This window comes from Zingiber officinale, chromosome 2A (assembly GCF_018446385.1).
Source record: "Zingiber officinale cultivar Zhangliang chromosome 2A, Zo_v1.1, whole genome shotgun sequence".
NCBI classification, from domain to species: domain Eukaryota; kingdom Viridiplantae; phylum Streptophyta; class Magnoliopsida; order Zingiberales; family Zingiberaceae; genus Zingiber; species Zingiber officinale.
Window position 1 is genome coordinate 151047107 of NC_055988.1, and position 72089 is coordinate 151119195.

The 72089-nt window shown below is 39.2% G+C and overlaps 3 protein-coding genes and 1 long non-coding RNA gene across 6 annotated transcripts; 1 reads left to right on the forward strand and 3 right to left on the reverse strand.

The window, feature by feature from the left end:
- The first annotated feature begins 18053 nt into the window (after positions 1 to 18053).
- LOC122044133 (protein unc-50 homolog) lies at positions 18054 to 46960 on the forward strand. Its single transcript, XM_042604669.1, has 7 exons — positions 18054 to 18125; positions 18876 to 18943; positions 19915 to 19940; positions 20848 to 20938; positions 21112 to 21206; positions 46538 to 46607; positions 46765 to 46960. Exons 1-7 carry the CDS (start codon positions 18054 to 18056, stop codon positions 46958 to 46960), a joined length of 618 nt encoding a protein of 205 aa, XP_042460603.1.
- LOC122040151 lies at positions 28350 to 28928 on the reverse strand. Its single transcript, XR_006128530.1, has 3 exons — positions 28892 to 28928; positions 28582 to 28801; positions 28350 to 28408 (listed from the first exon to the last, which is right to left on the reverse strand). It is a non-coding gene; the product is annotated as an uncharacterized LOC122040151 (long non-coding RNA).
- A 637-nt stretch (positions 46961 to 47597) lies between the features above and the next one.
- LOC122042695 (protein RER1A-like) lies at positions 47598 to 51185 on the reverse strand. Its single transcript, XM_042602954.1, has 3 exons — positions 50735 to 51185; positions 48049 to 48229; positions 47598 to 47968 (listed from the first exon to the last, which is right to left on the reverse strand). The coding sequence occupies exons 1-3, from the start codon at positions 51112 to 51114 to the stop codon at positions 47912 to 47914; spliced, it is 618 nt and encodes a 205-aa protein (XP_042458888.1). The 5' UTR covers positions 51115 to 51185; the 3' UTR covers positions 47598 to 47911.
- Positions 51186 to 51590: 405 nt separating this feature from the next.
- LOC122042696 (AP2-like ethylene-responsive transcription factor TOE3) lies at positions 51591 to 55449 on the reverse strand. 3 transcript variants are annotated; one of them, XM_042602955.1, is made up of 11 exons: positions 54822 to 55436; positions 54108 to 54634; positions 53975 to 54000; positions 53846 to 53876; positions 53688 to 53775; positions 53433 to 53578; positions 53292 to 53336; positions 53129 to 53220; positions 52751 to 52869; positions 52481 to 52654; positions 51591 to 52111 (listed from the first exon to the last, which is right to left on the reverse strand). In XM_042602955.1, exons 2-11 carry the CDS (start codon positions 54548 to 54550, stop codon positions 51935 to 51937), a joined length of 1341 nt encoding a protein of 446 aa, XP_042458889.1. In that variant the 5' UTR covers positions 54551 to 54634; positions 54822 to 55436; the 3' UTR covers positions 51591 to 51934. The 3 variants fall into 3 exon arrangements, with proteins under 3 accessions (XP_042458889.1, XP_042458890.1, XP_042458891.1); XM_042602956.1 differs by having other exon boundaries at positions 54108 to 55436; XM_042602957.1 differs by having other exon boundaries at positions 52096 to 52230; positions 54108 to 55449.
- Positions 55450 to 72089: the final 16640 nt, after the last annotated feature.

A 72089-nucleotide genomic window follows, 5' to 3' on the forward strand; every position in this document is an offset into this window, starting at 1 on the left:
CCTATAGCTTGTGTACCTATATGTACCTTCCTCTATATCAATGGGGTCGGTACTAGGAGGATCATTAAGGTAATGGATTTAAAAGGAGAGAAGAGAATTAGAAATTAATATCATTTTATAAAATAGAAGAGAGAAGAGAGAAGAGAGAAGAGAAGAAAATTATTGTATATAGATGTGAGATTAAAAAATATGAATTAAAATCACATTAGATGATCATGTAAACTGCCCCTCATGCTCACCTATATAAGAATGCACGGGGCAAAATGTCTAGCATTTTATGATACCGCCATTAAAACTAAATATTATGATACTTTATCGATATAACACTTTTTATCTGATTTATTCATCATTTTTATTTTTTTAAATTTGAGACTCAATAAACATTTTTGGCAATTAACGTTCCTCATTCAAAATTTCAATAGAATATTCCTTATTTTTTACAGTATTTTAATTTAGAAAATATTAAAAAGATACTCTAACATAATATATATATATATATATATATATATATATATATATATATATATATATATATATATATAGAAGTTATCCTGTAACACGCTCGGTGCGGTTTGGTGTGGCGCGCATCAAAATTAGTGCTGGATCGATCGGTAGATCGATTCAGCCCCGCTTCGTCTTCTCGCGCCTGCTCGATTAATTCAGACGAGCTGAATCGATCAGTGGATTGATTCAGCCCTGCTTATCTTCTCGCGGCCGTCGTGCCAGTCGCGCCCTCCGACCGTCGGCGACCTCCGACCGCTTGCCCCCGAACTTTACTATAACCGGAGGGGAAGGTGAACCCAAGGGGTTCCGGCAACTGTTGGGGCTAGATTGCGGCCGAAATTGGCCCCGCTTGTCTTCTCGCGCCTATCGTGTCAGTCGCGCCCTCCCACCATCGGCGGCCTCTTGCCGCCTGCCCCGAACTTTACTATAACCAGAGGGGAAGGTGAACCCAAGGGGTTCCGACAACTGTTGGGGTTGGATTACGGTCGAAATTGACCCCGCTTGTCTTCTCGCGCCTGTCGTGCCAGCCGCGCCCTCCCACTGTCGGCGGCCTCCGGCCGCCTGCCCCCGAACTTTACTATAATTGGAGGGGAAGGTGAACCCAAGGAGTTCCGGCAGCTGTTGGGGTTGGATTGCGGCAAAAATTGTTCACGATCGTTAGACGGGTGTGAAAAGATGAGGGCTGAATCGATCTAGCACCCCTGCTGGATCGATCCATAGCACGTAAGAAGACCAGCAAGCAGGGCTGAATCGATCCACTGATCGATTCAACCCCGCTTCGTCTTCTCGCACCTGCTGGATTGATCCACTGATCGATCTAGCGGGACTGAATCGATCAGTGGATCGATCAACTGTATCGATCCATAAGGATGTGTGCCGTAGGATCATATTTTCGTGTATATTATCAGTTTTAAATATTGATAGAGGGTAAGATCATGATCATAATTATAATAATTAATTTTAGTTAATTTAGTCTGTATAATGATTATGTGGCAAAAGGCGAAATCGCTCACCCCCAGCGCTCCCGCCGCATCCGATCCAAGGTCATCACGAGGGAGATAAATCATAACATCCTGAACGAGCATGTGACAGGTGGGGTGAGTTGCACAGGGACCGAAAATTTACGCCCTGATTATCCTGAATTTTGACCCTATGATCTTATGTGATAAGAATCTTATCACATACATCCGATTTATAGGGTCATCTGTATAATGATTATGATCATTGATTGTGGTGGAGAAGACAGGGGACTATGTAATAGGCAAAAAAACTCGGTTCGAAAGAAAATGGATCTACCTTACAGGGCCAGGCAGACGAGCGAGTGGGAGTAGTGGTCCAGGCACATTCTGAGAATACGGATTGACGTACAAAAAGTGTGTGGCAGAGATTCCTCTCACCTTTCCCAAGTAATATAAAAAGAATGCTCGCATAGACAGTACGATTAGAGACAGATCCCAGAATTAGAAGTGTACTGGACTTTAAATGCGAAAGAGGTGGTCTAGGCATTAAAATAAAATGAAAAAGAAAAAAAAGCACATCAATTTCACTTGATGCCAAATTATAGACTATAAAATACCTGATCCGATGGTAAAAATAGAGATCCTCTTTGAGGGAAGTCAACATCACATAAAAATTAAAGGGTCAAACGACCGATCGGAGAAGGGGAGATCGGTCAGCCGAACAGGGTCTCAGCGGAATCAAAAATAACCCGACGGAGAGTCGGGTCTCCGACGCTCATGGGGAACAGGGTCGCCGGGCCGATAGGGGAGCCCGCCCGGACGAAGGCATAAAGTAGCATTACTGTGAACAGTCAGCAGAGCACACGATCGGGAATCTCCCCAGCGGATCAGCACATACGACCGGCCGGACGTGAGGGGACTGCCGACCGGCCGGATGTGAGGGGACTGCCGATCGGCCGGACGCTCGGCATGGGGTAAGAAGAGACAAAAGGACAAGGGAACAGCTTCTGACAGCGGATATGCTCAACGACCAGGCCATACTCAGGATCTTACGACAGAGGGTTCCGCTGTCCCATCAGAGATGTGCTCGGACTGTAGCAGTATGGTGTCAGGTAAACTCTTCTGACATACCCATACTGAGGTATGGTTAGAGAACACGTATTCGCCTCGGTATGTGTGCGTAAGCCTCTTCACAGTTCTATATAAGGGCCCTCACACTTCACCGGAAGTACGTATTCTCTGATATTCGAAGTCACCTCTTTGTTGTCCACCTGCCTGACTTGAGCGTCGGAGGGTCGTCGCCGGGAATCCCTTCCCGGCCTGACTTCCTTACAGGTTCGTCGGAAATCCATATGACCTGTCGGAGATCTAGATCAGTAATTCAAAGAGCGCCACATACCTAACGTCTGTTGATTTAACGTTCGAACAGAATTAATACCTATATATATATAATTTTTTCTGAAATGAGCTGAGTCCAAAACATCCTATTTTAGGTACCTCTGCATGTGCCAACTTAAACATTCGAGAGATTTAGTTAAAATTCATCTTGATCTCCTTTCTATGTTTTTTTATAAAGGGGCTACAATTACCCACGTGATCCCAATCTACGTGGTCGCACCCGAGATCTTTTAGCGAAGCCGGACTTACTTGATAAAGACTGACTCCATAACTTGTCCTCGAGCAATGATACAGCAGTTAGATATTTTAAGTTATTAATCAGATGTTTAACAGTCAAATTTTAGTTGCGAACAATTTATAATTTTAAAATGATAAATCTCAATGATTAAAATATAGTCAATGAGAATTTAAATATTAGGTTATCAGTTAGCAGCGATCTGACTCAATGATTTTTTTTCTCTAAATTTTAAAGTCGAATCATATCATATGCAGGGTATTAAATGATGATTAATGGCGTTAAATGCAAAAGTGAGTGGTTTCTGAGTACATTTAAATGACGTGTTGATCTAGGGACGGATTGACAGAGGAGCTAGGGGCGAGCGCCTTTTGCCACATTAGTACATTTAAATGAAACTATGACAAACATTAAAACAAAATATTTCAATAAAATTAAGAAAGAATCGAAGTTAATAAATAGGATAAATGTTGGAGCTTTGAGTGTGCTCCGATTTTTTTTTTTAAAAAAATACTTCTAAATTATTATTCATAAATTTTTAGACATTTTACTGAATTGCATGATACTGTCCGAAAATTAAGTTAGACAGATCACAGGATAGAATGACCGGAATGTTGATTAAATCGTGATATTTCGAAGGGGATATACTGAGCTAATTTTTATGTTGATCAAGTCGTCAAAAATCTTCTGATTAACGTTACCTATAGTCAGTGATCGGGTTGCACCAGTCCCTGGTACCCCGATATTTGAGGCAGATCCAACGAATATATAAGGTACAACCTAATAGTAAAATAATAAAATGAATGTAGAGTGAGTACAATAACGCAACCTGGCCTAGGGGAGTGCCTTATGGTGGATCGGTGAACTGGTCGGGGCACTGCTCGAGTTGTTGTGACCCGGAAGAGTAAATGACTCTGAGGGATGAAGAGTTGGATTGGAAGGTTCCTAGTCGAGCGCAATCTGGATTCAGAAGACGACATGTAGGTCGGGACCTAGCAGCAACACGTAGACCGAGATATGATATCGACGTCTAGATCGGGATATGACATCAGCACGCAGGCCGGGATAGGGCATCAGACCATAGGCCGACATAGGACATCAGGGCACAGGCCGGGATATGAGATTAGCATGCAAGCTGTAGCTCGGGGGAGGTTGGATCGCATCAACAACGCTTGACGACGTGGATCGGGGGCTAGATCTGCGTCGGACCTAAGGACAAGGGCACTGGACGATCATAGATCGGATTTGGAGACGGGGTAGTCGGTAGCGATGACGATGGTTGCTGCTAGATATGGCGGTGACAACCTCCCGTTGGAGGCTACGTCGGCGCTGGACTGTTCGCTTAGGCTGCCGCCGAGAGGAGAGGGAAAGGGAGTTGTCGGCACGTGGAAGGTGGCGGTCGCGACCTCAACTCCTGAGACGACATCGACATGGAGAAGGAGAGGGTTGTTGGCATTGTCAGCATCAGGAAGCGGCATGTATTGTACCCAAAGGATGTCCACATATCTCAACAATGACATGAAATTGTCCACTTTGAACCTACGCCATCATAGTTTTGCTCTTGGGCTCTCTCCAAAAGGCCTCATGCCAATGGAAATATCCTACATCCTTTTAACCCCATGATCTTTTCTAAATCTTTCTAATGTGGGACTTTGATTGAATCCCAACAATCCTTCCCTCGAATGAAGGACCACCATTACTCTCATGGTCTAGACCTTCCCATGAGTATACAGTCACTCTTGACGTGCTTCGGGCCTCCCCGCGAGCATCTGATTATCCTGACCCGCTCTAAGCCTCGCTACGAGCATCCAATCACCCTGACCTACTCTGGACCTTCCCCACGAGCATCCTGTTGGATCGTGAAACGTCGATAGAGGGGGGGTGAATATCGATTCGAAAAACAGCGTTAATAAGAGTTAAGCGCAGCGGAATAAAAGACAAATGAACACGGTGTTTTTTACTTCGTTCGGAGCCTATGACGACTCCTACTCGAAAGCTCGTACTCCGTGAGTACTTTCGTTGGGCAATCACTATCAATTCGAATATTATAGAGTTAAGTACAAGAATTGACAGATAAAGAAAATACCGACAATAGAATTAAAACAAAACCAGCACTGAGTCAGAGAGCTTTTCGTGGCGTCGCAAGAGCACAGAGCAGCAGATCTTGGATTCTAAGTTCATATCGAAGCTCTACCCTTGCCCCTTCTTTTATATGAAGCTCAGGGCGCCCCGGATCCCTTCCGGGTGCCCTGGTGAGACGTGGCAGGTCCAACCAGTGAGCTCCACGTGGCGACGCACAATCGGGATAAAACTTGCCTCCCGGGCGCCTGGATCCCTTCCGGGCGCCCGGACCTCCGGGCGCCCGGACCTCCGGGCGCCCGGACCACCTTTCTCCAGAACGGTCCTTCTCCTGCAAGACAAGGTTAGTCCGAGGCAAGTATAATAAATTTCCTGCAAAACAAAGTGTTAGCACAGTTCATGAGTTTGACATGAAAAAGTATGACTTAGATTCCGTCTTTCCGAGACCGGAATCTAGTCACGATCTCGACTTAGATATCCGAAATGGATCTAAGCCGGATCGACGCCTAATGTTCCCTTCCCGGGAACGCGTCCTCACAGTCACTCCCTTCCAGTGACTTACCTTTACTCACCTGCCAGACGTCCGGTCAGCCCTTCGACCCGTCTGGACTTCTCGCCAGCTATCCGGTCAGTCCGTCGACCTAGCTGGACTTCTCGCCAAGCGTCCGGTCAGCCCGTCGACCCGCTTGGACTTCTCGCCAGCTATCCGGTCAGCCCATCGACCTGTCTGGACTTCTCCTGCACACTCGATCAGAGTGTTAGACAACAACAGACTAACTTAACCTGATTTGTCATTCATCAAAACCTGGGTTAAATCGTTAGTGCTAACCGCACCAACAATCTCCCCCTTTTTGATGGAATGACAACCTGGTTAAGTTAGTGAAAACATATGCAAGAAACAACATGCATTTATGTGGTTTTAAAGGTTAGTTTGTATTTTCAAATTGGTTTAGCTAACTTAACCACCTAACCCTCCCCCTTTGACATTCATCAAAAATAAGCATGGATTAAGTAAGCATAAACATAGACTTCAGACAAAATAAGAAATAATGTCAAGTTAATCTGGGAGAGTTTAAAACATAGATTATTTTGCTTTTATTTCTTAAATCTTTGAAAAAAACTGAGTCTATTTTGCTTTTTAAAAAAAATCCAAAACTAAGTTTGAAAGATCTATTTTTCAAAACTGATTGAAATTGATTTTTCAACATTAAGTTTGTAAAAGATTCAATTTTCAAAATTAAGTTAAGTCTAATTTTCAAAATCAATTTTCAATAAAAAAGTAAAACTCAATTCTTAGAAACAACTTAGTTTTATAAGAATTAGTTTTCAAAAATGGGTTTAAGAAATTTTTAAGAAAACATTTTTCAAACACAAATTTTAAAATATTTAAAATAAAGAGAAAGTTTTAATTAATTCCTTACCTGAACCTAACATAAAATGTTGAAAATATTTGCTAAAAATATTCAAAGTAGTTTTTTTTTTTTTTAAATGAGGTAGAATTTTCTAGCGAGATTTTTAAAGAGAAGATTAAAAAATAACACTTAAGGAGATAATTAAAAAATAAACCTCCCCCTGAATTTGATACTCCTTTAATTTATTAATCCTCCTTATTTATTACTCCCCCTTAATATAATGCTAAGGTTTGAGTGTGTTAAATTTCAAGCCCTAACACATTTGTCTACCTAAGTGTTCTAGGGGATTTGGTAACACTTATATTATTTACATATTTATCTCTGTATCCTTGGTATAATTGTTTCTTTGAGTTTGAATAATCAATAATTAATTTTTGATTCAGACGCTTAACTTTAGTTTAAGGTTAAATAAGATAAGATTTTATTAATTCAATAACAGTTAAGCATTATCAATAATTTATTGATTAATTTTTACTTGATTTAATAATTTAATACTTAGAGAAATAATTTAAATTTCATATTACTTGATTGAGTTGATCAACGAAAGTGTTAGTTATAATAATAATTATTAATTTTATTTATTTATTTAATTTTTTTAAAGGGATTTCTAAAACAGCATTTAAAAGGAATTTAACATGATTTTTATAATATGTTTTATGTCAATACGCTTGATTCAGTTTTGATTTTAGATTTAAATTAATATTAGTGGTTAATTTAAGTTTAATTTTAAGTTTAAGTTAAAATATTTAATTTTAATTGTAATTTCAATATTAAGTTTTAATTTAAGATTTAATTTTCAGTTAAATTAAAAAAATTTTAAGGTTAAAATGATGTTTAAGATTAAAACTGAGTTTAAAGTCAAAATAATAATTTTTAAAGTCAAAATAATCTATAGAAATAATTTATTATTATTACTATTTAAGTTAACAGAATTTTATTAGAGCGAAAAAATAAGAAGAGTTTTTCAAAATAATACATAATTTTTAAAATAGTTTTTAAAACGATTTTTAAAATAGAGATTTTTTTTTAAATGATTTTTTTTTAGTTTTTAAAATAATTTTTGAAATGATTTTTAATTTTAAAAATATTTTTTTTAGGTTAATTAAAATATTTTTTATGTTAAAATAATTTTAAAATAATTTATAAAAGAGTTTTTAAATAATTTATTTTTTACATGAATTTTTAAAATAATTTTTAAATGAGTTTTTAAATAATTTTTAAAATATTTTTAAAATAATTTTTAAATGAGTTTTTAAATAATTTTTTAAATGATTTTTTTTAAAAATAATTTTAAAAATTTTTTAAAATAGTTTTTAAAGAATTTTTAAAGAGTTTTTAAAGAATCTTTTAAAATAATGTTTAAAGAATTTTTAAAAGAGTTTTTAAAGAATTTTTAAAAGAGTTTTTAAAGAATTTTTTAAAATAGTTTCTAAAGAATTTTTAAAATAGTTTTAAAATAATTTTTTAAAATAGTTTTTAAAGAATTTTTTAAAGAGTTTTTAAAGAATTTAAAATAGTTTTTAAAGAATTTTTAAAAGAATTTTTAAAGAGTTTTTAAAGAATTTTTTTAAATTAGTTTTTAAAGAATTTTTAAAAGGGTTTTTAAAGAATTTTTAAAATAGATTTTAAAGAATTTTTAAAAGAATTTTAAAAAACTTTTAAAATAGTTTTTTAGAGAATTTTTAAAAGATTTTTTAAAGAGTTTTTAAAGAATTTTTTTAAAATAGTTTTTAAAGAATTTTTAAAAGGGTTTTTAAAGAATTTTTAAAATAGATTTTAAAGAATTTTTAAAAGAATTTTAAAAAACTTTTAAAATAGTTTTTTAGAGAATTTTTAAAAGATTTTTTTTAAAAGAGTTTTTGAAGAATTTTTAAAGAATTTTTTAAAATGATTTTTAAGTTTAGAATAATTTTTAAATTTAAATTTTAAAATAATTTTTAAAGTTAATTTAATTTTAAAATATTTTTTTTAAAAAAAAATAATTTAATTTTAAAAAATAATTTAATTTTAAAAAATAATTTAGTTTATTTCGAAATTTAATTTTTAATTAATTTGAAATTTAATTCAATTTGAAATTCGAAATTTAATTTTAATTTTATTTGAAATTCGAAATTTTATTTTAATTTGAAATTCAAAATTTAATTTTAAATAATTTTAATTAATTTTAATTTAATTTAAAGTTCAAAATTTAATTTTAATTTGAAATTCAAAATTTAATTTTAATTAATTTTAATTTAATTTGAAATTTGAAATTTAATTTTAATTTGAAATTTGAAATTTAATTTTGATCCTTAGTCATCTCACCCGATCCAAGTTTTCAATCAGGGAATCCTATAATTTTGTGAGATGAATTAGATTTAATTATAGAGTTTGGTTTAACTTGTGTTAGATTCAGGTTTAGCTTTGGTCTCAACAAATAGGCATTCTTCGGATAAACTTCTAAGCTTGGTGAGTCACTTGGACGTCATTAGAAGTAACCAACCTTTCCAGGTTTTCCGAATAGTCCTATCCACGGAGCTTAGTACTAAACCTTTGTCTAACTAGTTAGGATCCATTTAAAGGTAGTTTCGGTCGGTTCCACTTGGCCAAATGCACCAGATTGAAGTCATATCTTTCTAGACATGCGATGCCCAAGCTTCCCCAACGTACTATCATCAAAAAAAACTTCACCAGTACTATGATTCAAGTTAAACTGGATCCCTTTTTAACTAATTCTAATTACCATGTCGGGTTAGTTTATTTGGGTTACCCTGTCGGGTAAGTTAGTTTTGGAAGTGCCAGCTATTCTGGAACCTCCCCTGAATTATTGACTTTTAATTTAAATTTTCGTTTTAGGTTTATGTCTAATTAGAGTTGGTTTTAGTTAAGTTTTAATATTTAATTTGTAATTTAAGTTTAAGTTTTTAATTTTGAATTAATTAAATTGGTCAAATTATCTTTCTTTAAGAAAGTGTATTTAATATTTGAATTTTCTTTCAATTTCAATTTTATTGGGTTAATTGAATTATTTTTCTTTAATAGCTTATTATTAATTGTTAATTTTGAAATTTCTAGATTATTTTTGTTTAATATGTTATCTTTAATATTTAATTTTAAGTTTGTTAAATTCTGTTTTGATTTTATCAAAGTGTTTGATTTTATCCTTATATTTTCTTTGACTTTTAACTTGATATGGTTAATTGAATTTATTAGATTAGTTTTATCTTTAAAGTTTAATTTTTTATTAATTAAATTATCTTGATTTTGGATAGCATTTTCTAGACTGATTTTATCTTGATTATTAAATATTTTATCAAGGTATTTATTGATTTTATCCATTTTCTCATTTTTAGCATTTAAATTCAAATTTATTTTATCTATGTCTAAATGCTCACCTAATTTTAAATTTTCTGAATTAATTAAATTATTTGAGTTGATTTGGTTATTGTTTTGTTTGACCAAGTCAAGGTTGATGCCAAATTGATCAGAGTCTTGATTGACTTGATCAGAGACTAAATTATTTTGTGATTTTGAATTTAAATCATTTAAATCTAGATTATCATGCACCATACTTGGACTAATTTCATATTTATCATCATGCTGATTATTTAAACTACTATTAGCATGGGTATTTTGGTAAATATTACTAACCTTGAGCGCAACCCCTAATTCAGTAGGCTTCTCCGTTAGATTTGACTCGAGTCCATATTTGACTTTAACTTGATCTTCTAGCTCCATCGGTGTCTCGTGAAGCTTGATCAACTGGGTCCACAACTCATATGCATTCTTGTACTTTTCTAATCTGCATAAAATATTGTTAGGTAAAACATTACAAATAATGTTACTTACCTTTTTGTTCAGTTCCGAGTTTTGAGTAGGTTTCCTCAAAATTAGCATATAATCGATGTTTACGCTTCCTAAGAAGTATTCCATTAATCGCTTTCAGTAGTTGAAGTCTTCATGATCGTATGGTGGTGGTTCGCAGGGGTTCCGTCCTTCTAGAAGAGTCATAATTTCCCGACAAGAGAAACAAACAAAAAAATCCCAAGACTTGGTCTTGGATTAGCAGTATTGGAGAAAGAATATAATCTTGCACTAATTTCGAAAAATAATAAAATATTAATAAAATATTAATAAAAAAATATTATTCCAAAAATTTTAAAATGTAATATTTTATCAATACTAAGCAACGGTGAAGAGATGACGATGTATTTTTCAAAAAATAGTTTTGGAGGGAAAACATGAAAGGCGTAAGGTTTTATTTTAAAGACAAAAGATATCTAATTTTTCTTTCAAAAAGTCCCCCCTTTGCCTGATTGGTGGTTGCACCAAATCAGAGTGGTACCTGCTCTGATACCACTTGTTGGATCGTGAAATGTCGATAGAGGGGGGGTGAATATCGATTCGAAAAACAGCGTTAATAAGAGTTAAGCGCAGCGGAATAAAAGACAAATGAACACGGTGTTTTTTACTTCGTTCGGAGCCTGTGATGACTCCTACTCGAAGGCCCGTACTCCGTGAGTACTTTCGTTGGGCAATCACTATCAATTCGAATATTACAGAGTTAAGTACAAGAATTGACAGATAAAGAAAATACCGACAATAGAATTAAAACAAAACCAGCACTGAGTCGGAGAGCTTTTCGTGGCGCCGCAAGAGCACAGAGCAGCAGATCTTGGATTCTAAGTTCATATCAAAGCTCTACCCTTGCCCCTTCTTTTATATGAAGCTCAAGGCGCCCCGGATCCCTTCCGGGTGCCCTGGTGAGACGTGGCAGGTCCAACCAGTGAGCTCCACGTGGCGACGCGCAATCGGGATACAACTTTCCTCCCGGGCGCTTGGATCCCCTCCGGGCGCCCGGACCACCTTTCTCCAGAACAGGTCCTTCTCCTGCAAGACAAGGTTAGTCCGAGGCAAGTATAATAAATTTCCTGCAAAACAAAGTGTTAGCACAGTTCATGAGTTTGACATGAAAAAGTATGACTTAGATTCCGTCTTTCCGAGACCGGAATCTAGTCACGATCTCGACTTAGATATCCGAAATGGATCTAAGCCGGATCGACGCCTAATGTTCCCTTCCCGGGAACGCGTCCTCACAGTCACTCCCTTCCAGTGACTTACCTTTACTCACCTGCCAGACGTCCGGTCAGCCCTTCGACCCGTCTGGACTTCTCGCCAGCTATCCGGTCAGTCCGTCGACCTAGCTGGACTTCTCGCCAAGCGTCCGGTCAGCCCGTCGATCCGCTTGGACTTCTCGCCAGCTATCCGGTCAGCCCGTCGACCTAGCTGGGCTTCGTGCCAGACATTCGGTCAGCCCGTCGACCTGTGTGGACTTCTCCTGCACACTCGATCAGAGTGTTAGACAACAACAGACTAACTTAACCTGATTTGTCATTCATCAAAACCTGGGTTAAATCGTTAGTGCTAACCGCACCAACACATCCGGTCACCCTGACTCACTCCGGGGCATCTCCGCGAGCATTTGGTCACTCTAACCTGCTCCGGGCCTTCCCCGTAAGCATGCGGTCACCCTGACCCGCTCTAGGCCTCCCCGCGAGCATCCGTTTCTGGTCACTCTTGACCTACTCCGAGCCTCCCTGTGAGCATCCGGTCACCCTTGTTAGGATCTTCGGATGGCTAGAGAGGGGGGGGGGGGTGTGAATAGCCTCCTCTAAAAGCTTAAAGAATTTCTTCCTACAAGTCGTTAGCGCAGCGGAAATATGCAAACGAAAATATAATACAAGAAAAAGAGACCAACACCACTAACACCAGTATGCACGAGGTTCGGGGATAACTTGCCCTACTCCTCGGCGTGTCCATAAGGTGGACGATCCCTTGATCTTTCGGTAGATGTGATCCCGGATAGATTCCGGCTAAAGATTTCCTCCTTCTCGGTGGAGTAACCTCTCCACAAAGTCTCAGAAGATATGTAAATAAAGCACAAGACTTACAATGATCAGTGGCTAAAGAGAATGAAGAATATGCTCACAGCCACGCGAAGACGACAATGAAAGCAAAGCGCAAGAAGGAAGCAGCTTCTCAGCCAAGAGCTCAAAGCTTAGCACACTCGCTTGATCGACAGAGAGTTTTTCTTTTCTCTTTTTTTTTTTTCGAACATCTCTTCATCCTTCTTCTTATGCCTCTGCTTTTCCACTGCGTTCAGCCTGTACCGAATCGCTGTCAACCTGCACCGAATCGCTACTGCAAGCTAAGGCGTTGCCAATCACTCTTCCTCCTCATCTGGTTCTCTGAACTCACACCAATAGAACCCATGGTCTTCACAGGTGTCTCTGAGCTCGAACCAATAAGCAGGAGTCAAGCTGATTGCCAGCTGATCGCAGCCAGTAAACGTTGATGCTCCAATTGCACCATTTGCAGCGAAACACAGTAGAAAGAACACTTTGTCTTATTCTTCTGACGGAGCTTGATTTGAATTTAAGCATTGGCATGATATCTGCAACCTGCAGATTTAAAAAGCTTACAGCAGATGGTTAAATTAGACGAATCAGAAGTTGCAGAGAAACAACAGAAACTACAGACATTATTGTGGATCGGTCAGCAGACCGATCCACAGCCTTTTTGACCGATCAGGCTACAGCCTGATCGGTCCAGGAGGGCTTTGATCGGTCTGTGGACCGATCAGGCTATAGGTGGATCGGTCCACAGACCGATCCCCCTATCCTTTCTCTCGAACTCCGTTGCCTCCTGATCGATCTACAGACCGATCAGTAATTCTCGGTGAGTTCACAGAGAGTTACTGATTGATTACTGATCGGTCTGGTGACCAAGTTTCCATACTTGGACTTTTCCCTTCCACCTGATCAACCTTGATCAGTAATCAATCTGAGTTTAATTAATATCTGATACAAACTTAAATCAGTGTCAACATCAAAACAACAGCCAGGTCAGACTGTATCAACAACCCTGACCTACTCCGGTCCTACCCATAACTTCATTCAAGGCCATCCTACATTGCATCTATTCTGTACCATGACTCTGATACCATTTGTTGTGCCCAAAGGATGTTCACATATCTCCATAATAGCATGATATTGTTCACTTTGAACCTATGCCCTCATAGTTTTGCTCTTGGGCTCTCTCTAAAAGGCCTCATGCCAATGGAAATATCCTATATCCTTTTAACCCCATGATCTTTTCCAAATCTTTCCAATGTGGGACTTTGATTGAATCTCAACAGCATGCGTGTCGAGGAGGAAGGGGGTAATGCAGCGGCGTTGACAGCCCCAGTGGTACCAGTTCAAAGAAGGAAGGAAGCGACTGCGAGAGGTAGTGCCAACGCTAATCTAGTGTCATTAGCGTAGGGAAGGAAGGAGGCGGCTCGGAGGCGATTATCGTCGGCGAGCGTCATTCGCTAGTGGCGGCGAGAGACTAAGAAGAAGCTCTCTCCCTCCCCTACTTGTGGTGCCAGCGGAGAAGCCCCACGAAAACACCCCTTTGCCTCCGTGCCTCCTCTCCCCTCTTAAGCTCTAAACAATGAAAAGATAAAATTTCCCCTCCTCCCCCTCCTAATTCCTCCTTTGCCCTTAAGACATATCCACATCACCGCATAAATAAGTTTTGAACTTCCATAATACTTATTATATTTCTGAAATATACCTTCACTTTGTTTTTATAAGCCAATAAAAGTTTTACTATATGACTTAGAAAATTATAAATTACTCAAATCAAAATTATAGTACGCCTCAAAATCGAGCACAGATTCTTTAGACCATAAAGTATAGTCCAGAGAATAGACCATTCTATTTATTGGTGAGATTGTATAGACCCCACCTGTTATACAGGTGGGGTTCATGGAATCCCGCCAATGAGCGACCCCTGGTCCAGGAGCGGACCAGGGGTACGGGTCCAGACGATCCCGTCCCCTCAAAATCTTCTAACTTATTTATACCTTCAGATATAAATTCGATAGTATAAATTAAGAATATTAAAATTTTAAATTTATAAAAGTTTGATAAAATTTATCACAATCTATTATAAGAATTAGGACAATGATAATCACTAGCCAATACTACCAATAGATTCTTAGTACTCCTCTAATTCAAAAAACATATATATCAAATTTGTTAATTTTTGAATGATGTAGGTCTTAGTTTAGTCTAAATCGACTAATGAAACTAGAAAACTCCAATTCTCTTTGAATCAAAACTAATGTACTTCTAAAAATCTCTATAATATATCTATGCCCTTAGATCTGAATTCGATAATGTAAATTTAAATTAATAAAGTTTTAAATTGATGGAGAAAAAATTGAAATATGTGTTGGTGCAGGGGGCACAAGATACTCAAATTTAGTTTTGATATTGACAAAAGTTCAAAGTTAAGTTGATGAGTGATCTAATGAAGTTGATCAAGCATGCAGGTAAAGTCCTAGTAAGCCTAGACAAAGGAAAATTCCAAATGAGACTAGGCAGGTGAAAATCCTAGTATGTCAAGTTAACTGGATACTAGGCAATTGGAAGCCCTAGTAGTCAGTTGGACTAGATACTAGGTAGAAATTTAGCAGATCGAGAACACTAGACAAGAAGTCTAGGCAGGTCAAAGAATCGAATGTCTAGCAGGTTGATGGATTAACGAGGACTGATGGATCAATGAGGACCAGACATTGGAGGCAACCCTAGGGGTCAAGATCAGATACTAAGCAAAAGTCTAAACAAGTCTGGAGGACCGGATGTTTAACATCAGGTAAATTCTCCTGAGAAGAGTGAGTAAGGACGTGGGTTCCCCATTAGGGAATGGTAGGCGTTGGTCGGTTCGACCTAGTGTTCATAGGGAATCCAAAAGTTAGGACCGGATAGTTGTAATACTATCAAAGTTATCTTTCATAAGATTATACTTGTGTGCTAACTCTATGATTCAGGCACAGAAACCAGAGGCAGCCAAAGCAAATGGCCTGCAAGAAGTTCCAGACGCCTTCAAAAGTTTCCCGGCGCTAAAAGGTTCTAGGTGCTTGGAACATATCCAGGCGCTGGATATGTTCCAAGCGCCTAGAAAGTCAAGGCGCCCTAAAACTTTCCATGCACTGGATATGTTCTAGATGCCCTAAAATTTTCCAAGTGCTTAGAATAGGAGGCTTATCACGAGAAGATAAAGAACAGTTACATTGGATCGGATGTGGCCGAGTCCAGACGCCCAAAATGGTTAATATAAGAAGCTTTAAACAACAAGCTTAGAACATATTTTTCCAACTCATCTTCCAAGTGCTACACGTTTTGAAAAGTTATTACGACGCTGAAACATGACTTCGATATCAACACTCCACTTTCGATCTTATTTTGTGTCAGTATACTTGTATTTCATTGCATTTATTTTTTTTTTTTTGTATAAAAGTTTTAAGGTTCGGTAAATCTATTATCATTCTATCTTTTGTAAAAGATGAATCTTTGGCTTTGAGTTTCTATTTGGAGAAGGAGATTATTAGTGGATTGTCCATCGGAAGTGGTCAATGATTGCGGGCCTTGAACTAAAGGTCGTTGGGTTGTGAACTAAGTAAAAAAGAAATTGTGTTCCTTGTTTTCTACTGCATATTTTCAAAAAAAGGAAGTTAGCGAAACACGCTATTCACCTTCCCTCTAACGCTTCTTTAATCCTACAATTAGTATTAAAATGGGGTCACTTTGAATTAGTGCAATCATCATTCGAGCAATTTTTTCATGGTACATTTTTTTCGTTTGTTTATCTTGTGCGAGATTTGATTTAATGGTTCATCAAGAAGGCTACAACATAGCTTGCCCGCCTCTTTTCTCTGGCGAAGACTTCGGCTACGGGAAGGGTCGGATAGAGTACCACTTGAAGACTTAGATGAAAATGTGGATAGTAATCCAAATCAGTTTCATTATCTCCACCAACGGAGAAGGAGTCACAACCATGTGAAAAATGGGACCAACTAGCAAAACATAAAATCGAGGCTAACACTAGCTACTAAAACTCTACAAGGCATCATAACTAAGGAAGAGCTCAACCGCGTCGGCCCCTTCATTAGCGCGAAGGTCTTATGGGATAAGCTAGTCGAACTCCATGAAGGGACTTTTGACATCAAGGTAAGTAAGAAATACACTATGAGCATTGATGGTAGATGCTCACAAGGTCACTCAAGATCTTTCAAAGGTAAAGTTAGATGAGTTATTCTCTGAATTCAAATTACATGAATAAACTAATGCTAATTCGGTCAAGAAAGGTGTAACTCTGCTTGTAGGTAAATTCAAGAATAAGGAACCATAATCAAAGTCCCAAACCAAACCCAAATATGAAGACGAATTGGATTCAGAAGATGACAAAGAAATTGCCTCCGAATTAGTCAACCTAATTCAAAAAATGTTCAAGAAAAAGAAAGGATTCACTATGCGCGAAAGCAAGAAAGTGATGAAATCAAAAGACAAGAAACTAGGTTTGAATAGAACCACAAAGCCCAAGTCAGAAGTGGCCTACTACAAGTGTAATAAAAAAGGATACTATAATCCAGAGTATCCGAACATAATGGAAACCAAGAAGCAAAGAAGAAAAAAGACCTTGAAAGCAATGTGGTCCGAGTCTTCAAAAGAATCAGACGAAGAAGGACATGGTCAAGCAAGATACCTAGCCATGATGATAAAAATTCAAGTGTCTGAGTCTGAGACTGAGTCCTAGTCCAAAGCCAAGTCCAAGTCAAGTCACGGATCTGTATCTGGTTCAAAAGGTTCAAACCCCACTGTAAGTTCTGCTTTAGTTGAAAAATTATATAATATGATATTTTGCTTAACTCGTAAATTAACCAAATTCAATGTTAAGAACAACTCAGTCCAAAAGGAAGCTCAAATCCTTACAAAGAAGACTAACCCAAATTCTTGCCCCAGTTCAAAATGAAACCTTAACTTAAGTTCGAAATCTTGAGGAAGAGAAATCTAATTTGAAAAGTCAAGTTCAAAAACTTAAAGGATCACAGGAAAAGTTCACCTTGCGATCCAAAATTTTGATATGATGCTTGGATCTTAACAAACAGTGTATAATTGATCTAGACTCGGATACAGGGTTAATATTCGTTTCAAGTCATATATGTCATTAGTTAATAAAACTGCTAGAAACCAAGTCCAAACATGAGTCCTTAATTCAAGCTTGGTTAATCAAGCTGGATCAAATAAATATTGAATCCCCAAGAATCAAATTCACTATCTAGATACATATCAAGGCTATGATTTAGGAGAAGTCAATAGGAAAATTTCTTTTCTTACTAAACACTAGAAAAATATCTCAGATTAGTGACCGGATTACCAACGGAAATAATGTTTTGTCTGTAATTACCGACGGAATATTATTTCCGTCGGGAAGGCAAGCCATAGCCAGAGAACCTAAGGGATTATTGACGGAATATCAATTTCCATCAATAATCATCAACATAATGCATATTTTGTCGGTAATACCAAATAGGTAGGGATATTCCGTTGGTATTACCAACAGAACATAATTTTTGTCGGTAATAGACCCCCGACATCGATGGCAACTAGCGGATGCCACAACATGCGGTTGGCGGTTGTGCCGGCCGCTAGCACACTCCTGGCGCTGGAAGTTGTTTCCTACTTTAGTTGGAAGTTGTAACTTTGTCTTCTTGTTTCTTCAATAAGTACTGATACTTTTTGCATTACATTTACTTGCACATTATGAGTTCTTGTTGTCTTAAATTAATATCTGGCTGTATCATTTCTGGATCAGAACTCCCCTTCCAAATGCATTTAGTACTTAGCCCAGTTGCACCTCCTTGAGTCAGAGAATACTAGTACCAGTGCTCATTTGTTTTCTCCTCAGTTTAGGATTGAGTTTGACTCAAAAAAGGGTGCCACTCTATTCAACGTTCCATCCACACCGATCTCCTTGCTAATGAGCTCAATCACCTCGAATCCCTATATATAGTCTTGTGGGTAGCTTAATCACTTAAGAGTTAAATTGACTAAAAGTTGCATATTGATTCTAATGAAAGTTTCATGTACTAGTTGGAAAAAAAAGAACCTGTGAAGTAACTGTGGTAAATTTATGGAAGTTCAGGGTTCATTAATCAATTAGCCTAACTAACATCAAGATAATGCCACAAAAAAGGAATTTTTTTTCTTTCAATTGTAACACATTTTATCTCAAGGTTTTCATGAGTAACTTTGCATGTTGTGTCTGAATTCTGATATACTATTTGATTACTGAAACTGGACCTAGAAGATAAGAATTTATTTCCATACCATTTATACTTTTTGAATGCTTAGCTATCGTTGCTTGATATTTGATTGTGAACAAAATTGTCTCATAGAGCATGTCGGTTTGGTGTTTTAGTGGCAGCAAATGGATTTAGAGTATTCATTCTGGCAAATGCTCCATCCTTGCACCTCCCCTAAAGTTGTGTATGTATCTTTCTCAAGTACAGTTACTTTAAATGCTTTGCATTATATTATGATATCCATTTTAAAGCTAACTGACATATCAAATTTCTCTCCTTCATTTTCTGATAAACTTGTGAACATTTTCATTCGAAAATAGCCTGTCAGTTTAAGCTTTTCATTGTTACCGACGAAGCATGAAAATAGTAATCATCTAATAAAGATCCATGAAATTCTTTACATAATGTGAGCCTTGGAAGTTTGAAAAAGATATTTCCGAGGGCAAACTTGACATCTAAGTGTCTCTTATTAGCTTTCACATGTCAGAAACACCAGCTAAAAGGAGGGAGAGGAAGAATTTGAAAAATCAATTGAAATTTTCATTGTTTAATTCTAAATGGAAGGATAAATTGAAGAATCAAGTGAAATTTGAATTATGTAGTCCTAAATGGAAAGATTAAAAAATTGGTGGATACACCAAAACTTCTCCATTATCTTTAACCAACTGGGAAGGCAAATTGCAAGGAAAAATCTAATTGTTGGTCATCAATTGTTTAAGTTGTCTGATCATGGATGACTTGATTGGGAGAAACATTTAATAGAAGAATAGATTATATTGTCTTTCTTGTGGATCTTTCACCTACTTTTTGTATCATTCATTGCATATCTATGCTATTTATAACTTAACTTTTCATAGCAGTCACCAGCTGTAAGTTGAGAGCCATCTGTTCATTGCATATAGTATGGTCATATTTATGGTCACACTGCAGCCACCCAACATAACTGACAATTGCTATTTGTACTACATATGATCATGAACTTGCAACATGTTGATTTTGACTAACCATGTTTTAAAAATAAATTGTAATGCATTTAGTTAATTAATTTTCTATACCTTCTGGGGAAAAAATTGTCTTGTTTTTTTATGTTATATTAGGAATTTCTTATTGATGTTTAATGTGCTTCTTCATGTGGACATTACCTTTGGAAGATAGCTATCAGCACACAAAGTACCATAAACGTGAGTTTTAAAACTTTCCAATTAAGAGCCTTGTATCTGGTTTTCATTGGTTTATTATCAGTGTCAATGCATTATTTAGTTATTTACCATAATGTAAGATATTCTTACTATCTTACATTATTGATTTCTGTTGCATATTGATATGTTGATTTATTTCTTTCTGTTGTTCTGTTTTGGTTCATTAACTTTTTTTATCTTGCTTGTTTCATTAAAGATTCTTGAAAGAAGAGCATAAAATTTGCTACATTGAATTCTGGTTACAAATTACAGTGTCATACAAGTTAAAAGAACTACTTGTTTTTGCTTATACCCTCGTTGCCACTGCTCTTCATGATAGGCCTTGTCCCACTTCTCGATTAGATCTAGCATGGAGGCACCAGTGGTCGGTTCTGGATACATAAAGGTATATCAAGACAAGATGTACGGAACATGTCTAGGACTGTATGTTCTGCACATATCATGCAACATGGACTAAGACTTGAATCCTTGATATTTACCACCAACTACAAATTTTAATTTTCCAAATTTTTTTGGTGTTAGTGTGCATCTGTTCTTGCTATATGCCACATGCATAGCAACATCCCATGTTACCTTACGTCCATTGAGTTTCTAGTTTTTAAGTCTCCCTCTACCACTTCCCACATGGGTTCTGATTGATTTGCCTCATCGCATCTAAACACAAGATCTAGATTCTAGACATATAATTAGCTGTTTGTTTCCTATTTTGCTTGTTCAGTGAGACCCCTAGTTTTCCTAAAGGCTGTTTGATTGGTCCTAGTTTTATGGCTCTATCTCATAAACAATAGTATGCTCAGACTTGTAGATTGACTCTATATGATGCCATCTTTTTGTTGATTGTTGTTTGCTAAAAATCATCAAATTTTTTATCGTGTCCCAATGTATGTAGAAACAAAGAATCAGTGGGCTAGGGATGAACCTGCTTTTGTTGTGATCTTCTGTATATTATTGATAGTTGCTACTTCAGCTTATTGTGCTGCGTAAGTTGATTGTTTTCTATTCACCTCTTTAATTCAATCTTATCAACTTATAATTATCAAGGAGTTTTGGTGAAATACATGTAATCCATCAAGCTGTTAAGGCATAGTTTTTATCGTAGTTTGTATAGTATCTAATTTTTCTGAAACTAAGTCGCAAACATTTTTGTGTTTAGGTATGGTGAGAATTTGATTAATTCTGTCTTCACCGTTATTTCAGTTGCTTTCTTCGATTTCTTGTTATCGGGAATTATTTTGGCGACGTGTTGTTGGTAAGAATTTCTTTGACTTATTGCCATTGTTCAAAAAATTCTTGATTAGCGACGTGTTCTTTTTTTTAAATCTCTATGCGGTAAAAGGTGATTTATTCGTTTCAGTACCTCCGTCAATCTGTCTCTAGACCAACATAGAAGAAGTAAATCATGGATCAGATGACTACTAGTCATTAGTACAGATGATAAGACATAGAGACTTATTCTAAACCTCTATGATATTTGTGAATATCAATCTTATATGTAATTATTTTCATTAATTGCTCCCCAAATAGTTGTTGTTTTCTTTGTTTCTACTGTTAAATCATACTTTGGAAGCCTTTGAAATTTCAAATATGGTTTAACTGCTATTGTTGGTCTAATGATCACAACATGAGATTTGATCTATATATATATATATATATATGTCTTTATTGTTCATCCTGTCAGCTGCCAGCTGCTCGTTGCAACCTTTTATGTCGGTACCTCTCTAAAATAAGTTTTTTGTTATTAGAAATGTTAAATTGAAGTCTTTCGCATAAATTACTATAACATATAGTTACAGTGTATCTGATGGAATTCCATTATCTGTCATTAACACAAGTATCCTTTATAGTAATGGGAATTAGGAAAGGAGCTAAGAGGTAGGGATATGAAATGAACAAGAAAAGAAAGCGTATTTTTCTTGAAGAGAAGAAATTACAAAAAGGAAAAAGTGTTCAAGGACAGAGGAAGCAGAGGGAGACCATATTTCATGGAGAGCAGAGATTCGAAAAAGGAAAGAAATGCTCAAGATAAATAGAGAGGATCAAAGGGAGGCTATTGTTACAAAGGCGCGAAGTCTCACAGGGGAGTCATGGGCTATAATGTTTCCTGTTAATCAATGGTGAAGTTTTAGTTTCCCTCTTCGTAAAGGTTGACTCCCAAAAAGAAAAGGAGTTAAAATGGGGAAGATCGGTTGGCATAACGATCAAAGGAAAGAGAAGGTCAAAGGCATCAACAATAATAAGGGTGTGTCCAAACTAGCCGCATGGTTGGTCGGACGTGAGTGTTCGACCGACCGTCCCACTCGGCCGGACTTTGTGTCTTAGCCTAGGACCGGCAAACCATCCTCATTACTGAGCTCCCGCTCAGCCAGATTTTCTGTCTCAAGCCTAGGACCGGCAAGCCATCCTCATTGCTGAGCTCCCGCTCGGCTAGACTTTGTGTCTCAGCCTGGGACAAGCAGGCGATCTTCATTGCTGAGCATCGAGTAACCCTACCAACATCCTCAATCGATCGGCAATGTGGGTCGATCGGACACTCTAGTCCTTTACGATCTAGGAAGAGGCCGAGTGAAGATCGGATCGTCAGCAAGCATCTATAAGACCAAGTTGGTGGTCCCTCTAAGTTACGGTCGGTCAGCCTAACACGTGCCCCATGTACCTACCCTTTTGGATGTTTATGTTGTAAAGGGCAGAGAATATCCTATAGACAAATCATGTTTTAGAAGCTTCCAGTCTGTCAAATCACAGATATTTGCATGCTGATTTAAAGAAAGATGTCAAAAGCCCTTTATGGTCTGTCCTTTCTTAGGAACGATTTGAAAAACGTGCAATGCTTTGAGATGCGTGCATGAATACAACAATGGCATTATAAAAGGGGTCTCCATTTATATGTAAAAATATGCGATGCTCTATAATCTTACACGCTTGTTGCCACAGTTTTCGTCTACTATTCTCTCCTCTTAACTAGATCACTAACTTGAGCATCAGAAGTCAATGTTAGAAACCCCTTTCCTGGCCCGACACTAATATTTTTGGTGTTATACAGGACAATGTAGAATCTTCGTTTAGTCAATAGCAAAGTCACGTTCCCAACCAACCGCCTTCATCACTTTTGGACAGAATCATATTTAGCGTCGTATGTGAGAATCTCACATGCTTCTGAAACGTGAAGATGGAGGGCGTTGAATAGCTCACCACAGTAACTTTAACCCAAGAAGAGCTAGAGATGCTGATAAACACTCGAGCTGCAAAGATGGTGCTAATGACAATAATGGAAAATAATCTTAAATTAATTTCAATCAATTGAGATTTATTAAATTTGATATCACAATCATGATCGGGATCATAATCAAAATTGACATGAATCAAATAGCAAAAATAATACTTCCAAATTTATTATATTTATTAATATGCTTATAAATTGTATGTCATATTTAATATTTCTATTATTGTTTGAACAATTTGTATAAATAAGTTTATTGGATTTAGTAAATACAGATCAAAGAATTATTCTATATTTTATTTATTTTCTTCATCTATTAGTTTCAACATGGTATCAGAGTCATCTTCTCTTCCTTCTAATTTTCCTCTTCCGAATTTTTATTAGAGTAGCTACAGAAGTTTCTACATCTAGGTTTAATATCATCGTCTACAGTGCGGCAACCTGGGCCAACTTCGACAACGGCAACTTCGATAGTAGCAACTTTTCTTCTCCTTTCACCGACAACTCTTTTTCGTCACAGCAACTTCGACAACGTCAATCGTAGTAAGACAAAGTTGTTATTTGTTCATTTTATTTTTCTCTTCATTTTTTTCCTTCATCGTGGTTTTTTTTCTTTTCCATTCTATTAAACCGAAAAGGAAAAAAAACGAAGGAAGCAAAAACAAAAAAAAATAGAGACGGAAAAAAACATGGCAAAAAAAAAAAAAAAAAAAATCTTGTTTCTTAGCTTTCAAAAAAGTAACTTACAGTCTCTCACTGAAGTACTGAAACTGAATATAAAGCTATAGCTAATGTGACGTCAAAAATTATTTGGCTACAATCTCTTCTTTCGGAATTATACTTTTCCCAACTGCTACGCCTAAAATCTAGTGTGATAATATTGGAGCAACTTATCTTGTGGCAAATCTTGTTTTTTATACTCGTACCAAGCATGCGAAGATTGATTTTCATTTTGTTCATGAGCGTGTGACAACTCTAAAACTTTCAGTTTCTTATATCTCTACTGAAAATTAAATTGCTGATATATTTACCATGTCATGATCCAGACAATGTTTCACCAAGTTAGCACTCAAACTCAACGTTCAGGTACTCCCGTTGAGTTTGTCGGAAGGTAATGACAATAATGGAAAATAATCTCGAATTAATTTCAATCAATTGAGATTTATTATATTTTATATCACAATCAAGATCGATATCACAATCAAGATCGATATCACAATCAAGATCAACATGAATCAAATAGCAAAAATAATACTTCCAAATCTATTATATTTATTACTATACTTATAAATTGTATGTCATATTTAATCTTTCTATTATTGTTTAGACAACTTATATAAATAAGTCTATTGGCTTTAGTAAATACAGATCAAAAAATTATTCTTTATTCTATTTCTTTTCTTCATCTATTAGTTTCAACAGGTGCAACAACAACAGCAAGCAGCAGTCGAGTGCCGAACGCTAAACGACTCAACCGTATCTACTACGGACCAACATGCTGAACATGGGATCCAAGTGGAGGGTCCAACAAGGCGACAACCAAACTACGCTCAACCTGGCATTCTTCCTCAAGTACCCGTTCCACCGACCAGCTTGCTACTCGTGCCGCATTCACCGATCCCTTATCACAAGGCACTATTCCAAACACCCTTGGAAGAATATGGCCGAGTGGAGAAGACGCGGGGATCGACTTCCGAAAATGCACCTATTCGGGATGCTTGTAAAGGCAAAGTGCCTTGGGCCGATGATTCTCCCGAGCAGGTAAACATGCAATTTTCCCAAGAAATTCTTGATGACCAGCTACCAGCTCATTTTCGACCTTTATCGATTGGAGAATATGGACGATTGACTTATTCTGAGGATCATTTGACAATATAGTCACACTCCACCAGTACATCGATGGAGTCAAATACCTAGTGTTTCTCACTACCTTGTCTGTTTCAGCGTAGAGATGGTTCAAATGACTGTCGGCGGGATCCATCTGTAGCTTCAAGGATTTTCGAGCGACCTTCCTCCAACACCTTGCTAGCAGTCGTCGCTATCATAAAATGACTGTGAATTTATTCTTGCTCAAGCAAGGGCCCACAGATACACTACGAGCCTACATTAAGAGATTCAATCAAGTGGTCATGGACGTCCCGTTGACCAATCAGGAAATTTGGTAAGTGTCTTTTCACAAGCACTTACAGATAATGATTTCTTTGGATCCCTCATTAGAAAGCCTCCAAGGGATTTCGATCATCTGCTTGGAAGGGCTACAAAATACATCAACATTGAAGAAGTCCAGTCAGCTCAGAAGAAAGAAGTGATGTATGAGCCTGCTGTTGTTCCTGAACGTCGATTGGCCAACAATAATGTGCTCCCAAAAGGGCCCCGAGCGGGCCCTCAACAACATCATGAGTCTCGACCACATACGGTCCAACATGTGGAAGCTGAGCGGACGAGAATTCTCTAGTCCGGTCTGATAGTGGACTACGATGTTTTGCTCTTACCATTGCTCGGCTACTCACAACACGAAGGACTGCTACCACTTTAATCTAGGGTTGCGTCGATCGGTCCCTCAAGGATTTTGCCGACGAACTCCCTCTCCTACCCGCCAACATCATCGTCGATCGGGTGAGCCCTAAGGTCAAGGCAATATATCAGCCAAGAGGAACTAGTAACAGCCCTAGCCAAGAGACAATCAAAGGCCTGCTCAGGCATCGGCCAGCGGCCTCCACGCCGGTCTGACCGGGAGGAAGAAAATCACGGTAATGCTGTCCAAGGTGACATCAACATGATAACAGGTGGCTCAATCGACGGTGACTCCAATTGGGCTAGGAAATCACATGCACGACAATTGGAGATCCATGCGGTCGGGTGCAGCAAGGAGAAGGCGTAGGGATTATAAATTAGTTTCGGTCCTCAAGACTTGGAGGGAGTGGAAATCCCCCATGATGATATCTTAATTATTAAGATAGTGATTGCTAATTATAATGCCCATCGTACATTTATTGACACAGGCAGCTCGATCAATATAATATTCAAAAAGGCGTTTGACCAGCTTCAGATGGACAAGGATGAGCTCTAACCAATGACAACACCCCTATATGGGTTCACCAGCAATAAAGTGCAGCCAATAGGCCAAGTCCATCTTGCTATTTCTCTCAGAGAGGAGACACTCATGAGGACGCACCAGATGAATTTTATTGTAGTGGGCACCCCCTCGGCGTATAATGTGATATTTGGCCAACCGACATTGAATGAATTTCGGGTAGTCATCTCTACATTCTGCCAAAAGATCAAATTTTCAATAGGTGACTCGGTTGGCAAGGTGAGGAGTGACCAACTGGTAGCGCATAAATACTATGTGGAGATTGTGAAAGCTGAGTCATGGGCCACCCAGAAAATTCAACGGTTGGATGTCACTACAATTTAGGAGGCTCCACCTGCTTTGGTCTACGAAGAAAAAGAAGAAGTACAATTCATCCTAGCCAATCAGAAGCCACTACCTTCATCGTGGCCGATCTGAGCCCTGAGAAGAAGGCCGAGGTGGTCGCCTTCTTGAAACACAACCATGATGTGTTTGCCTAGGCAACACCCAATCTTTTAGGTATTTCTCCAATTGTGATGCAACATGAATTGCATGTTCAGCCGGACGCTCTGTCACGCCCCAGAGGAGTCCCTGTCCGAGAAAATTTCGGCAGCATCTCCCCTGTACGGTGGATAATCTGAAACTTTTCTACATCTCACAAATACCCCAGCCACAGGCGGCTGGAATAATAACAATAAAATAAAACATCACCACGCAGTTATATATAAGTATTCAGCCTCTGGCTGTCACAACCACGCAGTTAATAATAGTAATCACAAACAATAGTACTCTGACTCGAAATCCACCCTACTCAACTACACTCGTAAAACTCAAATCCGACGAACTCACCTCTTCTGCCTTCCAGGCAGGCATATAGTAGAATAAAATCCAAATCATATCACAAGTCCATCAAACGAAAGGATTCCATACAATATCCATATGTAAAATCCAAAAACAAGACTAAAACCAAGTCTGATAGAGAAAAACTAAAATAAAATAACAACTCAACCCAGCAGAGGACTAGCACTACGTGCTGTGAGGACCAGCGACTGGAACTCCCTCCTGACAGCATCAACCTGAAAATAACAACAATGGAGGCGGGGTGAGTCCAACACTCAGCAGGTACAATTGATATACAAAGTAAAGAAATAACACCTAGCACTAATCATGCGTACAGTCTCCTGATAAAAATAAAGGTAAATGCAACCGAAGAAGACAGGAGAGATCATACTAACCAGACCCGGTATAAGGACAAACAGTCCGAAAGGTATAGAAGACCTGTATGCATGTCAAACATAGGTATCCAAACAATGTGCAGCATATAAATGCAACAAACACAAACACAAACAATAAATGCATCATGTATATGATGCCAATGTCATGGTCACCCTTGACGCCAGTCAGCCAACTCACAACATAAGTGGGACTAAGTGGGTAGGGCTGTGACGACCGTGCACTCAGCAACACTACTCCTGATGAGTGATCGAGTGGACGGGATGCTGTCGGAGTACATACATACTCCTACCCCAAATCATAAATGGGGGAGCGCAATGCTCTCATCTCCCGGTACGCTATGACGGGGAGGAATCTCTAACGTGCTACACGCTGCGTCACACTACCCCTGAGCGGATCAACGGAGCACCGGAAGAGTCAAACTGACGTGCTACCACGCTGTGTCACGCTACCCGTGAGCGTCACAACGGAGCACCGAACAGTGATGAAAACTGACAAAGTGCTCGACAATAATGGAGCAATCTATCGCACAGCATGCGATCATGCAAATGGTGCATGTCACTAAGCATGATAATATACTAAACCAACCTCTGGGCATATAACAATGGGCACCATAGTGAATAAATCATATCAAGGTATACTGATCAAATAAGGTATCAAACCTAGGTCCTGACATGGTAAAATATGGTTATATCACTACCCGTGAGCATGATAAATCAGGTACAAGATCAATAAGAGATGCAATCAAACAACCAATCAAACAGGTAACATGTATTGGGCAGTGATTAACCGAAACAAATATGAAACACAATTAATGCAACTTATTATTTTCATTACTAAGCATATCAAAGACAAATAGTCAAAAGTACCCGCCTCCGATAAGAAAAGTCCAATCCGACTCCGAGATACTCGTCTCGTGTCAAAATCCTGTGTCACAATATTTAATTTAGTTAATTCTATCATGCCTTCATTAACTAAACCAAATCATAATTTCATTAATCAATTAGAGTTAAACTCATTAACCCTAACCCTTTTCACAACTACAATGGATTAGGTATCTCCAATTATCTACAACGAAAAATCAAATTCCTCCACAATACCTCAACCACCGTTGCTGTTGCTGCTGAAGCAAGGGCTACTGGATGGGGTTGCTGCTGGAAGTCTTGAACAAACTAAAGCACACTTTACAAGTCGGACACTTCACTCTAAAATCACCACTCTGCTGTAAAGAAGAGAGTGGCACCGGTAATGGTGCACTAGGGCACAGCAGCAACACAGGGAAAAGAAATCTCCACCGACTGGTCCAAGCAAGGTCAAGCACTGAGATCACTAACATAGATCAAGCCATAAATCCAAATTCCACATCACACAATACTACTCAAATTTCACCAATTAAGGTATAACACTCACCTCCCAGATCACTGCTAGGGCACTAGAGGTGTGACCATAGTGAAGAAGGTGTGGAGGCAGTGGCACGCAGAGGCAGTGGCGCAGAGATGAAGAAGTCGGCGTCGGCACGGTGCAGATGTGGAGAGGTCGTGAACACAAGGAGGAGAGCCGGCTCTCAGCGGTGTGCGGCGGTGGAGAGGCCGAACACAGAGAAGAATCGACGCGTTGCCGTGAACCCAACCCTCTAGGGCACGCGAGTTCGGCGGCTGGCGGCAGGAACTCAGGCTGCCGGCGGTTGAAAGAATTTGGCTAGGGCAGAAAAGAGGCCGAGAGCGAGGGTGTCCGGCGATGACTCGTCGGACCAGAGGAGGAATCGAGAGAAGGGCGTCGGCGGCGCTGGGTGGCTAGGGCAGGCGGTCGGGCGGCGGTGCTAGGGCTCCGGCAAGGAACCGGCTGCCGGCGTTCGGGAAGAAGAAACCGCCGGCGTCGGGCGCGAGAGAAGAAGAGAGGAACAGATTAGGGCTCGGCACAGTAACGAGGGAAAAAAAATATAAATAAGGAAAAGAAAAGGAAAAAGGAAAAGAAAAAAAATAAAACTTTTCCTTATTAAAACTGGGTAGCCTAAACAGGCTTTTCCGGACCCCGTTTTTATCCCCGTTTTCTCATCCGTACGAGCTCCGAAAAATTCCCAAAAAATATCCAAAAATTACGGAAAATTCCCTTATTAATATTCGTCATTTTTCCGGTATTTTACACGCTCAGCCTATCAAACAAAAGAAAAGAGATTTTGGGACAGAGCAAAACCAAATTATTCAAGCAAAAGTTGAAAAGTTACTCGAAGCTGAACACATCCATGAAGTGCAATTACCGAGCTGCCTTGCGAACATGGTGCTAGTATTAGAGCCAGGGAATGTGGTGGGTCTGCATGGATTTCAAAGACCTGAACAAGGCATGCCCGAAAGACTACTATCCTCTATCATGTATTGATCAAGTGGTGGACTCTACCATGGGTTATGAATTAATATGCATGCTGGATGCATACCAAGGATACCACCAGGTCCAACTCGCCAATGAGGATTAAGAGAAAGTCAGCTTCATCACAACAGATGGAACTTACTGCTACAATGTCATGTCGTTCAGACTGAAGAACACAAGGGCAATGTACTAGAGGCTTATGAAAAAGGTGTTTCGAGGGTCGTTCAACAAAAACATGGAGGTATACGTTGATGATATACTAATAAAATCCTTCCGAGCTATTGATCTGTATACAGACATTGAGGAAACATGCCAAATCTTGCGGAAGTATGGGGTCAAGTTTAACCTAAATAAGTGCTTATTTGAGGCTAGAAGTAGACGCTTCCTAGGCTATATCGTGACTGCAAGGGGAATCGAAGTTAACCCCAGCAAGCTGAAGGCACTCCAGGATATGCCTCCGTAGGGATGTAAATGAGTTGAATCGAGTCAAATAATATTAGGCCTGAGTTTAGCTTGTTTAAGTTATATTCGGGCTCGAGCTCGGCTCAAGATCGAATCAAACTTTTATTGCAAGGCTTGAGCTCGGCTAGTTTTGGAATTACCAAGCTCACAAATAGTTTGACCTCAGCTCATTATTAGCTTGATTATCATAGTTAACGAGCCTAACCTATTAAGCGAGCTCAAGCTCATTTTAGAGCTTGTTTTTTAGCTCGTTTTAAGGCTCATTTTAGAGCTCATTTTTTAGGCTTATTAAGCCAGTTCAAAAACTCGTTTGAATAAATATTCAACAAACCTAACAACTAAAATAATATAAACTCAATACATCATTGAACATCCCAAACTACTACATTAAACTTCCAAACTTAACACATCATTGAACATGTTCGTGAGCCCTTTGATCGAGCTGAGCTCAAGCCTGAGTTCACGAGCCTATTAACAAGCATTTTCTTGAGCCCTTTAAATGAGTCGAGCTCGTGAACCTATAAACGAACATGTTTGCGAGCTCACGAGCCGAATGCCCTTAAGTTCGAACTCAACTCGATAAAACTGTCGAGCTCGAAATCGAGCTCGAGCTCAACTCGATAAGATAAACAAACAAACTCAAATGAGCTTTTTATTGAATCGAGCTCTAAATAGCTCGCAAACCGTTTGGCTCATTTACATCTCTATGCCCCCCACCACACAATTTGACGGAGGATCAACATCTGACTAGACGAATTACAGCACTTTCCTGATTCATCTCGAGATTGTCTGATTGGAGTCTGCCATTTTTCAAGATACTTCACCGGGTCACAAAATTTCATTGGGATATAGAATACGATAAGGTATTGGAGGAGCTCAAAAGTTATTTATTCTCTTTACCTGTACTTGCGAAGTCCATCGTCGGCGAACTACTCTGGACCTATCTGTCTTCCATTGAGCGGGCTATTGGATCGACATTGGTGTGACAGGATGGGCAATGAACAATAGTCGATGTACTTTTTAAGTCATCTATTGAAAAATGATGAATGCCGCTACACTTCTCTTAAGAAGCTGGCGTACAATCTGGTATTGGCCTCTTGTAGGTTGCACTCTTACTTTTTTTTCATCCTATAATTGTTTTAACTAATAGCATGGTGGGTCGAGTTTTCCTCAATCTCGAGGCATCTGGACGGCTTATTAGGTGGACTATCGATTTAAGTGAATTTAATATACAATATCAACCCTAATCGGCTATCAAAGCACAAGTCTTAGCTAATTTTGTCATGAAAATGCAAAATCCTAAGCTAGAGGAGACATGGAAAATCTACAAGGATGGATCGTCCACATGGCAAGATAGCGGAGTAGGGATCCTCTTAATATCACCCTGTGAAGACAAAATGCAACTATTCATCCTGCTGGATTATCGAACTACTAATAACGAGGTAGAATATGAAGCTGTGATCGCCAGTCTGCAAGCAACTAAGCATGTGGGGACTATCAGGGTTTTCATTTTCTCAGATTTCCAACTAGTGGCCCAATAACTCTCAGGTAACTTTGAAATAAATGATACGAGATTGAAATTATATGTCGAGGCGTTTGAAAGGTTAAAGGCGAGATTCCAAGAAGTAATAGTACAAAAGATTCCCCAGACAGATAATCAATATGCAAATAAGTTAGCCAAATTAGCTAGTTCGCTGAGCCCACTGGCGTTGGATAAGCCTATTGAGGAAACACTACTGGTGGTTCATACTGAAAGACCAACTAAAGAAGTGCAGAGTGATTAGCGAATAACATCAATAGAGTTTCTCTGAGCAAGAAACTTACCAGCCGACCAGAAGTAAGCACATTTGTTAAAAAAGAGGGACACTCGGTTCACACTAATTTGAAAGAGAGTCTTTTCAAGACCATTGCTCAAATGTATCAGGTCGGAGGATGTTCACTATATCTTACAAGAAGTGAACCAAGGTTCATGTGGAAGTCATCCGAGCAACCGTTCGCTAGCCCGAAAGATATTATTGGCCAGATATTTTTGGCCCATCCTGCAAATGGACGCAGCTCGGACGGTGACCACTTGTCTATCATGTCAAAGACATCAAAACATATCATACCGACCTACGAAAGAATTGAAGACATCAATTGTCTCGTGCCCATTTGACCGAGTGGGGCATGGATATTGTTGGACGTTTTCCCATGGCGACCGACTAGAGGAAATTTCTTCTCATACTCATGGATTATTTCTCCAAGTGGGTAGAAGTCGAACCACTTGCTAAGATAACAGAGCAAATGACTATTAAGTTTCTATTGCAGAATATTGTGTATTAGTTCGAGATTCCTCACAAACTCATTTCCAATAATGGAAAGCACTTTTAAGCCATGTTTGTAAAATCGTGATATGAATCATAAGATCGTACGATCCTACGATTCAGAGGTAGGAAATTGATCCGGATCGGTTAAGAATCGATTTTGTAGTCGAGTTAGAATAAAATCGATGGAATCGTATAAAATTGGCAGGATCAACACGAGTTTAGCGTTGCAAACGATTCTCCTTCCAACGGAACTTCCTCATCGGTGGAACCATGTATAGTCGTCCTCGTCGGTGGGTTTGTGGGCAGCGACAGTGGAGGAGGCACCGCTGGTGGCTTACCAAAGTGACGCACGAACTTGGGCTAATTTCTTGCAGAAGGAACTATCTCCGACGGCTATCAGAGGTTGTTCTCCAATTGCTAGAAGGCATCGATTGGCAGCGGTAAGGCTGGAAGCGGCGACGACGACGACGGCGACAGGGCATAATTACGTTCATCATACGCTGGTGAGGGAGAGCATCGACACCGTCGCAGGTGAGGAATGGGGATAAAAAGATCCGCACAGTGAATTAGGTGAAAAAGATTATGTTTTATTAAAATTTTAATTAATTATTTTTAACAAATTTTTAAACGTAAATAGGATAATTTAAATAATCTTCTTCCAACCCTAATACAATTATTACATTATTTCATTAATATATATATATATATGAATTTATTTTAAATTTTTAAAAAATAAATAAATTTTATTTATTTATTATATATATTATTAATTTATTATTGTTATTAATATCATTAGTAATACTAAATTTTTGATAAAATATCAAATTAATTTAGTAGTCATTGATCAATTTATTATCCTATCAAATACTAAATTAAATTTTAAGAGTTTTTAGTAGGATCATACGATCCTACGATCCGATTCTGGCCGATCCAATCTTAATCCCAAATTGATCCTGTGTAGGGTCACGATCCTATAAACTATGATTCCAAGGTTAGAAGATCAAAGAATGGTGTGCAATTATGATATCGTACAAGCTTTTACCTCCGTCCCTTATTCTTAGAGCAACGGCCAGGAGGAAGTCACCAATAGAGAAATTATCAAATGACTCAGAACTCGACTCGATCACCCTGGGGAAGCTGGGTTGATGAACTTTTGAGTGTATTGTGAGCTCATCATACTATACCTCGAGAAGCTACAGGCATAACCCGGTTCCACTTGGTATATGGAGGAGAAGCAGTAGTACCAGTAGAAATAGGCGTTGAATCCGATCGAAGACAACTAAATGACGAGGAAAACTTTGATCAACGCCTTATGGAGTTGGACTTAGTGGATGAAATCAGAGATAAAACAGTCATTCAACTGATGACATACAGGCAAAAAATGATGCAAAACTATAACAGGAGGGTTATTATGAGATCTTTCCAAGTCAGCGATTTAGTATGGAAGAAAATCAAGCCAATCGGTTAAGTCAGCAAGTTATAACCATAGTGGTGCGAACCATACAAAGTCAGCAAGTTTGTAGGGTCACAATTCTACAAACTATGATTCCAAGGTTAGAAGATCAAAGAATGGTGTGCAAGTTATGGTATCATACAAGCTTTTACCTCTGTGCCTTATTCTCAGAGCAACGGCCAGGAGGAAGTCACCAATAGAGAAATTATCAAATGACTCAGAACTCGACTCGATCATCCGGGGGAAGCTGGGTTGATGAACTTTTGAGTGTATTGTGAGCTCATCATACTATACCTCGAGAAGCTACAGGCATAACCCGGTTCCACTTGGTATATGGAGGAGAAACAGTAGTACTGGTAGAACTAGGTGTTGAATCCGATCGAAGACAACTAAATGACGAGGAAAACTTCGATCGGCGCCCTATGGAGTTGGACTTAGTGGATGAAATCAGAGATAAAACAGTCATTCAACTGATGACATATAGGCAAAAAATGATGCAAAACTATAACAGGAGGGTTATTATGAGATCTTTCCAAGTTGGCGATTTAGTATGGAAGAAAATCAAGCCAATCGGTTAAGTCAGCAAGTTAGAACCATAGTGGTGCAAACCATACCAAGTGACACAAAAGATCAACTCGGGATCTTACTATCTGCAGGACGAAACGGGAAACACTTGGATCGACCCTAAAGCGCAAATCATCTACAGCCCTACCGGGCTTGATAGTATGCTTGTGCTAAATCTATATAATTTGTAAAAAATTTATGTTCAATGAATGCAGGCATTTGCAAATGAAAAATAATCAAGTCCCAGACTCTCGTATCGATCGGCTGAGTTATAAGTGAGTATGCTCTCACACCAAGTCCTAGACTCTTATGTCGTTAGGCCGAGCTATAAGTGAGAATGCTCTTACACCTAACTATTTAGACTTTTGTGCTATTTGACCGAGTTATAAGTGAGTATGCTCTCACGCCAAGTCCTAGAATCTTGCGCCATTCTGTCGAATCATAAGTGAGCATGCTCTCACGCCTAAGTATCCAGACTCTCGCGTCGTTCAGTCGAGTTATAAGTGAGCATGCTCGCAAACCAAGTCCTAGACTCTCGCGCTATTCAGTCGAACTATAAGTGAACATGTTCTCAAGCCTAACTATCTAGACTCTCGCGCCATTCGACTGAGTTATAAGTGAGCATGCTCTCACGCTAAGTCCCAGACTCTCGTGCTATTCGGCCCAGTTATAAGTGAGCATGCTCTCACACCTAAGTATCCAAACTCTCGTGTCAATCGGCTGAGTTATAAGTGAGCATGCTCTCACGCTAAGTCCTAGACTCTCGTGTTGTTCGGCCAAGTTATAAGTAAGCATGCTCTCACGCTCTCACGCCCAAGTTCTAGACTCTCAAGTCGATTGGCTAAGTTATAAGTGAGCATGCTCTCACGCTAAGTCTCAGACTCTCGTGCCATTCAGCGGAGTTATAAGTGAGTTTGTTCTCACACTCAAGTTCTAGACTCTTGAATTGATTGACCGAATTATAGGTGAGCATGCTCTCACGACCAAATATCTAGACTCTTGAGCTACTCGGCTGGGATCTTGTCAAGCCGAGCAGCTGAGTCACAAGTGAATTTGATTCATCGCTGAGTGTTGGAACTCTCCCTAAATTCCAAAAAACCACAACAATAAAACTTCTTTGTAATGTTGCTTGAGTAAACCAAGAGAGCAAAGTCTGAGAAATGAAAGGAGTACCACTAAAAGCTAAATCATTCAAAAGATGAAAGTTCTAAGGCAAAGAGTAAATATACATAGGTTAGAGCATGAAAATTTCCTTAACTTTTACAACAAGCCACTGGTAAATTGGAAAGAAACATTACGCATAGTTAACAACGACATCTTCCGGGATCACTTCCAGGATTTTCTTCCATTTGATGAAAATCTGGGAAACCTCGGTAGAGAGATAGCTACCCTCCTTTAGTTGCTTGAGGGTCCCTTTAATGTCATACCCGAAGAGTTTAATGGTCTGATCAGATAACATTTGGTTGAAGTCTTTCGAGCGAAGATACTTGACCTTATGAGCTTCTAACCTACCGAGCTCCTCTTCTTTGAGCTTAGCAAGTTCGACCTTAGAGGCCTCTAGGCTTTTTGGGGTTTGCAGCAGCTAGGTATCTTTTTCATTCATGGATCATTGATACTTCCCGAGTTGGAGCTCATGGGTCACTTGTTCGGTCGTCTGGCCCACTTGCTCGGTAAGCAGAGTGTCTTCCAACTCTTCAAGCTTCTTGGTTAGGGTTCGGGCTTCTTTGTTCTCGATGTTTGAGTTGTCAATAGCCCTTAGCTTCTTGGCGTTGGCCAAGTTGATGCGCGATTCAAAATTATGGGCTTGCTTCCTCAAATTCTTGAGCTCGATGGCTTGATCGTGGTTCTTGTCCTTCTTCACGGTCAACGCCCGCTCGAACCCCAAAAGCTGCTTGGATTGTCTTTCCAAGTCCTTCAGCTAGGCTACAACAGCGGTTAGTCATTCAACAAAAACTTGGGGGCACTCGTGTTGGATCGTGAGAGGGGGGTGAATCATGTTCATCAAAAATCATGAGTTAAACGGACTTACGCAGCGAAAAGATTAAAGAAAAACAACACACAAGGAAAACTCAGCTGGTTTTACTTGGTTCGGAGCCTTCGACAACTTCTACTCCAAGACCCATGTCCTATAGATCTATCGATGGATAATTTACTAAAATACAGTATTCCGAAACTGTCGAAAGAGAGAATCAAATATAAAGAAAGTCAGAACAAATGCAACACACTACACTTGTCCTTTTGCAATAATTCACTACAAAGATTAAAGTTACCAAACACTTTTTTGGAGACGGTCGGCTCGAACTCAGTGTTTGGGCGACTTCTCAGGGATAAACGGGCATAACAGCGTCGTAGCAGAGTTGCAGCAGGAAGTTGAAGCAGTCAGAACCTCAATCGAACGCATAGAAGCTTGTATATGAGTTATGTATTGAAGCTTGGTCGAGATGCCCTTATATAGGGTGTGGAAGCCGCCTTCTATAGGCTTGAAGGCGCCTCCAACCTAAGAAATCTGATCCTGAGTTTGTTGCTCCTTATCACTAACGAGTTCTGAACTTTATCTACAAAAGGCACTTTCAATAGCCTCGAAGGCACCTTCCATGAACAGTGCAAAGACGCCTTCCATTGCTTGAAGGTGTCTCATGCACTATTCACCTGAGGTCTTTTGTGCTCCTTTTGCCTGCAAAAAGTGTTAGTCCAATAACCTGCAAGACAAGTGTTAGTACAATAATAACGAGTAGTAATTAGACTATGTCTTCCTGAGACCAGGATCTAATCAAGGTCTTAGTTTAGGGATCTAAAATGGACCTAAACTGTACCGACGCTTACTATACCTCCACCAAGATGCGCCCTCACCAAGTCACTCACCTCCAGTGACTTATTCACTTACCAACTTGCAGTCGATTGACTAACCTCTTGACCCACTAGGTCTTCATGTCAGTCGTCAGGTTTGCAGACTCAAATATACTTCTGCCAACTGTCAAGCCTGGCGGACCCAACTGGTCTTCCTGTCAGATATCAAGTTGGCCCTTTGACCTATTTAGGCTTTGCACCAGCTATCAGGTCCCGCATACCTAGCTGAATTTTAGCCTGGTGTCAGGTCCTCCAAACCCGTCATCTCTTGCATATTTGGTAAAGCAATTAGATCAAAAAGACACCTAACTTAACTCACTTGTCATTCATCAAAACTTGAGTTAGACTGTTAGTGCAAACTGCACCAATAACTCGTTCCCCCAAATATTTCTTGCAGCTACTTATACTCATGATTCAGCTAAGCCAACCTCTGGCACAAAGCCAAGTCAACCACCCAAAACTTTTAAAGTAAAAAAAGTGTTCAGGAGGAGCCGACTGAGAAACATAAATGTGGAAATACTAAATACACTTTATTGGTGCAATTTGCACTAATGATCTAACTCAAGTTTTGATGAATGATAAGTGGTTTAAAGTTAGAGTGTTTTGTGGTCTAATTGCCTTACTAAGTGTGTAGGAGTTGATTGGTCTGAAGGACCTAACACCAGGCTAAAATCTAGCTAGGTCCTCAGGACCCGATAACTAGTGCAAAGTCCAGATAGGTCTGTGAGACCTGATATCTGGCGGAAAGTCTGGTTGGGTCCGCAGGACCTGACAACCGGCTGAAGTCTGGTTGGGTCTGCGGGACCTGACAACTAGCGGGAAGACTTGGTGGGTCAAAGTCAAGTCAAGTGATTGTAGTTAGTAAGTAAGAGGTAAACAACTGGAGGAGAAATCCAATAAGGGTGCATTCCAAATTGAGAGAACTATAGGCGTTGGCCCAGCTTAGGTCCATTTGGGAAATATAAGTTGAGACCTTGACTAGATCCTGGTCTCAGGGAGACAGGATCTAATTACTACTCCTATCTTATTATGTTGTGCTAATTTTATTTTATAGGATAAACATATTTTATTGTCTGGACTAACCTTTTTTTTTCAGGGAAGAAGATGCTTAAAAATGGAGTTCGGACGCTCGAAAGGGATCCAGGCGCCTGGACCAGCCTCACCCGGGCAGGCGCAGGCACCCGGACAATCCTGGAGCCTTGAGCTGGTCCAGGTGCCCGGACCAGAAAAGTTATTCAGGACCTAAATTGGAGCCCGTCGACTGGCCAAGCCCACATCAATGGTCCATGCGCCCGTAGGTGGATAAAATTTCGTGGATGAAGTTTCGACAAGAGCTCGCCACGTTAGCATAGTCCAGGGGCCCGAAATGAGCCTATATAAGGGCCAAAAAGCTTCAGTATATCATCTACTACAAGCTTTATTCTTATGTGCTGCTCCGAAAAGGCTCCAACGACACCAAAAGGCTGCTCCGAAGTTCGAAGAATGAAAGATTTTAAATTCCTTTCTATTTGTCGGTAACAATTATTTTAGTTCTTGTACTCAATACTTGTAACATACTATTTGAATTGATAGTGATTGCCCAATAAAAGTGATCGACGATCTTAGGCCTTGGAGTAGGAGTTGTCACATGTTCGGAACCAAGTAAAACTTGGTTTTGTTAGCATTGTCATTGTTTTCTTTATTCTATTGTGTAACTCGTTTTAACTCACGATTTTTTATGAACCCTATTCACCCCCTCTCTAGTATCCATCCAACACACTTACCCCAGTGGAATTTAGACTGAAACAATCGACGAGCTCGTCAGGTGAGCTAGCTTGTCTGTAACGCCCCAAATTTCCTCAATTAGAGTCCTAAAAGTAATTTAAAAATATTTAAAAATGCTATAGAAATATTCTAGGGATTTTTAGAAATTTTTAGAGTATTTTTATGTAATTTTTGAAGGTCGTTTGGTATTTTTACTAAACGAAGGAAGTTTCGACAAAAAAATGTCCAAGCCAAGAATTGAACCCATGACCTTTGACTCGGTCAAAACCCGGCTGACCAGGTGTGCAAACGGATTTTTCTGTTTAGAAAAGGTAGCGAATTTATTTAAGATAGTTAACAGAATATTGGATTATAAAAGGGATAAGTTGATGTTGGATTTGTCTGTTTAGAAAAGTTAGAAAATTTTATTTAAGGAGTTAACAAAATATTGGATTATAAAAGGGATAAGTTGATGTTGGATTTGTCTGTTAGAAAAGGTAGCAAATTTATTTAAGATAGTTAACAGAAATATTAAGTTATAAAAAGGGAGAACTTAGGGATTATTTTCCAAAACCTAAACCTCTCCTCTCCTTTTCTCTCCCGACGACACAGTGTCTCCTGTTTGGGTGAAGGAAAAAAAAAGGGGGGGATCTAGGGTTCCTCTCCGGCGGCCGACCAAGGGAGATTTCCGCGAGATCTTCACATGGTTGTGATCCTCTCGTCAAGGGAAAACCGTGAGCATGAAGGAGGGGTCGAAGCTTGCAATTCCCGCAAACCCTAGAAGTTTTCTTTCCGGTTGTAAGCCCAGAACGCAAAGGTAAGTTGCTTACTCACCTGCAGTAGAGTAGCTTAGATTTTCCGTTGGCTTCTTCTTCTTGATTTGGAAGCATGTTATTAAGGAAGTTTGATTTCCTAAGATACCGCCGTGAGAAATTTGGATTGTCCAAAGATTTAGATTTCTTTTTTTAGGTTTTCAAAATATGCTGTAGAAAAAGTTGTAGTTTGCTAAGAATCTAGTTTTCTTTTAGGGCTTCGGATCATGTTATGCAGGATTGGGATTGCTGGAGGCTTGAGTGTAGCTTCGGGATTTGCCTTCTTCTATGTATTTCTGCTGTAGTATACAAGATTTATATGAGTTTCATATAGTTTTTTTAAGCTTCAGTAGGCTTCAGTTTGGATTGGCCATATGTAGCATAATTGGGTTTCAGTTGTGATCTTTGAAATTTGCTGCCGTGAGGTTTAGGGAAGAACATGAATGGTAAGTTCAAGCATGCGGGCGTATTACCTCCAAGCTTTGTAGTTCAGTTTGTAATGCGTTGAATATAGCTGTACCTACATCTTGAGTTGCAATTAATGTTGCATAATTCAGTTTTAAGGTTGTGCTGGGTTCTTGCTTGTTTGCTACCGTGAATCACAAAGAAAGGAAGTAAATAGTATAGTTTAAGCATGTGATTAGATGGTTCCTTTTGTTAGATTTGCTGATTTAGTTTAGTTTATGTAGCCTTGTATTAATTCGGATTAATGTGGCTGGTAAGGTTCAGATTTTTCCTTGCTGTGCATTATGTTTTCATGTATGCAAATTTGGATTGGCATGTCATGAGTTTTATGCCTTAGTTTGGGTGCATGTGTTATAAACAGATAGTTTAGTTTTAGTTCTTAAAGTATGCAAATTTTTATGTTTTACAGTTTTAGTTTTGTTTAGCATTGTAGTTCTAGATTAAAACATGCAATTTAATATAGTGCAGATTTTTATAAGTATTGTATGCAAGATTTTTATAAGTATTGTTTGAAGATTTTGATAAGTGTTGCATGCAGAACTCCAATCTTAGAACAGATTTTTATTAAGCTTATATGCAGATTTTTGTTAAACATTTTAGTTTTAAAGAAGCATTCTTTTGTTAGAAGTATTAACAAGTATAAGAAAGATAAAGAAAAGAAAGAAAAGGCCAAGACCTTAAGTAGATCCTAAAGTCAAGACTTTAGGGATTTTGCCACACAAGGTGCTAAAGAAAATGTCGAGACATTATATATTAGAAGTATTAAAAGATGACAAGTATTTTACTTTTATTAGTGACACTGTACTGAACTCTCAGTTGTCCTTGGGTTGGGCTCCCATAGTCGTCCCTAGGTTTAGATAACCTAGTATGCAGGACTCTCAGTTGTCCTTGGGCTGGGCTCCCATAGTCGTCCCTAGGTTTAGATAACATAGTAAACCCTACTAGATTCGGGATCAGCTATCTCGGGTCTAGTTAGGGATGTGCGCATAGCAAGTACAGTTATCGGGCCCAAGAAGAAAGTTGATTATTATTTTGAAGTATTATAAGTATAAGTTTTTGAACAAACAAAATAAGTTTCACATAAGTATAAAAGTATAAAAGAATAAGTTTAGAACAAATGAATTAAGTTTCACTTTGTTTTAAAATCAGCAAGTTTAGTTTCCTTTTATGCTAGCATGGTATTTAGATTAGCTTACTGTTCTTTGCTATTAGAAGAGCATGAGTAGCTTTACATGTTTAGCACTTCAGTATGTTTATTTATTTACTAGTAGATGAGCATGAGTAGTTTTCCTTTTGAGCATTCAGTTTTAGTTTTCAGTATATTCATATGCATATCGAGTTTTTGTGAGTTAGATAGCGCTTACTAAGTATTTTGCTTATAGATTGCATTTCCTCTTACTGCAGATAAAGGAAGGCGACAAGGTGGCGCAGATGATGTGTGATGCCAGGACTATTGAAGTCTTGGGATTAGAAAGGAGTTCCTTTAGTCTTCTTTCCTTATTTTTTTTAGTTTCCGCATTTTAGTTATTGTAAACATTTGAGACTGTACTTAATTAACACTCCGTGTCATTCGAGTTTATTCTTGTTCTAGGTTGTATGTAGGATGAGTTCGGTTTAGTAAGTAGATATTTGTGTGTTTGATACTTATTTAACTGCGTGGGTGTTTGATAAATGTTCCAGCCGCCTGTGGCTGATGTATACTATGTTTGTATCTCGGTTTATGGTCACCGGTACAAGGGAGATTCTGCCGAAATTTTTCGGTAGAGACTCCTCGTGGTTTCGATCATACCAGATAAGTAGAGTTAGTAGCTAAGTAACGGTCATCCTTAGTAGTAGTAAGAAGGGTGGTCGTTACATTGTCACCGTCCAAGCTCTGGCATCCGCCCAAGTTTGAGCTAAGGGTCCTTGGATTTTGATATTATTCTCAGGGGAGCATGGCTCATTGGGGTCTAGATGATGTCATTCGTTTATCAGCAGCTTGAGGATGGTTGTGATGCACCTATGAGTGCTCAAGCTGATGGGTTCGGAATTCGACTTGCTTTTGGATTTGGACATGGGGGTTGAACGGATGGTGGAGAATGGAGCCGCTGGGTCAACTAGTGTAGGCATCAGATAATATATAGGTTGCGCTAGGATAACATTAACCGACAGCTTAGACAAAGAAGGCATCTGATCGGAGGAGGGGGGAGTCAGTTGGCTAGAAGCTCTCTCAGGGACTACAGAAGTAGAACTTTCTCGCCGCTCAGATGGTGGTCATAGGGTAGACGCGGAAGCAGAAGTTTGAGGAATAGAGGTTGTCGATCGGGTAGAAGCTTCTGATCGGAGCCTTTTGCGACGCTGACGCTGGGCCAACGGCTCAACAGAAGTGGTTGACTCCAAGGGCATCACTATGGGCACTTGGGAGGCAGCTCTGCAGTATTAGTAGTGGCGTCACTCCTCGCTAGTCGACTCACTTCTTCATCGGCGACCGACCCTTCAAATGTTCTGACCGACAAGAGCTCATGGCTCTCTAGCTCATTGGATCCCCTGGCTTCAACCTCTGGATCAGTTAACTTGGTGGATTCACTGAGCAAAGCCTTCAACATTACTTTAGTTGTAAAAAAGAAGAAAAAATCAGTTAGATCTAAAAATGATAAAAGGTAAAATTGCTCACCAAAAGGGTCGGGCAACTGGGTACGAATGAGACTCAGCTCGAACATGTACAAAACACCCTCTAGCAGCAGCTTATGGATGTAATATTTCAGGTCGGTCAGCTACACAATGGCTTGAAGGTAGACCAGGTCCCACCTATATTTACCCAACTTAGGAGAGTTGGGTAGCTCCATTTAGGGATGTAAACAAGCCGAGTCGAGCCGAGCTTTAGGGTGTTCAAGCTTGTTTGATAAGGTAACCAAGCCGAACCGAGCCGAGCTTAAAATGAACCAAGCTTTTGAAATGAGTGTTCAAGCTTGACTTGGTTTAATTTTTATGAGTTTGAGCTTGTTTGAAGCTTGGCTTGAGCTTGATTCGTTTAAATGTTATCAAGCTCTCAATTCAAGCTTGGCTCGAGCTTGGTTCGTTTAGATATTATCAAGCTCTCAATTTAAGCTTGTTTGATTGTTTGAAATTTTTAGTTGTTTGATTGGTTATTGAGTTTAATAATCTAAATTTATTTATTTATTTTATTTTATTTTTATTTAGCATATTGAAAAGAGTTTTATTAATAAATATGGTTTGTGAACATTGTTCATGAACGTTGTTCACGAACATTGTTCACGAACGTTATTCACGAACATTAACGAGCTAAACACATATGTGTTCAAGCTTGTTTGTTTAGTTTAACGAGTTGTTCAAGCTTGTTTGTTTAATTAACCTTATGTATATTGAACGAACATAAACAAGCTCTTACCAAGCTGAACACCAAGCTTGTTCACGAACGCTTAGTTCATTTACAGCCCTGGCTCCATTTGCCAACCGGTCAGGAAAGATGCCTGGTCGAGAAGTTGAACATAGAAGTAACGAGATTTCTAGCCCTTATTAGACGAGGGCATTTTATTAAAGTATACTGAGCCCACTCGAGCCTAGTAGAGAAAGATGTTCGATTCGGATTGCTTAGGGTAATAAAAATAATAAAAAATACAGGGATGAAGAGAGATTCTGTACAAACGGAATAGTACAATGACTCAACACAATAACCTAAAAGAATTGGGCACTAGTTGTTGTAATGGGATGCAAAAATATCTACAGACTTCATAGAAAAAAAGGGTATATCGGAAAATGGAGGCCAACATAGAGTTGGTTTTTGAAAAAAATAAGAAAGCTAGTCGGGGTGTATGAGGGCGATCATAGCCTGAGGGGATAGCGACTTGATGATCAAGGGGAATATGATAGGTCAGTTTCATTTAATCCACTTCATCACCTTTGAAGTCTGATGAAGTGGAAGTATACTATAGTCCGGGTATAGCGGGAGGAGGAGAAGGTGAATGGGTCATAAGGAAGACAGAAAATGAAGATCAAAAGATGAAAAGGAAGGTGAGACTTACTAAGACAAGTTGCTAGTGAGAGCAAACAGAGAGCGAAAAAGAAGAAGATGAAGGTAAAATCAGAAGCGGCACAGGGCAAAGGAAAACGAAGGCCTTAAAAACCCCCCTATTGGTTATTCGTGGTCATCTGATCAAGGGTTTAGGAAAATGAGATTTAATTGGGGCCATAAATTTAAAAAGGTAGTTGTCACATCGAAGTCTGTCACATTGAATATTCGACAGCGCGAGAGTGTGACACATGGTGGCCAATCACAAGATGCATTTATGATGAATGGAAGTAATTGGTAGATTCATGATGAAAAGTATGCTCGACATGCTTTGTATTAATTAGAGGGGATTTGATCGATTTCTAAGAAATTATAACGACATCAACCGTAAGCCCGGGGCACTGTGGAGAACTAAGGTCCGCTCGGGAAGAAGGAGAGACAGAAGATAACAAACAACCAGGTGTCGCTGGCATTCAAGCCAAGCAATGTCATACCACGAAGCCCCTGGTTGGGGAGTAAAGAGTTTACAAAGCAACTATGGATGGAGACAGCGATCGTCCAAGTTGAGCAACAACCAATAAACAAACGCCGGTTAGAAAGGAGGAGTATAAATAATACTAAGGGTCCAGTCAGTCAGACTTGTAACCTCCTTCGACTAGACTTGGAGGAGGGGACTTGTGATACAACGATAAAGGTCAACTCTCCAAAAAATGGTCAAAATGGGGAAGACCTGTTGGCATGACGGTCAAAGTTAAGAGGAGGTCAAAGGAACCAAGAATAGTAGGGGCATGCCTAAATTAGCCATAGGACTAGTCGGACGTGAGTGTCCGACCAACCATCTCGCTCGATTGGACTTTGTGTCTCAGCCCAGGACTGATAGACCATCCTCATTGCTGAGCTTCCGCTCAACTGGACTTTCTATCTCAGCCCAGGACCGATAGGCCATCCTCATTACTGAGCTCCTGCTCGGTCGGACTTTGTGTCTCAACCCGGGACATGTAAGTCATCCTCATTGTTGAGCATCGAGTAACCCTACCGACGTCCTCAGTCGATCGGCGATGTGGGTTGATTGGACATGCTGGTCCTTTACCGCCAAGAAAGAGGTCGAGTGAAGACTGGGTCGTCGACAACAACCTATAGATCGAGTTGGTGGTCCCTCTGAGTGAGGGCGGTCGGCCTAACACGGACCCCATGTACTTGTCATGTCGTACCCTTTTGGAAGTTTGTGCTGTAAAGGACAGAAAATATCCTGCAGGTAAATCGTGCTTTAGAAGCTTCTAGTATGTCAAACACAGAGATTTGAGCGCTCGTTTAAGGAAAGGTGTCAGAAGCCCTTGATGGCTTGTCCTTTCTTAGGAACACTTTGGGAAGTGTACAAATACTTTGATATACGTGCATGAATACAACAGTGACATTATAAAAGGGGATCTCCATTTACATGTGAAGATATGTGATGCCCTATAATCTTACACGTAATGGCGGAGCTAGCCCAGGTGATCTACCCGAGCTGATTCCAAGTTGTGAGCAATGGCCGCCGATTCCGACGTCGTCGCCCCGAGCTAATTCCTCTTTCTCTGGTGTTTTTATTTGTTTTCCACTATAAATTCGAGATTCGTCGCCGTCGGCCTCCGGGCTACAGCCCGGGTAAGCCATAACTTGGCTCCGCCCATCCTTACACGCACATTACCATAGTTTTTGTCTACTATTCTCTCCTCTTAATTAGATCACTAACTTGAATATCTTGAATATCGGATGATCAATATCAGAGACCCATTCCCTAATCTAATACTAACGCTTTTTTTTTGTATTATACAGGACAACGTGGAATCTTATTTGGTCACTAGTAAAATCATATTTTCAGTCAATTACCTTCGTCATTTTCGGACAGATCAAAACACAACCTGATGGCATGCACATTATGCAAGGCTAATCAATGTCTGACAGAAGTGTGTAGTTATCAGAGCATGTTTTTAAATAAACTGCCCCGTGTACTCTAACTAACTATTGTTTTTGGTTTGATACTTTGATGTCGGTTTCTGACTAATACATACATGCACGAAGTGGCAACAAGCAGTCATGTTGTAGAACAACGGGTTGAATGGTACCTCATAGACTTTTCTTTATGTTTTGAATCAGTTACTTGCCAACTTTTCATAAATAGAAATAGCAGCTACTTTCTGATAATCATTTACTGAAGTTGATTTCTTATGGAGAAATAACAATGGTCATGAAAACTTGCTGTTTAAATATTGGCTTAGTTTAATGAATTCCCTTTTGCAATCTAGATTAGCAAAGGACCTGTACATGCAAACATGGGATGTTATGCCAATTGCTAAGGATTTAAATTTTGGGTGCATTGTAATAAAGGTTCAAAGTTTTGGCCATAGATCTGAAAATATTGTTTCCAAACAGTTCTTCCGTCAGGTGCTGATTGCTTTGAGAAGGAGGCGATGACAAGGCAGAGGTAGAGAAGAAAGAGGCAAACGAAGGCGGAGGAAGAGACATACCTCGAAGAAGTCTTGCCACAAAACCCTAGTTGTACTTGTAGAGGAGGCAGGCGGTTCTCATGGCTACGTCTCATGCCTTCTTGTGTGCTGGCCATTGGTCTCAGGGTGTAGCACAGATGGTGGGTGCATGATATTTCTGGCTTAATGATCAGGGATCGATTCTTAGGAAATGACAACCTAAGATTTACCCCACCATACACCTGACGTCTGTATACCTGCATATACCTCCTTTCATATCCATGAGGTTAACACTAGAAGGATCATTAATATAACGGAACTACATTTGTCTACTGGCTATTGGATCCCTACTGGCGTTCATGATGCTTTATGGTAATTATGTTTTTTCTCTCCATTACTGGTAGGACTGTATTCGTACTTCGTGTGAATATTTTACTGATCCATCATTGCCCTTTAGTGCTTCAATGCTTCATATCACCTCTCCTGGTGGTGCATGGTTTCTTCCCAATTTGATATCACTAATTATTGTTGTTTAGAGTGCAATGATGGCAAAACAAGCTATTTGAAGCAATAAACAGTAGGGAAGGGAAAATACATCGATTCAAACACGTAGAACGCCAAGATGGTAAACAAAAACCATTATTTATCTGTTTGATCATTTACCAACAGTCAACAGAGAGATTCAAACACATCGAAGAACTTCAACATTTCCGGTAGTTACACAATCTAATAAGCATACTGTTTCTGGGTGTTCAAACTTCAGTGTTACAGTAGATAAAAGAAAAAAAAATGCACATCAGAAGCCATCTTTTTCAGTGAGCCTGCCTGAAACAGCAAACTAACATCAGCTCGCCAAACACCGACGAGTGGAAGAAGCAAATGACTGTCCGCTTCTTCTAACATAGTCTTCGCCTTGGGATGCTTAGAAGTAATCACTTATTCAGTTACTAGAAAGACCTGCGTCATCAGAGGAGGCCGGTTTCTTGCTAGTGTAACGCTGGGAGAAATAAGACGACCACTGGTAAAGCTACAGAAGAGCAATGGAAGTACTTCGACAGTTGGATGTTTTGAGATTACCTGCTTCCCGAAAGTGAACGGGACATATTTGTACTTGATCATGTGGAGAATCTGTCTCTTCATTGTGACCGTGAACAGCACTAACCAGTAAAAGAGTAGAATAGGCCAAAACACGGGCACATCAAACACGCTGAAGAATGTCAGCACAAAAGCGACGCAAAAAGCTTTAGTAATTGAATACCTGCACATTTTGAAGGTTATCAGAATCAAGAGAAAAGAACTAATGCAATTATACATAAGCAAGGAAGAAGAATGAAAGATTAATTGACGACTGATGCACAACCATTCCAGTCAGATGGTCCAAATAGACAAAAACAAGATTATAAGAGTGAAATGAACATGCAGAATTTTCATGTTTCTCTGTCCTAATGGTAAATAGCAATCCGGCAAGGATTTGGATGGACAACTGTTGTCCAACCATAGCAAAAGTTAATGGGAAAATTAATCCAATACACATAAATAACATGTCGATCCATCTTGAAACTGTGGATCCTCCTATCAGTAACTTAGCCCCTTAAATGTATGCGAGTAACAAAGCACTTTAGCCATTTTGAGAGATCGAGTGATTCCTCCTGTGGCATTCTCACCCCACTCAATAACTGCAATGCCCTCTATAGCAGGAACAATGCACTCCATCCATGTTGAAGCATGAGGCTGTGCCATGACATCACTTGTCAAGAGGAACAGTGCAAAAGAAATAATAAAAGCTAAAAAAATATTTTCCAAAACAAACCAATTTAGTAAAATAAATTAGTACATGGTCTAAAATTAAACTTATAATAAAATATAATAGTTATTATTTTTAGTTTTACAATTTCTAGAAAACCTAAGTTATTTTAAACAAAGTCTTAGAGATAAGAGTTACTGTAAGGTCTATAGGTCTCTTATTATTTTATTCATTCAGTCAGTAAAGTTACATAATTATTTCTATTTGAAAATTATCTCCTCCTTCATGAGATTGCAGATCAAGGAATGCAAACCCATCAGATCAACAGCAGAGACCAACACGTTTCACGCCTTTTAAATGACATCTAAGCTCAGCCAAGTAGGCTACTCCTGATCCACCTTGCAACCTTCACCACCAGATTTGGGATAAATTGTGCGCCAAGAATTAACTTATTGACAACTATTTATCCTTGTTCTTCCTATGTTTGAAATAATTGAGAAGAAAAGAAATTACTCATTTGCTTCTGAGATACTACATACAGCCTTCTTTGGATGAGGAATAAATCTGGTGCTCTGTTGCCTTCATTCATCAAATTACTATGTTCTGACTATTTTACCTTGTTTTTACACTCCCACTCCACCTCCAAATGATCCCATTAAACAACCTTATACTCATGACACACTAAATCTCAAATTCCTGAGCATGAGTAACAACTTTGGGATATGATAAAAAAAAAATATATTAGATGCATGTACTATAAACAAGTCTGCAAACGTTCAATATATTGACATATTAATCTAACATTAAAGTTTAAATCATGATTTAGACAATTATGTAGCTACCCATGACCATCCACGATGATGGAAGAATAACAAAACATTTAAAAAATAGGAAATTATAAGTACAATTTTAATTACAGCGCTCACAGAAACTTCCACTTTCTCCCATGTCATGTAATCTACGAGTGAGCACATTCCCTTAGTGTAACTCTATCCTTTGTTGAAATTGCTTTTAAGCTATGTCTAAACTTTGCAAACACAATAATAACAAAGTTTATTGTACATCATCTATAAGATGACATCAAAGATGCTTAGATGAGAGTAAATGGGAGGCAAATAGATTTTTTCTTGAAGAATTGCATCACACTGTTACAAAAACCAAATTAAGCATCCTAAAGACATAATAATAAAAATGCAAGGGCATATTATTATTATTTTCTCTTCAAATAATTTAATACCAAAAGATGAACTTTTGGATTTCCATATGGTACTTTTTTGAAGTGTGAAATAAACAAATTCATCCAGTGCTGTTATCCTACAAAACCAAAGATGGGAAGAATCCTAAAAATTGATAACCCAATTGCATGTGACTTGATTTTACAAACAAGCATAAATGGCCAGCATTCATCAAGCAATTCATGTAGGGATTCATCAACCGATACTTGATAGTTCAACAGATTCATTTAGGCTAACGGGGCAGAAGCACCAAAACCTGATATCTTAGTTCTTAAGATTACTTTGGTAAGGGAGGTTGTTTACCCAAAGTTGACAGTGGAAAATGAAAAGATAATACTTTGGCAAGTGGAATCCAGGGAATGTTAATAAGCGATCTTTCATGGCAATTAATTGTGGCATTGCAGAGGTCTGAAGAAAATATGCTGAGAGGAAGGCTGACACTCATATCTGTGGCTGATTTAGTGCAAGTATCCTAATGTCTCTGGTCACTATCCTTTTAGTGGTCCTGTGCTTTCTGATCCACATAACATACGTGAGAATTTATTCACATTTGTAGCAAAACTAGAATAAACGCCAACAGTTCTCTTGAACGGATAGATTACAAGTGATCAATTCAATAATTCGTCGGACAAAAAAAAAAATAGAATTCAACTTTGTCATTAAAATTTCAACTTTTCATCTAACGAGAATCAAGGTCTAATCCTTAGAAATCATTACTCAGACAAGGATCACGAGGTCAACTCGCGTTAAAAAAAAACAATAGATGATGAAGCACGAGACTAACCAGAATTTGAACTCGGGGAGGCGGCGAACGAATGGTCGGAACTCATCCGAGGAGCGGGTGGGCAGGGAGGGACCGGCGCCATCATCGACGAGCGCCTGGATCTCGGGATCTACCTGGGGCGAAAGGAAGGCGATCAACAGATTGAGGATGTAGATTCCGAGGGCGTAGGTCACGACATAGAAACCCTGGGCGATCAAAACGCGGATGGCATAGGCAAGTCCTAGCGCCGCCAGCCAGACCCAGCGCCGGAGCACATAAGGCGTGGCCTTGTCGAGCAGGTGCTGGTACCGCCGGGAAATCCCGAGGCTCCACCCCGATAGCAGGGCCGACAACCCTCCGCCTTCTCCTCCCCCGTCGCCGCCGCTCGCTGGATCCATCATCGCTGCCACCCGATCCTTTCGCCTGCCCCCCCCTCTCTCTCTCTCTCTCCCCCCAAAACTCTCTATTTCGGGACAACGAATTTAATGAGGATTAATGAAGAATTCATTAAATTTCTTGTACCAATTCTCAAATTTAACACATAATTTAAAGTTTTCAAATTCATCCAATTATTTTAATTAAATCCGATTATGCCCCTTCAAATTTACTCATCGAACTCAATTAATAATATTATTACCTTTCATGAAATTTTACCTAAATTTAGTTCATTATTTTATTAATTTAATTTAGTTCACTTCAATTTAATTATTTTTATTCATGGAAAATATATATATTATTTTTAATTTCAATTAGAAGCATTAGATTGTTTTGGACTTATTATACAAACTGCAAAGTACATTTATAATTTGATTATTGAATGATTATCAATCAAAAAATATTTTTAAAAATAAACTAAAAAAGCAAACAAACACATTGATACCCAAATGGAATTGAAACTATAGTTTAAGCTTAATTTAGTTGGATTTGTTTTTCGATTTAAACTATCATTCAAAAGAAACAAACACTTACACTATATAAGAACACTATCAATCAACTTGGCAACTTCAATTGTTGCCTGTGCAGTTCAATGTTTCAGTGGTTCCTGAAATCTGAAAGCGAAAAGGAAAGAGAGAAAGAAACTCATTGAGCCGCAGAAGAAGAGTCGTGGGCTTGCTTCTCGTTCGATCTCGATGTGTTGTTGCTGATCCTGCATTCTGTTCTTCTCCAGTTTTGTTTGCGCTTGGTGAGAAAGATGGAGATGTAGGCCACTCTGCTGTACCACTACTTGTGGTGGGAATCCTGATGATGCTGCAAAACCATTGTCGATGATGATGGACTGTTCGATGGCAGGTGATGGTTTATTCCTGCTGCTGATCCTTCACCGATCCGAATGGGTCTGTTGTTGCTCGCCATGAAGTTGTAGATGAAGCCTTCTCCATTGCTGCTGCTTCTTGCATACTGCATCAACATTGATAAGCCAACAGCTGAGTTAAGGTTCGCGGAGTGGCTAGTTGATCAGGACGAATCAAAATTGAACTAAAACCGAATCGAACTGCACAAACTCTACACCGAAAGCCCTACAGAAATTGAAATTTGATCAGTGTAACTAGTTTTGAAGAAAATATACTACAAACAAAGGCGCGTAGTTGCCATTTAAAAGGTTACTTTGTGATCTATAACCTTTAACCGAACATGTTTGAGAAGAAAACGAAACGAAACTGAAAAATCTTTGGTCTGATTCGAAACAAACAATGAAATCCTCAATCAGCTTAGCTTAAATGCAATAAGGGACACAAACAGCATAGTGCTCTATTCGAGGAAGCTTACTGGAATGGAGGTAGGAAAATTCAAGGGGCCTGGAGTGAACTGGAATGGCGAGGAAAGTCGAGCATTCATGTGGGCCGGCGGCCGGAACTGGAATAGAGAGTTGATGTGGCCATTGCAGTGTGGGATGCTGCTAGTGTTGTATTTCTCCTCGGGCAGCTTGAACTTGTCGTCAAACTAGTAGAAATAACACTAACATTAACTGGCACCGGCAAGCAAAACAGGATGTTGGCAGGCAACTAATTATATCGTTTTCTGTAGCATAGTATATACCTTTGATTTAGTGTTTCTGTTCCACTGGGACTCGAAGATCGCTGGTTCGGTAGCACTGCCCCTTGATCCTGATCCCCCCAAACTCAAGTCAAGATTGTGTTCGAGCTGGCCATGGCTTGCTGCAAGACGTTTATTCCACAATTACTTTTTTGATAACTTGGCTAACGAGAGGAACATTTTCGCTTGGCTCCTAAGTTCGCTTCGTTTGAAAATGCAAGATTGGCATTCAAGTTTGTAATCAAATGGATAGCTACCTCTCATAAGTCGCGCTAGTCATCTTACAAATGAAAATTGCCGCAAACCACAAAATGGACAAAGTTGGGGGTAGTGAAAATTCTCAGTCGAGGCAGACTAAAGTAGTCGCTTGGAAAAACTTACTGGATGCACTGAACTCCTCCTTATAGATGCTAGGATCGAAGTTTGTCGCGGCATCCTTTCCATTGCATTTGATTGCCGCCTTGTCATAAGCTCTGAAAATTTGAAATAAACACCACACTCAAACAGCAAAAAACACCCTAAAAAAGATGAGATTTTCAGGTACCTCGCAGCTTCAATTTCGGTGTCAAAAAGACCGAGATACACATATCTGAGATCACAAACAACAATATGTTTATCTTAACATGAACACAGCCAGAACTCCGATGAAACATAAGAAAGAACTGAAGCATAGAAGAAAGTATACTTTTTACCAAGGAACTGCCCCATTCTTGCTTCCCACTTGCCGCATTTGTGCAAGGTCACTCCCCGGTACTTGGAGCTTCCTCTAGGATAGCTCGTGCTCTCGCGTCGAAGAGCATGAACAAACTCTTCCTTAGTGAGATTGCTCATCTTGCAATAAGCCAACAAAGAAGTTTCAGTTTTCCAGTTTAAGTTCATCAAACTGTATGCTCACTGAAAGTAGCCATAATCCATATTAACATCCCTCTTGCACCCCCACCTGTTCTTGACCACCCATGTAATCGTCCAGATTGAAGTTAATATCTGCTTCTAGTCCCCGAAACTTGATCGCAGCTCGGTCGTACGCCCTGCATTGTGATCTCTTTAGATAAAGAATCAATCAATGAAGCAACAAAAAGCAGAGTACACGAATCAAACCTTGCCGCAGCATGTGCAGTATCAAATCCACCTACAGAGAACAACAAATCAGCAAGCTTCAACATTTAGGGTTTCGATCCCAAAACAAGAAACAGAGCAAAATCTTTCAACCATTTCATGGATACATACCGAGGTAAACTTGCTTTCCACAATCCCTGCAAAGCAATCCAGAATAGCCTCAAAGTGTTGAATTGAATCCAAATTCTAAAAATCCAATCATTGGTTAGGGTTTGCAGACATGGAAAAGAAGGAAGAAACTAACCAGATATGGGATTCCCATCGGCCGGTCCGTCGGTAGAAGGTGACGCCCCGGAACTGAGAGCTCCTCGACCGTGGCCCTCGCCGGCTCTTCTTCATGGCCTGGGGCTCCTCCGCCGCCCTGCAGACCACGACCGGCTCCGACGGCGAACCATCCCCTCCCTCCGGAAAGAACTGGCGGGTGGTCATGACGTAGGGTTCTGGTTCGGCGGCGGAACTCTCGTCGCGGCGGCAGGAGATTGAGAACCCGAAGATTCTCATGGCGGCGGGGCCGGCTCCGGGTTCCCCCTCCTCGAAAGCGTCGGCCTCGGAGCCGGAGGAGGCGCAACCATCGGGCCTCGTTTGTTCCTCCTCTCCGCCGCCCGCGGAGGCCGTACTAGAGGAACGGGAACCGCCGCCGCTCTCTTCCCCAGCAGCCAGCTCGTTGAGATTCCACTTCCCATCCATCTCGATTTACCTCCGACAAAAAAATCGCACCTTTTAACCCTACCTCCTCCCCAAGATCCACTCCCTGCTCCACCTATCTCCTCCCTACCAAATCAAACCATTTTGCCATCTAAAGATCGACACCATCCAAGAACAGAACAGAAAAAACCTAAGCAAGCGAAGCATCTTCTACTCAAAAACCCAAAGGTAGCAGCTTTACCAAACATTTTTGCCATTAAAGATCAACAACGTCGAAGAAACAAATCCAAACAGGAGGAGGAGCATTCATTACCATCTTGCGTTGAAAAAGGCAACCTCAGCAAGGGATGCTTTCCACCTTTAGGCGGTTACCGCCTTCTGATACGCCTCTTCTGTTCTTCCATCCTGCTTTCCATCTTTATACGATGATTCCTTTTGGCGTCTGCAGCTCCTGTCACCTCAGTGTGACTCAACAGCTCCCACACCACTTTTCTCTCTGATGGTGGAATATGGGGAAAAGGAAGTGGGTGAATGGTTTCTTCCTTACTATTGCCATCCCACATTAACCAAATCGAAAAAGCTCGGTGAATGTCTCATCGACATAGTTGCAGGACAGTGACTGGTTACCTTCCCTCCCTCCTACTCTCAATCATCTCTGAGAGAACTCCTCTTTCTCTTACCCTAATCGTGCCATTTCCTTTTCTGCAACTTTTCATCCATCAATCGGTGAGTTTGAATTGGAGTAATCCATTGAAGGAGCTTCAATTTTTTTCTCTTCTTTTTGCAAAAATCTCTGCAACTATAACTCTAATATAATCCAAAAAAAAAACTACATGGTAGATTCAACGAGTAACACCAAATTAAGACCTCTCCTTTTAACCAATACAAAAATCCCAACTTTACAAAGATGCTTGTTTGGGGAATCCAAGAGCAATTATTAACCCCAAACATCATGGACAATAAGCAGACAAAAGTGAAAAAGAAATAGATAGAAAAAAAAACTATCACTTAGTACATTGAATTAATTGTCTCTTTCTCTTCTTTTAAGCAAATATCTAACCTTACTTTGAGCTAATGACACAATTAGCACTGGTTTCCTTGTCCCGCCATTTAACTTTGATCTCCATTGGACAAGGGATTGGTTGAGTGTCACATTGCATTGTAATTGTTTGAGGAAATGTTCGAGTTGTTCTTTAATGCTTGCTTCCACCACCAAACAATATAGATAGAGATGTGGATGGGGAATAAACGGGGAGGAAAGGGAAACATTTCCAAATATATTGCAAGCCAAGACTAATAGAAGTGCGTCAAGCTTCCATTTATTGTGGCAAAAAGGCGAATACGTTCGCCCCCAACACCCCCGGTCAAGCTTCCACTTATGGTATAAGGTAAAGATGGTCAATCAATAGCCATTATTGTTTACAGTTATGTTTTAGTGGAAATTACTATCAAATAAAAAAAATTTTGTAAAAAGCAAAATTTGTCGGCCTGACAGTCATCCCACGACTTCCTCCCATCATTAGGAGAAAGAAAATTAGTAAATCAAAATTAACCGTCACATAAGAGAGGAATTTTTCGAGCTTTATCGGGATTTGACCCTTTCTCAATTCTATAAATCTATTAAGTGATAACTGATACGGCGATAGAGGGAGGCACATTTAACATGGGGTCAACTGCTAAGAAGGAGGTCAAAGTCAAGGGAGCCAACGCTCAGGTGTCAAATGACCGAACGGAGGATAATTGCGACGGCTGGTTGGGACGGTCAGGGCCCGACTAGTGGGAGGCATGTCCAAACTGACCACTCATCTAGCTCAAGATGATACGTAAGATATCTGATGCTCAGTACGAAACAACAAGACGCCAAAGGAGACCGGATAGCTTGTCTGAATGGAGGATGGCATGTTACTGCATAGTCACCGCACAGAAGAGCAACTAAAGTCGACAGAGTGAAGGGGTCTCGGCCGAGCGGCTACCCCGCTCGGCCAAGCAACGGGACCTGGTAAAGGACGGAGCGGAATCCCGACTGAGTGGCTATCCTGCTCGGCCAAGAAACGAGACTACTATAGTATCTCTCGACATCCTCTTGGGAGATAGTGTTGTTGACACGAGGCATGACCGACAGGTGGATCGTACGGAGGAAGCTTCTACTGTCTTGTCAAGGATATGCATGCCCTGTTAAGGTATAGTGTTAGAGGTACTTTCTTAACAGGTCTTTTTATAGGATGTATTGGAGAACGCATCCATGCCTCGAGGAGCATGCACATCACCCATCAAGGCTCTATATAAAGGGGGGTTCATCACCGACGGAGGTATGCGTTATTACTGTTTGGTGCTAGTTTTACGGTTGCTCCACTTCTTCTACAGTTCCAATGACTGACTTGAGCGTCAGAGGGTCATGCCGGAAACCTCTTCCCTGGCTTGGCACTGACGTTACTTGTTTTGTAGAGTGGAGCGAGGTTTACAGTGGGTCAACGAATCTGCCACATCCCCAGCTTTCCACCTTCGCGCTTTCGGACAGGATCATTTTAGCGTCGTCTGTGGGAACGTAGCATGTATCCGAACGAGAAGATAAAGGACGATGGATGATGGACGATTCACAATGGTGACGCTAACGCAAGAGGAGCTTGACATACTAATACAAGTCCGAGCGACAAAAATAGTGGAGTAGCAGTAACAACAGGTGCTGGACGAGCGCCAAGCGCAGGAACCCGCGACATCAGTCGCCGCCCGATCAGCTGAACACGAAGACCGAGCAGACCAAATATCCACTCGAGGGAAGAACAAGAAGCCGACTGGAACGTATGAGGAAGCGCCCAATGCGCCAATCTCCTTCCATCGGGCGCTGTTCAGGATCCCATCGAAGGAAAGGGGCCAGCGGATAGGGATCAGGGATCTTTATTGGACGATGCGCCCATTCGGAACGCAAGGTAAGGGAAGGCGGCGAGGGACGATGATTTGCCCGATCGGATCAATCAACAATTTTCATAAGAGATTATGAACGATCCCCTACCACAGCAGTATACTCCATTGGAGATTAGAGAATACAACGGATCTACCGACCCGGATAATCATCTGGCCAAATTTGACAAGGTGACCACACTTCACTAGTACACTGATGGGGTGAAGTGTCAGGTCTTCCTCACCACTCTCTCTAGATCGATGCAACGTTGGTTCAAGAGACTGTCGATCGACTCCATCCACAACTTCAAGGACTTCCGAGCGGCATTCCTACAACATTTTGCCAGCAGTCATCGCCACCAAAAGACGAGCGTGAACTTGTTCTCGCTAAAGCAAGGGCTCAGGGAAGCACTGAGGGCCTACATTCAGCGCTTCAATCAGGTGGCAATGGGCATCCCAGTGATCTCCTCAGATGTATTAGTGAACGCCTTCACCCAAGGGTTGCCCGAGGGGAATTCTTCCGATCGCTGATTCGGAAGCCGCTGAGGAACTTCGACCACTTGCAAAGGAAGGCAACCGAGTACATAAATGTGGAAGAAGCTCAAGCGGCTAGAAGAAGGGAAGTGTCGGTCGAACCCGCCGCAGCGCCTGAGCGGCATTCGTCTAGTAGCCATTAGCCTTCCAAGGGGCCTCGATCAGGAGGAGTGCAGCCACATAACGAGCCAAGGGCACATGTCATGCAGCATATGGCGTTCGGTCACCCATAAGTCGCAAAAGGAAAAGTAGGGACGTCAATGTTCTGCTCCTTCCACCAGTCGGCGACGCATAACACAAAGGATTACTATGACATGACGCCAATAGCTAGCAGGCGGGCTTCATAGGGATATCGTCGTCGATCCCCATCTCTCGATCGGTGACACAGACACTGATCAGCCTGGCGAAGGGAGGAAGAAAGGGCGATGGTTGAACCACGCCCTCATCAACCTCAGAGGGGGCACAACCGGAGTCCTGCCCGAGCCTCTGTCGAGCGGAGCAGACCTTTAGTTCGAGAGGAGAACAGGAGCAACGCCGCTCGAGGAAAAATAGGAATGATCGCTGGTGGGTCGACCGACAGTGATTTCAACCAGGCAAGGAAGTCACATGCTCGGTGACTCAAGATCCATGTCGTTGGCTGCAGTAAGGAGAAGGCCGAAGGACCCGAGATCAGTTTCGGCCCTAGGGATTTAAAGGGAGCTCTCATGACTCAAGATCCCTCATGACGATGCTCTCATCATTCGAGCAGTAATCGCTAACTATGTTATTCATCGGACCTTTGTTGACACAGGGAGCTTAGTGAATATCATATTCAAGAAGGTGTTCGATCAATTGCAAATCGATCGGAGCGATTTGCTACCTATGACGACTCCACTCTACGGATTCACAGGCAACGAAGTGTTGTCGATCGACCAAGTCCGCCTGGTCATCTCGCTCAGGGAGTGTTGGTTGCTACACCTGGATTCCGTTCTGTTCCCCTATATAAAAATTTATACAAGCACAGAACTTAACCTAGCTACTCATGTGCTCTACTGAAGTTAAACTTGGATTGCAAACGATGCTTAACATTATTAATCCAAGTTACTCTTCAGAAGTTAAACTTGGATTGAAAACGATACTTAACATTTTTACTCCAAGTTTAACTGATGTGATCTTCCTAAGTTAAACCATATTACAGAAGTTAATTAAATATCTATTTCAAAGATTGGCTTCCAGGTTAAACATGGCGAGGCACTAGGCCTTCTTAGTTATGGGATCATCCACCACTTCCTAGACAAAGCCTTTCAAAGAAATTGGATATTTAACTTCTTACAGTAACCCTAGGTTTAACTACAGAGACCTCAATAGAAGCACAAGATCAAAACGTAAAATCAAAACACTAAATTAATAGCACGAAATAGAAACATAAAATCGCTAGCCTCTTGTGTTGGTATTTCAGAATCCATGCAAAGAAAACTAACTAATTAATTCGAAGCGGAAATCATTAATTAGTTATACCTTTCTTTGTAGCTAAAGACCTCTTGATCTTCTATTGTTTTCCTCTCCTCCTCTTGGATGTCGTGTGGGCGACGATCTACCAAGATGAAATCCACCCAAGCTCCTTCTTTTCCTCCAAGACTCTTGAGCCACCAAGGGATGCCAAAATAGGAAACTTTCTCTCTTCTTCTTCCTCTCCAAGTAACCATCTACCAAGATAGAGTCTTCTCCAATTCTTTCAAGTTTTGGTCACCAAGAAGAGATGCGTGTCGACCTTAGAAAGAAGAAAGGATGGTGTGCCGCCGGCCTAAGGAAGAAAGAAGAGAGAGGGAGGAAGGGTCGGCCACACCAAGGAAAAGAGATGAGAGAATAGGATTGTGTGTCTCATGAGGCACCCTCTCCATCTCTTTTATAATCCTTAGTCATGGCAAAAAAGGAAAGTTTTAAACATAATTAAAATTTCCTTATTTGTGACCTCCCCTTAAAAAAGGAAATTTTAACAACAATTAAAATCTCTCTTTTCTAAATTTCTTATTGTACATGGTAATAAAGGAAAGTTTTAAAATTAATCTATCTTTTAAAACATATAGACAACTATAAAAAAAAAGAAAGATTAATTAAAACTTCTCCTTTTAAATCATAGTTACAAAAAGGAAAGTTTTATCAAAAATTAAAATATCTCTTTTAAACATTATAGACAACTACAAATAAGGAAAGATTTTAACAAAATTAAAATCTCTCTTTAATCCTTTGTAGAAAGCTATAAAAGGAAAGATTTTAAAATTTTAAAACTCACTTTTAAAACCATATGGATGTCTATAAAAGGAAATTTTTAAAATAAAATTTCTCTTTTAAATCCCTTCATGAATGACTATAAAAGGAAAAAATTTATCAAAAATTTATTTTTAATAAAATCTCCTTTTCTCTTTTTATCATGGTCGGCCCCATGCTTGGTCATCAAGCATGGCTTGGTCGGCCCTAGTCTTGGGCTCCAAGCTTAGCTTAGCCGGCCACTAAGCTTGGACTTTAAGCTTGGCTTGGCCGGCTCTTAAGCTTGTGTAAGAGGTTGGGCTTTGGGTGGATAAAAAGCTTTATAAATAAAAGGCTACAACAGGGACTGAGAGAAGGAATTGGTTTTGGTCTCCCGATGAGCTTGAGCTTCTCGTGTTCGCCTCGAACACCCAACTCAAGTTTATCAATAATAACTCATACCACTAAAAAGTTATTATTGCACTACCGCACCAATCCCATATTACAATATGAGCTCCTTCTTATCATGAGTGCGTTAATCTCCCTATGTTTAGGATATTGAATGTCCATTAATTAAATAAGTTACTGACAACTCACTTAATTAATATCTAGCTCCAAGAGTAGTACCACTCAACTTCTTTGTCATGACGGACTAAGTCCACCTGTAGGGTTTACATGACAATCCTTATGAACTCCTCAAGGGGACATCATCAACCTAGATTACTAGGACACAGTTTCCTTCTATAATCAACAACACACCATATAAATAATATTATTTCTTAACTTATCGGGCCTATTGATTTATCGAACTAAATCTCACCCTTTGATAAGTTAAAGAAATAAATACTAAGTATACGTGCTTGTTATTATATCGGGATTAAGAGTACACACATCCATAATAACTGAGGTTTTGTTTTTTTATTAAGTCAATATAAAAAGAACTACCTTAAATGGTCCTGCTCAATACACACATAGTGTACTAGTGCAATTTTATAGTCAAGATAAATTAATACCAAATTACACTACAACCATTCGAATGGTTTGTCCCATTCCATATTGGTTGTGAGCAACTATTTATAATTTATAAGGAACTGATAACATGATCTTCTGTGTGACACCACACACTATGTTATCTTCAATATAAATTAAATGAACAACTATATTTAGCATATAAATGTAGACATTTGACCAATGTGATTCTTATTTCAAAATAAATGTTTATACAAAAAGCTAGACTTTCAGTATACATCCTAACAATCTCCCACTTATACTAAAAGACTATATTGCCATATATGCTGTCATATATCTTATTCTCATCCCCTCAACATGCCCATCAAAAAGTTTCACCGGAAGGGCCTTAGTGAAAGGATCTGCCAGGTTATCATCTGATGCAATCTTGGTGACAATAATTTCTCCTCGTTTTATGATGTCTCGTATCGGATGGTACTTGCACTTAATGTGTTTACTTGCCTTATGGGCTATTGGTTCCTTCGAGTTTGCTACTGCACCACTATTATCACAATAAATTGTAATAATTTTTTGGGTAAACCAGGAATCACATTTAACTCCATTATGAAGTTTCTAAGTCATACAACTTCTTTGATTGCCTCAGAGGCTGCCACATACTTACTTCTATGGTGGAGTCCGAAACGCATTTCTGCTTAACACTCCTCCATGTTATGGCTCCACCTCCCAAAGTAAACACAAAATCCCGAGGTCAACTTACTATTGTCCCTATTAGTCTGAATCCGTGTAACTCACAGGGAGCAAATCATCTATCTTGTAAACTAGCATATAATGTCTAGTCCTTCTCAGGTACTTTAATATATGCTTTACAGCAGTCCAGTGTCCCGATCCCGGGTGACTTTGATATCTGCTAACCATGCCCACGACAAAACAGATATCTAGTCTCGTACATAGCATTACATACATTAGGCTTCCTACAGCCGAAGTATAAGAAACCACCTTCATCTCCTATTTCTCCTTTGATGTCTGAGGAGACATCTTTTTAGATAAGGGTACTCCATGCCGAAAAGGTAGAAAACCTTTCTTGGAGTTTTGCATGCTAAAACGAGCTAGGATAGTATTGATGTATGAAGTTTGGGATAAGGACAACATTCTTTTCTTACGATCCCTTATTACTTTGATACTCAGAATATGCCCACATTCTCCCAAGTCCTTCATATCAAACTGCTTGGACAACCATACCCTTACGTCTGACAACACTTTGACATTATTGTTAATGAACAAAATATCATCTACGTATATTACAAGAAATACCACCACGTTTCCGTCACTCTTTTTGTATACACAAGACTCATCTAGTCACTAAATGAATCCATAGGACTGGATAATTTCATTAAACTGGATGTTCCTGTTGGTTGCTACTCGGAATATCGTACTGATTCCCCTGTACAAAAATTTTGTGCAAGTCCTGAACCTTTCCTAACAACCTATTGTGTTCTTTAGAAATTAAATTAGAAATCGTAAACAGAACTTAACATTATTGATTCCAAATTGAATTTATCTGTTCTTAGAGGTTTAGACTTAGATCGCAAACGATGCTTAACATTCTTAATCCAAATCCACCTATGTTACAAATTTGATTAAATATATTTATTTCAGAGATTGACTTCCAGGTTAAACATGGCGAGGCACTAGGCCTTATTGGGTATGGGATCATCCACCACTTCCTAGACAAATCCTTTCAACAAAATTCAATATTTAATCTCCTTATAGTAACCCTAGGTTTAACCATTAAGAATAATTGAATCACAAGATCAAAAAACAAAAGAAACACAAAATCAAAACATAAATTCGAAACCTAGAAACATTAGCCTCTTGTGTTTGGTATTTCAAGATCTAAACAAAAAGATGAACTAGTTAAGATGCGGAAAATAATAACTAGTTATACATTTTGTAGCTTATAAACTTCACGATCTTATTCCTCTTATTATCTCGGACATCGTGTGGGCGATGATCTATCGAGACAAGAATCCACCCAAGCCTCCTTCTTCTCCTTGCAAGTTTCGGCCACCAACAATCTCCTAGAGATGAAGAACTTCGACCACCAACCAAGCTCCAAGGGATACTAAGAAACAAAGCCTCCTTTCTCTACTTCTTCTCCAAGCAAAGTCCGGCCACCAACCAAGCTCCAAGGGATTGATGCCGCCGGCCACCAAAGAAGAAGAAAAGGAGGAGAGGAAGGATGAGGGTCGGTCACCACTAAGGAATAGAGAAGAGGAATAATAGATTAGGTTGTAAGGTGAGGCACCTCTACCCTCTCTTTTATATTCCTTGGTCTTGGCAAATAAAGAAAGTTTTAAACATAATTAAAACTTCCTTATTTTCCTTGCCAATGGCTAATAAGGAAAATTTAATTAAATTTTCCTCTTAATCCATCTTGTGGTTGGCCCCTACAAATCCTCCAAATAAGGAAAGTTTTAAACACAAAATTAAAACTTCTTAATTTGTTTCCGAAAATTTTTTAAATAAAAATTTCTCTTTTAAAAAATTCCCTTCATGGTTGGTTATAAAAGGAAACTTTTATAAATTAAAATCTCTCTATTAAAACATATGGATGATTACAAAAAGGAAAGTTTTCTCCAAAATTAAAATCTTCCTTTTAACTACAAATAAGGAAAGATATCAAACCTTTCTCTTAATCCTCTGTAAAAACTATAAAGGAAAATTTTAATTTTAAAACTCTCTTTTAAATCATGACTTCTACATAAGGAAAGATTTTAAAAATTAAAATCCCTTTTATTTTTATTGTGGTCGACCACCTACTTGGGCTCCAAGCTAGGGTCGACCACCACTTAAACCCATCTCTCCTTGGTTTGGCCTACCCTAGCTTAGGATCTAAGCTAGGCTTGGCCGACCACCTTAAGGTGGGTAATAAGTTGGGTTTATGTGGGTATAAGACTTTATAAATAAGAGACTACGACAGGAACCGAGAGGAGGAATTTATTTTGGTCTCCCGATGAGCTTGAGCTTCCCGTGTTCGCCCCGAACACCCAACTTAAGTTCATCAATAATATCTCATTCCACTAAAGAGTTATTATTGCACTATCGCACCAATCCCATATTACTATATGGGCTCATTCTTATCATGAGTGTGGTAGTCTCCCTGTGTTTAAGATATTGAATGCACACTAATTAAATGAGTTACTGACAACTCACTTAATTAATATCTAGCTCCAAGAGTAGTACCACTCGACCTTATCGTCATGTCGGACTAAGTCCACCTGCAGGGTTTACATGATAATCCTTATGAGCTCCTCAAGGGGACATCATCAACCTAGATTACTAGGACACAGTTTCATTCTATAATCAACAAAACACCATATAAATAATATCATTTTCCAACTTATCAGGTCTATTGATTTAACAAGCTAAATCACACCCTTTGATAAATTAAAGAAATAAATATTAAGTATATGTGCTTGTTATTATATCATGATTAAGAGTACACACTTCCATAATAACAGAAGTATTGTTCTTTTATATAGTCAGTATAAAAAGATACTACCTCAAATGGTCCTTCTCAATACACTCAGAATGTACTAGTGTAATTTTATAGTCAAGATAAACTAATACCAAATTACACTACGACTTATTCCAATGGTTTGTTCCTATCCATCTTAGTCATGAGCTACTATTTATAATTTATAAGGAACTGATAACATGATCTTCTGTGTGTGACACCACACACCATGTTATCTACAATATAAATTAATTGAACAACTACACTTAGCATATAAATGTAGACATTTGATCAATGTGATTCTTTATTTCAAAATAAATGTTTATACAAAAAGCTAGGCTTTTAGTATGCATTCCAACAATCTTCCACTTATACTAAAAGACTATGCTGTCATATATCCTGCCATACATCTGATTCCCACCCCCTCAATATGCCCATCAAAAGATTTTGCCTTAAGGGCCTTAGTGAAAGGATCTTCTAAGTTATCATCTGATGCAATCTAGGCGACAACAACTTTTCCTCGTTATACGATGTCTCGTATTGGGTGGTACTTGCGCTCTATGTGTTTACTTGCCTTATGGGCTCGTGGTTCCTTCGAGTTTGCTACTGTACCATTATTATTGTAATAAATTTGGGCAAATCAGGAATCACATCTAAGTCCATCATGAAGTTTCTAAGTCATACAGCTTTTATGACTGCCTCTAAGGCTGCCACATACTCAGCTTCTATGGTGGAGTTCGAAAAAACATCTCTGTTTAACACTCCTTCATTGTTATGGCTCTACCTCCTAAAGTAGACACAAACCCCGAGGTCAACTTACTATTGTTCCTTTCAGTCCCAATCTGTGTAACCCACAGGGAGCAAATTATCTGTCTTACGACAATCCAATGTCCCAGTCCTGGATTACTTTGATATCTGCTAACCATGCCCACGGCAAAACAGATATTCGGTGTCGTGCATAACATAGCATACATTAGGCTTCCTACAGCTAAAGCATAAGGAACTGTCTTCATTTCTTCTATCTCTTTTGATGTCTTCGGAGACATCTCTTTAGATAAAGATACTTCATGCTTAAAAGGTAGAAAACCTTTCTTGGAGTCTTGCATGCTAAAACGAGCTAGGATCGTATCGATATATAAAGCTTGGGTTAAGCACAATATTTTTTTTCTTATGATGCCTTATTACTTTGATCCCGAGAATATGTGCACATTCTCCCAAGTCCTTCATATCGAATTGCTTGAACAACCATACCCTTACTTCTGACAACACTTTGATATTGTTTCCAACTAACAAAATGTCATCTACGTATAATACAAGAAATACCACCACGTTTCCATCACACTTCTTGTATACACAAGACTCATCTGGACACTGAATAAATCCATACGACTAGATTACTTCATTAAACCGGATGTTCCAAGACCTTGAAGCTTACTTCAGTCCATAAATAGATCGATTGAGCTTACATACTATATGCTCTTTGCCCTTTGCAATAAATCCTTCTGGTTGCTTCATGTGGATGTTTTCTTCAAGACTTCCGTTAAGAAAAGTTGTCTTGACATCCATTTTTCAAACCTCATAATCCATATGAGCAGCAATAGATAAGAGTATCCGGATAGACTTAAGCATAGCTACTGGCGAAAAGGTTTCCTCATAATCGATTCCCTCTTTCTGAGTATACCCCTTCGCAATAAGCCTTGCTTTGAAGGTTTCCACCTTCCCGTCTGTCCCTCTTTTCGTTTTGTAGATCCATTTACATCCAATAGCTTTTACACTATTTGATGGTTCTACTAGCTCCCAGACTTTGTTAGAATACATAGATTCTATTTCTGAATTTATTACTCTTTGCCAAGATGCTGCATCTTTATCTTGAAGTGCTTCGTCATATGTTTGGGGATTAGGTTCATGTTTACCTGGGATCAAGTCCGATGACTCTCCTAAAAACATGAATCTTTCAGGTTGCCTCACAACCCTCCCACTACGACGAGGCACTGTCTGTGGTTGTGTATCATTTGTGATATGTGTTGCAGTTTCTTGTGATATTTCATCTTGCACTGTTGGTACTAAAGTAGGCATGTCCTCTCTCATTTCTTATAGAACAATTTCACTCATGGGCTTATGGTACATAATCTTCCTCTAAAAATCGAGCATTGGTGCTAACAATAATCTTCTGATTTTTAGGATTATAAAACAAACCACCTTTCGTTCCCTTAGGATATCCTACAAACAGACAAACTTCTGTATGTGATTCCAACTTGTCAGTATCTCCCTTTAGCACATGTACTGGACTACCCCATATCCAAATATAACTCAGACTAGGCTTACGCCCATTCCACAATTCCATAGGAGTAGAGGGTACTGATTTAGAATGTACCATATTCAGAATGCACACTGCTGTTTCCAGAGCATATCCCCAAAATGAATCTGGTAATTCTGAACAACTCATCATCGATCTAACCATTTCCATAAGAGTTCTATTCCTTCTTTCTGCCACACCATTCTGTTGGGGTGTACCAGGTGCAAACAATTGGGATTGAATCCCGGCCTCTGATAAGTAATTCCTAAGCTCTCCAAAGAGGTATTCACCACCATGATCAGACCATAGTGTCTTGATACTTTTACCATGACATTTCTCCACATCGGCCTTATACTCTTTGAACTTATCAAAGCATTCAAACTTGTGGCGCATCAAGTAAATATACCTATATCTCGAATAGTCATCTATAAAAGAGACAAAATATTCGAAACCACCTCTTGCCTGGATAGACATAAGACCACACAAATCAGAATGAATCAGTTCCAACACATCTTTGGCTCTATACCCCTTGGCCTTAAAAGGTCTCTTGGTCATTTTTCCTTCCAAGCAAGATTCGCAAGTTGGAAAGTTTTCCAACACTAATGAACCCAAGAGTCCTTTGAATCCTACTCAAGTTAATATGACCAAGGCTTAGATGCCAAAGATATGTTTGGTTCATTTTCGAAGGTTCCTTTCTCTTATTAGATTTATAAAATGTGTTATTAATTTTCATTTGTTGCATCGTGGGAGTTATTAGATTTAGAGTATACAAATTGCCAACAAATGTACCAAAATAGATAACTTCCCTATTTATCTTGATAATACCTTTGCTATCATAAATAGACAGAATATCCATCCTTGTATTGTTTAGAAACTGGAATCAAGTTCTTTCTAAAACTTGTTACGTAAAGACAATTTCTTAAAACCAATATTTTATTCCTATAAATATCTCCCACTGCAACAGTTGCTACTTCTGTAGCATTGCCCATGTAAACAGTGATTTTTCCTTCGTGTAGTTGTTTGGTTTCTTCGAGCCCCTGCAATGATTTGTAGACATGATCAGTGGTTATCATATCTACATGTCAGGTACTAGTAGATAACACCACTAAACATGTTCCAACTACTAGAGAATAAGATATACCTCTATTGTTTTGATTCCTACGAGGACAGTTCACCTTCCAATGTCTCGACTGCTTGCAGATGAAGCACTTACCCTTTGACTTCTTCACTCCAGCTTTTGGTCCAGTACCTAGAGATCTATTCACCTTCTTTGCTGAGTCATCCTGTTTCTTCTTCTTCTTGCCTTTCGACTTAGAAGTAGAAACATTTTCAGCAAAGTGAATCTGAGAACTATAACGAAATATACCTTCTACTGCCTGAAGTTCTGTCAGAAGTTCCGCCAACGTATAAGCCCTTTTGTTCATATTATAGTTCAGGCGGAACTGCTCAAAACTTCTGGGTAGTGTTTGGAGAATAATATCGATCTGGGTTTCTCCATCGATTTCAGCTCCAAAGATTTGTATTTCGTTCAAATAAGCCATTATTTTTAAGGATATGATCCCTTACGGGTGTCCCCTCTAACATGGTGGTTGTCATTAATTTTCTTATTGCCTCTTGCCTAGTAGCCCGATTCTGGTGTCCGAAGAGTTCCTTGAGATTGTTCATCATGTCATAAGCAGTTGGTAAGTCCTGATGCTAATGTTGTAGCACATTTGACATTGAAGCCAAAATATAACACTGCGTCATCTCATCTACCTTTATCCATTTCTTATGATACTCAATCTCCTCTTCACTATAATCACTATTAGGCACATTAGGGCAGACATCTAATAGTACAAACTTATAGCCTTCAGCAGTTAGGACAATGTCCAGGTTTCTTTTCCAATCTATGTAGTTGGGACCAGTAAATTTGTTCTCTTTTATAATAATAGCCAGTATGTTGAAAGTCATCCTAAGAATCACAAAATAAACTTTTGGTCAAGACTCTAAATTTAGAATAATATTGATTCTTCAAACAATATTATTTAAATTTACCAACACCTCAAAACACCGTGAATTTTGCATGTCACATTAGTGTGGACGTATACAAATTCAACATTTGTAAGAGGAGGTTTTACCCATTAATTTTATTATCTTGTCATCCTAACTTTATGACAAATAAAATTAATAGTTGATTTTTCTTTGGTCTCACAAATAATAGCAGTAACTCCGTTAGGGAGGATACTATTAAATGCGCCTAAGTGTATACCATTACTTGATATTTAGTCCATTAAATAGGATTGTGCCCCTTCAGTTGGAGAAGATCACACGCTCCTAAATAATTTCCTATAACCATCCATAAAGGAAGTTTGATCTAGTGATCCGCAAACAAACTCATCCGTTGTGGAGGGAGACACTCAGAGCCAATACGCAAGTTTGTTGCAACGCTTACAAACCAGTAATAAAAACCGTGGAATTTATTTACTAATCCCTCTCCCACTTAGTTATTTAAGGTGAGGAATTTTAACCATGTAAGCACACATCACAGTAAATAAAAGCAATAAATGTGGAAATTAATTTTCCAACTATTATGGCTTCTTCCAACACTGTCCTCCGTGTGTTGCCAACCCTAGTTGCTGCCATCTTTAGCCATCGCAATCAGGTCTAGTCATCGCATCTATCTTGTTTCTTATTCCGTTGCGCCTCTGGTCCTCAAATAGTACCACGCCTCGCAAGGATACGATCCGCGACAAAAATAAAATTTTACATTTATCGATCCTATATTCCACGAAGGAATGTACATGTAATCTAGATCGAAACAAAAATGTAAAATCCTAAAACTAATACAACTCCTGCTATATTTAATACATCCAATCATTCACACACATAAAATGCCCTCGACATGTCCGAGGGTCCAATCACACACAATCACATTAGGGCCATAATAGTTGGATCTAAGATGTCTGCAACCACAGAGTTAAATCTATTTGCACATCCTACTATTATTCTGCCTAAAATATGTATGACATGTGCATAATTAAACTGAAAACCAAACACACAGAGACAAACTCTAGCTCTGATACCAATTGTTGGCTGCTACTCGGAATATCGTACTGGTTCCCCTGTACAAAAATTTTATACAAGTCCTGAACCTTTCCTAACAACCTATTATGTTCTTTAGAAATTAAATTAGGAATCACAAATAGAACTTAACATTATTGATTCCAAATTCAATTTATCTGTTCTTAGAGGTTTAGACTTGGATCGCAAACGATACTTAACATTCTTAATCCAAATCCACCTATGTTACAAATTTGATTAAATATTTATTTCAGAGATCGACTTCCAGGTTAAACATGATGAGGCACTAGGCCTTCTTGGGTATGGAATCATCCACCACTTTCTAGACAAAGCCTTTCAACGAAATTCAATATTTAATCTCCTTATAGTAACCCTAGGTTTAACCATTAAGAACAATCGAATCACAAGATCAAAAAACAAAAGAAACACAAAATCAAAACATAAATTTGAAACCTAGAAACGTTAGCCTCTTGTGTTTGGTATTTCAAGATCTAAACAAAAAGATGAACTAGTTATGATGCGGAAAATAATAACTAGTTACACCTTTTGTAGCGTATAGACCTCACGATCTTCTATCGTATTCCTCTTCTTATCTCGGACGTCGTGTGGGCAATGATCTACCGAGATGAGAATCCGCCCAAGCCTCCTTCTTCTCCTTGCAAGTTTCGGCCACCAACAATCTCCTAGAGATGAAGAATTTCTGCCACCAACTAAGCTCCAAGGGATGCTAAGAAACAAAGCCTCCTTTCTCTACTTCTTCTCCAAGCAAAGTCCGGCCACCAACCAAGCTCCAAGGGATTGATGCCGCCGGCCACCAAAGAAGAAGAAAAGGAAGAGAGGAAGGATGAGGGCTGGCCACTACCAAAGAATAGAGAAGAGGAATAATAGATTAGGTTGTAAGGTGAGGCACCTCTACCCTCTCTTTTATATTCCTTGGTCTTTGCAAATAAGGAAAGTTTTAAACATAATTAAAACTTCCTTATTTTCCTTGCCAATGGCTAATAAGGAAAATTTAATTAAATTTTCCTCTTAATCCATCTTGTGGTTGACCCCTACAAATCCTCCAAATAAGGAAAGTTTTAAACACAAAATTAAAACTTCCTAATTTGTTTTCGGAATTTTTTAAAATAAAAATTTCTCTTTTAAAAAATTCCCTTCATGATTGGTTATAAAAGAAAACTTTTATAAATTAAAATCTCCCTATTAAAACATATGGATGATTACAAAAAGGAAAGTTTTCTCCAAAATTAAAATCTTCCTTTTAACTACAAATAATGAAAGATATCAAACCTTTCTCTTAATCCTTTGTAGAAACTATAAAAGGAAAATTTTAATTTTAAAACTCTCTTTTAAATCATGACTTCTACATAAGGAAAGATTTTAAAAATTAAAATCCCTTTTATTTTTATTATGGTCGGCCACCTACTTGGGCTCCAAGCTAGGGTCAGCCACCACTTGAACCCATCTCTCCTTGGTTTGGCCGACCCTAGCTTGGGCTCTAAGCTAGGCTTGGCCTGCCACCTTAAGGTGGGTAATAAGTTGGGTTTATGTGGGTATAAGACTTTATAAATAAGAGGTTACGACAGGGACCGAGAGGAGAAATTGGTTTTGGTCTCCCGATGAGTTTGAGCTTCCCATGTTTGCCCCGAACACCCAACTCAAGTTCATCAATAATATCTCATTCCACTAAAGAGTTATTATTACACTACCGCACCAATCCCATATTACTATATGAGCTCCTTCTTATCATGAGTGTGGTAGTCTCCCTGTGTTTAAGATATTGAATGTCCACTAATTAAATGAATTACTAACAACTTACTTAATTAATATCTAGTTCCAAGAGTAGTACCACTCAACCTTATCGTCATGTGGAACTAAGTCCACCTGCAGGGTTTACATGACAATCCTTATGAGCTCCTCAAGGGGGCATCATCAACCTAGATTACTAGGACATAGTTTCATTCTATAATCAACAACACACCATATAAATAATATCATTTCCCAACTTATCGGACCTATTGATTTAATGAGCTAAATCACACCCTTTGATAAATTAAAGAAATAAGTATTAAGTATATGTG

Excerpts from the sequence above, each read along its gene's own strand:
- LOC122042695 (XM_042602954.1), bottom strand. The coding sequence starts at position 51,114 with ATGATGGATCCAGCGAGCGGCGGCGACGGGGGAGGAGAAGGCGGAGGG. Across the intron at positions 48,230-50,734 it reads CTCCCCGAGTTCAAATTCTG|GTATTCAATTACTAAAGCTT; the intron begins GTTAGTCTCGTG and ends CAAAATGTGCAG. Across the intron at positions 47,969-48,048 it reads CGTTCACTTTCGGGAAGCAG|CGTTACACTAGCAAGAAACC; the intron begins GTAATCTCAAAA and ends TATTTCTCCCAG.
- LOC122042696 (XM_042602955.1), bottom strand. The coding sequence starts at position 54,550 with ATGGATGGGAAGTGGAATCTCAACGAGCTGGCTGCTGGGGAAGAGAGC. Across the intron at positions 53,579-53,687 it reads ACATGGGTGGTCAAGAACAG|ATGAGCAATCTCACTAAGGA; the intron begins GTGGGGGTGCAA and ends GCTTATTGCAAG. Across the intron at positions 53,221-53,291 it reads ACCGAAATTGAAGCTGCGAG|AGCTTATGACAAGGCGGCAA; the intron begins GTACCTGAAAAT and ends TCAAATTTTCAG.
- LOC122044133 (XM_042604669.1), top strand. The coding sequence starts at position 18,054 with ATGGCAACTAGCGGATGCCACAACATGCGGTTGGCGGTTGTGCCGGCC. Across the intron at positions 18,126-18,875 it reads GCACACTCCTGGCGCTGGAA|TGGCAGCAAATGGATTTAGA; the intron begins GTTGTTTCCTAC and ends TTGGTGTTTTAG. Across the intron at positions 18,944-19,914 it reads TGCACCTCCCCTAAAGTTGT|CTATCAGCACACAAAGTACC; the intron begins GTATGTATCTTT and ends TTTGGAAGATAG.